This window comes from Lactuca virosa, chromosome 2, assembly GCF_052849685.1.
Source record: "Lactuca virosa cultivar CGN04683 chromosome 2, Lactuca_virosa_CGN04683_v6, whole genome shotgun sequence".
Lineage (NCBI taxonomy): Eukaryota > Viridiplantae > Streptophyta > Magnoliopsida > Asterales > Asteraceae > Lactuca > Lactuca virosa.
This window is the reverse complement of record NC_136427.1, coordinates 127,587,671-127,659,759: the sequence shown is the minus strand read 5'-3', so window position 1 is coordinate 127,659,759 and position 72,089 is coordinate 127,587,671. Positions and strand designations below refer to the sequence as shown.

The 72,089-nt window shown below is 37.5% G+C and overlaps 2 protein-coding genes across 2 annotated transcripts; both read right to left on the bottom strand.

Moving 5' to 3' along the window:
- Positions 1-43,673: 43,673 nt before the first annotated feature.
- On the bottom strand, positions 43,674-44,925 carry LOC145156498 (uncharacterized). The gene is made up of 5 exons (XM_079075839.1): positions 44,844-44,925; positions 44,681-44,762; positions 44,482-44,572; positions 44,248-44,402; positions 43,674-44,173 (listed from the first exon to the last, which is right to left on the bottom strand). Exons 1-4 carry the CDS (start codon positions 44,902-44,904, stop codon positions 44,313-44,315), a joined length of 324 nt encoding a protein of 107 aa, XP_078931965.1. The 5' UTR covers positions 44,905-44,925; the 3' UTR covers positions 43,674-44,173; positions 44,248-44,312.
- A 1,301-nt stretch (positions 44,926-46,226) lies between these two features.
- Positions 46,227-48,370, bottom strand: LOC145157748 (uncharacterized). The gene is made up of 2 exons (XM_079076743.1): positions 46,460-48,370; positions 46,227-46,301 (listed from the first exon to the last, which is right to left on the bottom strand). Exons 1-2 carry the CDS (start codon positions 48,368-48,370, stop codon positions 46,227-46,229), a joined length of 1,986 nt encoding a protein of 661 aa, XP_078932869.1.
- Between the last annotated feature and the right edge of the window lie 23,719 nt (positions 48,371-72,089).

Below are 72,089 nucleotides of genomic sequence, written 5' to 3'. Positions count from 1 at the left end.
AGGGTGGTTCACGGCCCAATTAGCATAAAAGATTAGGTTTGTGGCCCATTAGGGCTAATTAGATTAGTTATGGCCCAACAAGGTCAATTAGGCTAGCTATGGCCCAATAAGGCTTATTGGAGTAGTTTATTTCCATTTTAAGCCCAATATGGCCCAAAAATGTCAAATCTCATGAAGGTGGGTTGAATTAGAGCCCAATTAAGGGTTCTAAGCCCAAACTAGTCAAATTGGAAACTTATTGGTCCATTAGGCCCAATAAGGAAATCCTAGTCCATAATGGACTTAAACCGGGATTTTTAGGGTTTCCAATCTTTTGTTGACTATTTGAAGTGTTTGCATAGGGTGATTGATGGAACTTTGGTGTTATTGAATAAACACCGTGCATACTTTCAGGTTTTAGTCACAAACGTTATCATTGTTAGTGTTTACAAAAGCATTAGAATTCCTAGTTGTGACATCATCCCCCCGTCAGAGGGAATTTCGTCCCGAAATTCTTTTTGAAGCTAGATTTCAGAATGCGAGAATAGGTGAGGGTACTTTTGCTTCATCTGGTCTTCGCGTTCCCATGTGAATTCCGGCCCACGTTTTGCGTTCCACCGAACTTTCACAATCGGAATGCGACTTTGCTTAGTACGCTTCACTTCCCTGTCCATGATTTCAACTGGTTCCTCGATGAACAGGAGATTCTCGTTGATTTCGATTTCTTCCAATGGGATGACAAAAGTTTCGTCAGATAAGCACTTCTTCAAATTAGAAACATGGAACATGGGGTGTACACTGCTGAGCTCACCAGGTAGCTGCAGCCTATAAGCCACTGGACCGATTCAGGCAAGAATCTCGAATGGCCCATTGTATCGTGGGTTTAGCTTTCCCTGTTTCCCGAAACGAATCATCCCTTTCCAGGGAGAGACCTTTAGCAACATCCAATCCCCGACTTGAAATTTTCAAGGGCTTTCACCGTTTATCAGCATAGCTCTTCTGTCGGTCTCGTGATGCTTGAAGTCGAGCTCTGATTTGAACTATCTTCTCTGTCGTCTCACGTATGATTTCCGTTCCTGTTAATGCATTGTTTGGTGTCTGTCCTCTTGCTAGCTGACTATCACCTACCTCAGCCCAACACAACGATGATCTACATTTACGACCATATAATGCTTCGAAGGGAGCAACTTTGTTGCTTGTGTGATAACTGTTGTTGTACGAAAACTCAATTAAAGGCAAGTGGATATCCCACGACCATCCAAAGTCTATCACACATGCTCGAAGCATATCTTCAAGCGTTTGAATGGTTCGCTCACTTTGACCATCCGTTTGTGGGTGGTAAGCAGTGCTCATGTCGATTTGTGTTCCCATAGCTTTCTAAAGCGATTTGCCAAAAGCGTGAAGTGAATCTACTATCTCGATCTGAGATGATAGATATTGGTACTCCATGGAGTCTCACAATTTCCTTGACGTAGATTCTCATCAATCGTTCCATCTTGTATGATTCCTTTATTGGCAGGAAATGAGCGGATTTTGTCAAAGTATCAACTATTACCCATATGGCGTCCAATCCATCCGTTGTCTTGGGTAATTTGGTCACAAAGTCCATGGTAACCCTTTCCCATTTCCACTCGGGTATTACCGGCTGTTGTAATAGCCCCGAGGGCTTCTGATATTCTACCTTCACTTTAGCGCAAGTGAGGCACTTGCTAGCGTAAGTGGCAATTTCTGCCTTAATGTTAGGCCACCAATAATGTTGCTTGATATCCAGGTACATTTTATCTGAACCCGGATGGATGGAGTATCGTGTCTTATAGGGCCTCATTCATGACTACCCCTCTGAATCCCCCAAGTTTAGGAACCCAAATTCGGTTCATGAAATAATATGATCCATCCTCCTTGACTTCGAAGTTCTTTTCCATTCCACGTAACGCTTCGCTTGTTCTGTTTTCTGTCTTCATGGCATCAAACTGGGCTTCTTTGATTTGAGAGGACAGATGGGATTGAATGGCTATTAAAAGAGTTTTCACACGACGATTTGAGTATTCTTTCCGACTTAAGGCCTCAGCTACCACGTTAGCCTTGCCTGGGTGGTACTTGATTTCACACTCATAATCGTTTAGCAGCTCAACCCATCTTCGCTGCCTCATGTTTAACTCTTTTTGATTTAAAATGTGTTGGAGGCTCTTGTGGTCAGTGAAAATGGTGCACTTTGTACCATAAAGGTAGTGCCTCCAAATCTTCAAAGCAAAGACCACAGCTCCCAATTCGAGATCATGGGTGGTATAATTCGCCTCATGTGTCTTTAGTTGCCGGGATGCATAAGCTATCACCTTCCCACGCTGCATGAGTACACAGCCTAAACCCTGATTCGAAGCATCGCAGTAAACTACGAAGTCCTCCGTTCCCTCTGGTAATGATAGTACTGGTGCACTACAGAGAGCTCGTTTGAGAGTTCGAAAGGCAACCTCCTGCTTTTCTGTCCATTCAAATGGTATGCCCTTTTGTGTAAGGATGGTAAGTGGCTTGGCTGTTCTGGAGAAGTTCTGAATGAATCTTCTGTAATAGCCTGCGAGACCCAGAAATTGACGAATTTATGTGGGTGTCGTTGGGACTACCCATCCTTCAATGGCTTTGATCTTAGAAGGGCCCACATGTATCCCTTCTTGGCTGACAACATGACCTAAAAAGTTTACGCTACGGAGCCAGAAATCACACTTAGAGAGTTTTGCGTATAACTTTTCGGCTCGCATGGTTTCCAAGATTTGTCAGAGATGTCGACTATGTTCCTCTTCGCTTCGAGAATAAACCAGAATATCATCGATGAAAACGATAACAAAGTTGTCGATGAATGGTCGGCAAACTCGATTCATCAGGTCCATAAATGCGGCAGGGGCATTCGTTAGACCGAAAGGCATTATACCAAATTCATAATGTCCATACCGAGATCGGAAAGCGGTTTTGGGCATATCCTCTTCCCGGACCTTGAGTTGGTGGTAGCCGGATCGCAGATCTATCTTAGAGAAGTAATTTTCTCCTTGAAGCTGGTCGAATAGATCGTTGATTCATGGAAGTGGGTAGCGATTTTTTAGAGTGAGCTTATTCAGTTCTCTATAATCGATACACATCCTAAAGGATCCGTCCTTCTTCTTAACAAAAAGGATCGGAGCTCCCCAGGGTGAGAAGCTGGGTCGGATGAATCCTTTGCTCAAGAGCTCGCTGAGTTGGCTTGACAGTTCTTGCATCTCCGCAGGAGCCAACCTATAGGGCGATTTGGCGATGGGTGTAGCTCCTGGTACAAGGTCGATTCGAAACTCGACTTGTCTTTCTGGGGGTATCCCCGGAAGATCTTCAGGAAAGATGTCAGGGAAATCGCAAGCCACTGGGATGTCTCGAATACTAACCTCTTCCTTGGATTTATCCACGATGTGAGCCAGAAACGCAAAGTCCTTCTTTTGTAGACACTTATGTGCCTTAATACATGAGATAAGACGAAGGTTCGTACTGGGTTTGTCTCCGTATATAACTAGGGTTTCGTGGTTAGGGAGATGAAGGCGAATGGCCTTCTCGCGACACATAATTTTGGCATGATGGGGGCTCAACCAATCCATGCCGATAATCACATAAAAACTCCTAATAGTTACAGGCATCAAGTTTATTTGAAATGCGTGGTGATTTAAGGTTAGGGTACATCCTACGTAGATTTCCCCAGTTGATTCTGTTTTCCCATTAGCCATTTCCACCGTAAAGGTTTCATTAAGCTTCTGGGGTTGTTGTTTTAGCAAATGTTTGAATTTATTACTCACAAAACTCCACTCTGCCCCGGTATCAAATAGGATGCATATATATGTGTTGTTAAGGAGAAACGTACCAGTGACAACAGCGGGATCCTGAACCGCTTCTCCTTGACCCATGGTCAGCATTCTCCCTGCTCCTCTATTCCCTTGGTTGTTGACATTGGGGCAGTTTCTACGGAAATGCCCAGTCCTTCCACATCCATAACAGGTGTGGCTAGCCCCAACGTTGTTGTCGTTGTTGTTGTTGGTGTTGTTGTTGTTGTTTCCCTGTTGCTGGTTCTGTGGAGGATAGGTCCTACAGTATTTTTCCGTGTGACCCTTTCGGTTGCAACTAGTACAATGCATCTCCCTGCATTCACCATTGTGATGGATATTGCACTTGTTGCACTTTGGGAGATTTCCAGAATACTGCTTAGGGGCACTTGGGGTGGATGCGGCTGGAGCATGTGGTGTGGAGGGAACTTGGGTGGTTGCAGCATGAACTGTTACTGTTTGTTGTTTCTTCGACGACTCTGAGCCTTGTCGTCCCTTCCTCTTGTTATTCTTTCCTTTCTTGTTATCACTCTCCTTCTTGCTTTCAGTTTCCCCTGCTTTCTCGCCCTTCTTGTTGTTGTGGTCATACAACTTTTTGGCCAACCTCTTGGCACTGTCAAAGGTTTCAGGATTTGCGGCTATCACGTTTCCTTGAATTAGGGGAGTTAATCCCCAGATGAATCGTTCTATTTTCTTCCCTTCCGAAGTAATCATGCCAGGACACAACAGAGACAGGTCACTAAACTTTGATATGTAGGCATCGATGTCGGAGTTTCGGATAGTGAGATTCCATAACTCTTGCTCCATTTTCTGAACCTCGCCACGCGGGCAGTATTCAGCCATTAGCATTTCCTTTAGTTCCGTCCATGGCATGGCATTAGCCATCGGAAGAGTCATAGCCTCCACATGTCCATTCCACCAGGGGAGAGCTTGATAAACAAATGTACATGCTGCAAACTTCACCTTCACTTCTTCAGGGCATCGGCATATCTCGAACACCGATTCCACCTTTTCAATCCATCTCTTCAGGGTTATCATTCCCTCTATGCCATTAAAGGTTCGTGGTTTGGCGTTGGTGAAATCTTTGCAAGAGCATGTCTTGGTAGGTCCTTGTTTCATCCCGTTGTTTGAACTTCCAACCCCCTGCCCGTTGCCTCCACCATTGTTCCCATTGTGGATCTGCGCCAGTGCTGTTGTGACTGCAACAGATACAGCTGCTTGAAATGCAACTGAGTTGATTTCTGGTGGTGTCGGTGGTTGATTGTTTCCACGGTTTGGTCTTTGCGGCATCTGGCTGTTATGGAACATAAAGATGTTGAGTACGTATTGCATTTAAGTTGGGAATTCCGTGAATCGATTGTGAATCTAAGTGATTCCATATATTTACACCAAACAATAAGAATATAAAACACATAGCAGATAACAACATCACGATAAAACACATAATATTTTCCACTAATAATATCTGTACTTTGATACATGAAAATTTGCCCGAAAGAACATACATAAGGGTACAAAGTTCGGCAGCATAACGACTCTATGAGTAGTGTAATCACTTAAAGATGGAGTCGGTAGTACATAACATGGTAAGCATAAGAGAACATAGCACTAGTAGGGGGGGTCTACTGATTCTAAACACACTAGGAGGCACCCAACGGTGGTAGCAAAATCATATTCTGAAATGTTGTGCCAACATCTGGGACATCTCGGTCATCTCCCCGATGACTTCATCCCTTTCTAGTTCAGCCTGTACCGCTCGTGCCTTCATGGCAAATAGTTGTTGTCGTAGTGCGGCAGCCTCTGCCTCCGGAGAACGATCCTCTCCCACGGGATTTCCTGGTGGGGCAGGGTGGTCCTGACGAGTCTCGTCGTTAGGTGGTTTGACGGAGGCTTCGTCTGTGTCTCTTTCCTCCTCCATGTCGTCATCGGTCCCCTCAAACTCGTAGTCCGTATCCGTGTACTCGTCGGGCCCAATGCCGTGTGCTGCCCCTTGTCCTTCCTCGGGGTCATCTTCAATCATTCTGTGGGCCACCAAGGCCTGGTGAAACTGAATGCCTTGATGCTCCTCTTCAATGGTGACTGTGATGAGGAACATGTAAGGAGGGTATATAAATAAACCATTATTATTCCTAAGATATTTTTTGTTGTTATTGAAATTGGTTTGATGTTCTCCTCTTGGTTAACAAAAGGGTATGCCTTAGGTTTATTGACCATCGCGATCGCTCCAGGGCATGCGATAGTTGTATTCTGAAGGAAATGTAGTTGATCAGGCTACATTCATCCCTAATACAACTGTGAACAGTCCTGGCTTAACCGAGATGTCTGGATTTCCCAAATGTCTTATTTGATTAGTTATTATGTTTATTTTTCTAAGTCTCACAAGTAAGAGTGTTTATTATTATATTTTATTTGTTTTTTTCAGAGTTATTTAGTCGCTCTTTGGGTTTATAGTTGCATATCAATGTGTGGTTAGATATGTCAGTTCACTATAAACAGAGCTCTGATACCAACCTGTCACACCCCCGAACCAGACGGCGGAAATGTCCAAGGGCTCGTGTGACTTAAATTGAAATATCATCACAATGAATATACATGAAACATAACATAAACATCACCATGCATTAATACATTACAACCGTCATTGTTCACATCAAGTACATTGTTTACATTACATAATCCCAAACATAAATTGTTTATCAAATGACATCACACAAAAGACATTCAGACACACACTTGATAATTCTTCATTCTCACGGTTACCTGAGAACACAAGTTATTTTGAAAACGGTCAACATATATAATGTTGGTGAGTTCATAAGCAGGTTTGATATGAAAATGTTTTGTATTGTTTGTAAAACCCAGAAAATCCGATATTTTCTGAAACAGAAATTGTTTACGAAAAAGGTGTGATGATCCATAAGTATACGTGTGAATGATTTCAAAACATGCAAAAGTGAAATGTTTTTCATAATAGTTTCTTGTATTATAGTTGCTGTAAGTAAAAGTGAATAATGTTGTTCCCCCAGAAAACCCGATGTTTTTCGATATAAATAGTATGATAGTTTTGTATTATTGTATCGTCACAACATATGAACATGATTTCCCAATGATTACTTAGATGGTAATGGATCTCTATGTGAGTCGTTATAACCATGCATAATAATGACTAATTCGCCTGTCTTGGCATTCTAGTGAATGCCGGTCTTGAATTAAGATTTTGTCAGCCTAGACTGGCCGAGTCTAACCATAGCGAACAGCTTAGGTGTGGGGGAGTCACCCTCATATAAATCTATACACAAACTCTCGCTCTCCCTCCAGGAGACTTTGATTATAACTACAGACTACGACCGACACTTATTGGTGTCACCCGTTATTTCTCACTAAATCCAAAAGAATTTCAATAACATTGTTTTACAACCTAATTTATGTTTACTTGAATAAAGGTAAGCCTAACAGACGAAGAGAAGAGGACTACGGAGGTCCACTAACTTTGTATGTTATTACAGGCTGTCGAGTATGCTACGGACACGTTATAGCCCATTAAGCATATTATAAAGGTTTAGGGTCTTATTAGCAATGCAAATGGACCATTAAAGCCCAATAGCATATTAAAGCTGATAAAGGCCCACTAGGTATGTAATTGGGTCACAGGAAGCCCAATAAACATGTTTGAATATATTGGGCTCAATAATCATGATATTGGGCCACAAAGGCCCAATAACACGAATATGAGATATTTGAGCTCAACCATTGAATCATCTATAATTTATTGATCTTAAGTTCGTAATGTAGGTATTTGTTTTAAGTTCGTTGTTTATTCGAAGTGTTAAGATGTTTTGACGTTTGATTTATAACGAAGCTTGGTTATATATATATATATATATATATATATATATATATATATATATATATATATATATATATATATATATATATATATATATATATATATATATATATATATATATATTTAAAAACCATGCGTTATAAACTTGATGTTTTTAACCCAAAAATTTAATATTCGTGTATTTGGCCCAAAAACATTTAATTTGACCGTTTCAGCCCCTTTATCTATAAAAATGGCACCTTTAGTCCCCTTTTATGAAAATTGACATTTTTGGTCCTTAAACCGTTTTTCTTGACGTTTTAGACCCAAACTTTATTTGAAATAATAAATTCAGCCCAAAACTATTGTATTTTCCATTTCCAGTCCGTTAGTTGAAAAAAGATTACATTTTGGCTCAATTTCCGTAAGTTTTACAATTTTGACCCCAAAGTCGAAAACTTTGCATTTTTAGTACAATTTTTACATCAAAGTCATTTTCAGCCCTTAAAACAGTTTTATTCACGTTTCAAACTCATAGTTTGTTAACTTTTTCATTTCAGCCCCTCAAATACTTCAATTTTCGCAACTTTGGGTCCAAAACTCGTAAGGCCTAAATTTAAAGCCTATTAAGCTAAAATTTATGTTTTTGACCCCTAGACAAGTGTTCTTTTCATACAAGTTAGATTTCAATGTAAATAATACCATTTTGTCCTTATAAAACCGAAAATATCATATTTTACCCAAACTTTGATTATTTTTGCAAAAATGACACTTAAAAGGATTTTGACTTTGTTTTCACTTCTTAAGCCTAAAGATCCTTAGATCTTTGAAGTAAGTTGTTTATTATGTACATTGTTTATGTATTCTTCACACTTTAGCCATAGATTTCAAGATTTAGCAAATAACATCATATTTTCACAACATAAACCAAAGAAATCACATATAACAAGCATACACACATAGATCAACACATAGTACTTGTATTCTCCCCCAAAAACAAGTAAAAACCGAAAACAAGGGGGTATGAACTCACCTTGCTTTGTTGCTCACGGTTTTGAAGAAGAAATGGAAGGGGTTGAGGTGATTCTCGGCCCTAGCAAGCTTTTTGAGAAATCTTTGGGCTTAGATGGGTTCTAAGAAGCATGATCATGAATTTGAATGAAATAAGAGAAGATTTTTGATAATATATAGAAGTTAATCCATGGATCTAAGTAAAAACTTACCAAGGATTGGTGATATGAGTGAAGAACGTTCTTGGAATGCTTGCAAATCTCGAAATTTTGATGGAAGAATGAAGGTGTTCTTGAGAGGATTTGGAAGTATTTGGAAGTGAATTAAGTGTGTATGTGTGTGTGTGTTGATGCTCTCGACCGAGAGTAGAAGAAGAAGAGGGGAGAGAGGGTGAGGTGACATTGCATGGATGTCCACCATGTAATAAAGAGGTCGCATGCTCATAATTTTCCTCCTTAATCCATTTTATCTTAATTCTTCTTCTAATCTTTTCTTTCTTTTTAAATGGGCCGAGAATTGCATTAAGAAGGGAAGAGGATTCATTTTGTCCCAATTCTTGATCCTTACTTGAAATCATGAGGTCCATAAAGAAGTTTTCGGCCCATTGGGCCCTTGGGGTGGTTCACGGCCCAATTAGCATAAAAGATTAGGTTTGTGGCCCATTAGGGCTAATTAGATTAGTAATGGCCCAACAAGGTTAATTAGGCTAGCTATGGCCCAATAAGGCTTGTTGAAGTAGTTTATTTCCATTTTACGCCCAATATGGCCCAAAAATGTCAAATCTCATGAAGGTGGGTTGAATTAGAGCTCAATTAAGGGTTCTAAGCCCAAACTAGTCAAATTGGAAACTTATTGGTCCATTAGGCCCAATAAGTAAATCCTAGTCCATAATGGACTTAAACCGAGATTTTTAGGGTTTCCAATCTTTTGTTGACTATTTGAAGTGTTTGCATAGGGTGATTGATGGAACGTTGGTGTTATTGAATAAACATCATGCATACTTTCAAGTTTTAGTCACAAATGTTATCATTGTTAATGTTTACAAAACATTAGAATTCCTAGTTGTGACAACTACTGAGGGTGAAAGAGGAGATGATAGCTGTTTCACAGCGAGACCAATCGGTGAACAAATTAATGAGTGCGAACAGCTGATCAACAAGGTAAATCTAATTCTTGAAACTCTCAATATACCTGTGTCTAGATACGAGACTGAATTAAATGACCTAAAATTCACTTTTTCAAGCATTAGTGATAGTTTAAAATGAACATGTTTGACAAACTCTAACCTAACTGATCAAATTAGCAGGATTTCGTCGAAAAGCGATGAGAGGCGAATGTGGATAGAGAAGATCGAGTAGGATTTGTCTAAGTCTAGGGATCAATTAATTTACTTGCAACGAGACAATTTGATGCTTTTCAAACAAGGTAACATTTTTTGTTTGATTGCTAAAAGGCTTTACTTTAACATTACTCAGTTGCACCTTGATTGTGAGATTGGTGAGAAAATTCACAAGATGATTTTACCATTTCTTGAATTAAAGGAAGATGAAATTGACGCCGATTGTTATAAGTGTGAATCCATCGTCTCCTCTGACAGGACTTCTGATGCTTACAGGGTAGGACTGGAAAGAATTGAATCATACATTAAGTCCAAAGACCACAAAAATATGTTAAAAAAGCTTTTGGATGAAAATGATAAGAAGCAAATAAAAACTGATACTATGCAATAATTCGATTCATTGAGTGCCAAATTAAGTTTAGAAAACAAAATTAATGTTGAAAGTATATCTGAATTTGATGAGGACAGTGATATGAGCGAAATATCTGTAGAAGATGAGATTGATTGCTCAGAATTTGTTAAAAATGAAGTTGTACCTGTGAAAGCCTTAATCTCTAAAAATTATGTTGAATTCGCACACATTTCTAAAGATAAACCTGAAATTTTAAAATAGAAAGCAACAGTTTTTCCTAAGGTCCAAACCGTTCCAAATCAAGTCTTTGCAACCAAAGGACTAGACTTAAATCAAACAACTGAGTTATCTTCCATAGTCAATAATGACAACAAAGATGGTTGCGATGAGTACTTTTGGTCAGCTCCAATAGACAATGCAGATGAAACGTAGGGTCTATCTGAAATGACCTCTTGGAAGGTGAAAGGAAGATATGTGGAAGAACCACTAAACAATCACTAAAGTTTTGAGAAAGGAAGTCCAAGTGGAACTAAGGATGTTCAAAGCGAACCTCAGTCAATGAAGGTCGAATCTCATGCAAGAAAAACGAAACTCAAGGGAAACATTCATAAGTCCTCAGAGCAACTTGCAGCTCAAAAACGGCAAAGGAATGTAAGATATCAAAGAAATCTCAATGAAAAGAAGCAATTTTGGCAATCCCAAAATCCCAACTATGTTCGCAATGAAAAATCTTCCAATCAAAATGCGAAAGATCGTTCAAGTGCGAATCCCCCACAATGTTCACACATTCACTCTTGTAATCCACAGGAATCCAAAAGGAACACTTTTCAAAAACCTTCATTTTTAAAGAAACCTATGGAGAAACCAAAACCTTGTCATTCCCAACCCTCAAAACCTTCATCCAAAGATGTTAAAAGAAAAGGAAAGTTAGTTTCGGATCCTGATGCTCTAACCAACAAGTCGACTACCAATGCAAAAAGTTAAGAAAGGGTTTATAAAGAGTCAAATCCAAAATAAACAAAAACAATCTTTTCCAAAAGGAACAAACGTAAAAGATAAAATAAAAGTTTTCACCATAACAAAGAAAGATAAAACCACATTAGTTAAACGTACTTAATTGGTTAATCTTGAAATTACTTTTCCCCGTTCTGTAAAAGGCTCACAAGGACCCAAGCAACTTTGGGTTCCTAAATCTGCTTGATTTTTGCAGGTTATTCGTAAAGAGCAATTTGACTCAGAATCGTACATCGACAGTGGTTGTTCGCGTCACATGACCGGCAGGAAGGAGGAATTGCGAGAATTTCGTGCTCTCAAGTATGGTGGAAATGTGAAATACGGAAACAATTCTTTTGGAAGGATTAATGGTTATGGGATGATAATGAATGGATATTTTTCGATTCATAAGGTGGAATATGTAGAAGGCTTGCAACACAACCTCATAAGTGTTTTGTAGCTGGTTGTGGGGATGGGCTTAATAGTCTCCTTTGATGACGAAGGATCTGAAATCATAGAAAATAAGATGAAAGCAGTTCTTCTAAAGTCGAAGCGCAAAGTCGAAATGTATCCTTTAAATCTGAATCCAATACGAGGGAAGCCTACCGTTTGCTTGCTTACGAAAGCTCACTCAGATGATAGCTGGCTATGCCATAGAATACTTTCGCACCTCAAGTTCAAAGACATCAACAAGCTTGTTCTTGGTGATCATAGGCGAGGGCTTCCTCTCTTAAAATTCGACAAGGATCATTTATGTGCAGCTTGTGAAATGGGGAAGCAAAGCAGAAAAAGTCATCCAACATTAGTAAACATGAAATTCATCGAAGCTCTAGAACTTCTACATATAGAACTTTGTGGACCCTCTATAATCGAAAGTGTCGGTGGTAGTAAGTATATTCTCGTAATAGTTGATTATTTTTCACGTTTCACTTTGGTGTACTTTCTTAAACAGAAATCTGAAGCCACACTAAAACTCAAGGTTTTCATAAAGCAAATTGAGCTTAAACTACGAAAGCTGGTTCGCAATGTTCGCAGCGATAATAGGCTGGAATTCAAAAATTACGCGTTTGAAGAATTTCTTGTTGAAAAGGGAATCTCACACAACTTTTCTTCTCCGTATACTTCATAACAGAATGGCGTAGTTGAAAGACGAAACTGATCCTTGTGCGAAGCTGCAAGAACCATGTTGTCATTTGCATGTCTACCTCTCTATTTCTAGGCAGATGCCATCGTAACTCCATGCTTTACCCAAAACAGATCCATCCTAAATAAGCAATTTTCAATTACTCCTTATGAAATTATCAATAATCGCAAACCTAACCTTAAGTTTTTCCATGTATTTGGTTCCAGGTGTTTCATCTTCAACTCCAAGGAACAACGAAACAAATTCGATGCGAAAGCTGACGAGGGTATATTTTTGGGATATTCGCTGACCTGTAAGGCATATAGGGTTCTTAACAAACGATCCAAAAAGATGGAAGAAACCTACTATGTCACGTTTGACGACAACTACTTGAAGAAGATTCAATCGAATGAGAGTCAATCGAAGGAAATCTTTCCTAAGCCATGTCCAGTCACGATTCCTTTGGCCAATTTGTATGAGGAATTCACGTTACTCTTTGATAAGCCAGAGAAGGCCATTTCATCCGAATCAAAAGCAGCTGACAACAAAGAGGATGAATTGAAGAAAATAATTGACGATGCGCCGAAGGATTTGCCACAAAAGCCACTAAGTGTGAACATCCCTCAAGACACGAACACTACATTCCAGTGGGAGGATTCTGACTCCAATGCAAGTCCTCGGAGGGAGCAATCTACACCACAAGGTACGAACATTCCATCGCAGGGGGAGGGTTTTACTTCGTCTTTCTCTTCTGAACCACCTTCTGATACAGATAACTCACCTCCCACAATGACTCACGAACCTCCATTCACAGGAGATACTTCAATTCCTGAAGAAGAGGACCTCTCGTCATTCGAGGGGGAGAATAAAGATGTGAATGATGATTCGGACGTTCAATCAGAATTCGAAGAAGTAAATGCTGAATTTGATCCCTCTTATGATCCAAACTATCCTCCACTAACAAAATGGACTAGAGATCACCCAAGAACTCAAGTAATTGGCGAATCTTCTGTAGGAGTCCTTACGAGATCTCAGCAAAAAGCAAAACAAACTTAATTATTCTATAAAGTGCAATTTTGTATGTTTAACTCATTCGTTTCCAAGGTTAAACCAAAAACGGTTAATGTTGCTCTCGATCATTCTGATTGGGTGCAAGCGATGCAAGACGAACTCAATGAGTTTGAACGAAACAAAGTTTGGAGGCTAATTCCAACTCCACTAGATGCATCAGTTGTAGGTTTAAAATGGGTGTTTCGCAACAAAATGGATAAAGAAGGGAATGTTATTAGAAACAAGGCGAGACTCGTAGTTAAGGAATATTGCCAGGAAGAAGGCATCGACTATGAAGAAACCAATAGACTGTTCGTTCGATCTTAATTATATATAATTTGTATACCTTAAGCAATAATAGGAAGTAACAGTACGGGTCATACCAATTACATGAATCAGAACCTCGAATCACAGATTATAAACATAAGAAACTTATACTTTTTGGTCATAAGGTACTAAGACTATAACTTATTTACTAAGAAAATATTGGATTTTCTGGAAGAACACATTAAAGTTTTCAAATACAAAGAACATATCTTTTCAAACAAAATACTTAAGAACTCACCAACTTTAATGTTGACACTTTTTCAAACCACTTGTATTCTCAGGAAAATTAGTAGACATGTACCCTCTCAGGCGTTACGAAGACGGAGCATGGTAGCATTACGTCTTATCTTTTGCTATAGTTTTAATGTTAAACAGGAAATGTTTTGTAAACAATGTAAATTATATATTATTAATACAATGGTTATTGTTGCTTTGATTACTATTATACAATTGTTGTGATACTGTACATGGCGTCATCCACCCCCCAACGTTTCCTCCGTTCCGGTTTGGGGGTGTGACAGATTGGTATCAAAGCATTGTTTATAGTGAACTAAGTATATCAACCCATAAAAGATATACAACTATAAACACAATGGGATAAAAACACTCTAACCAAGAATTATACTTTTAAAATATATTAATATTTTTACAAAAGCATACATACGTGCATATATATATATATATATATATATATATATATATATATATATATATATACTAGAACAAGTATCACAAGAAGAACAAAACAAAAGTATTTAGATGTTGGACACTACAATCAAACCTAGACAGTTATGTAATCATATCTGGGATAAATATAGCCTGATCAACTATATTTATTTGAGATACGACCAACATGTGTTTGGGAGTGATAGTGGTGTTGCAACAAGTCTAAAACTTACCAACTCTACCTACAAAGGAACATTAGAACCAAACATAAAGTTTAAAATACTATAGGAGTATTTTATGATACTATACAATAATAACAAGTCTGAAAACTTATCAACTTCATATACCAAGAATCTCTAGAATCAAACATATAATTGAAATACTATAGGAGTATTTTAGGCACTATAACTAAATTATGTGAAAACTAAAAGACCCTTACTGGTAGGTCTATAATTGCGGAGTGTATACTCCCAAGGTTATATATAATTAAGATTTTATAGACTTAGAATTTGTGATCTTCGCTCTACTTCCTGTTCCTTGTTTGGTTGTGGTCTTATAGTAGGATCACTAGTTCGAAGGTCTATTCGATCTTGGTTATATAAAATATGTATACACTGCGTGATTATAGGAGGACCCGGTAAGGATCACCCCATAAAAATAGGAATGTTTTACTTAATCTCATAGATTCTTTTGACACTCTCATTCTCGCACGAACAACATAGGTAGATGTAGCCACTCCACTAAAACAGTCAGCAGAGGATTCGAGGAAGAAGTATAACGGGTTCGTGAGGAGGATTTCGAGAAGGGATCAGACGAAGAGTAAGGATCTGGAGAAATCATTAAGGAACCTTACCCTATCAAGAGCAGACATAAGAGGCTCGCTCAAACATCCGAAGTCAGACTCTCCATTATGAAGTAATGGAGATCAGTGACAAAACTCGAAGCATGATGGAGCAAAGATTCAACACATCTACGAGGAACAAGAACACCATACGGATTCTCGGAGACAACGAAACTTTACAGCCGAAACTAGGACAATCATAACAAGGATAGAGATGAGGAGGAAACCACTCATGAGGCGTGCGAGGTGGCAGAACACCTTATGCGTCACTCTAAAAATCAATAAACTAATATATAACCTAGTGAGTTAGTGATTACACTACTCACACTATGTGTTAGGCTTATCGCCTCTCTGGTTGCAACTAGTAATAATAAATCAAGCGAGATACGTCATCCCAATACCTATGAAACCCAAGCCAACTTAAGGTTTTGATACCTATAATATATTATGGGTAACTTAGCATTTGTACCATACCTATTTCTACTCTCTACCATAAATACATCATAGGGATGTAGGTCGAAACATTGAAAATCATACAACAAAACGTGAAATTTATATGTATATATAAATAGATAGAATACAACTAGCAATGATTATAGTTATTTACGAACCCGTTTCACATCATGCAACATAATCATGTCTTCACATGGAAATAACCAGCATACCGGCACAACACTGATTCTACAGATAGACTCCGCTACATTCTCAGCCGCCGTAACAGCTGCCATGACAGCTGTCATGTCGCATCTCAATGCTAATAACACAAACGAAAATGGAAACAGTGTCGACAATTCAAACTGTAGTAACAACCAAGGAAACCAACGAGTGTCTACCTACGAGAATACCCCAACCCACAAACCTAAGAGCAAGAAACGAAAGTTCTGGAACAAAAAGGAGCGCAGGTTATCTCAAGGTCTTACCAAGAGACAGCAACCTGTGGCAGTCATGCAGGCACAACATCTGCCGCTCCGGTACTAGCCAGTTGATATGCTAGAAACCGCCCAAAATGCAACAAGTGCAACTTCCATCATTATTGTGCCTGCCAAGATTTGCATTGCAACAATTGTAACAAAGAGGGGCACACCACCCGTTTTTGTAGGACTCCGGCCCAACACATCACTTCAACCATCAATGCTGGTACAAGTCAAGTATGCCATGCATGTGGTAAAACATGACATTTCAAGAAATATTATCCAACAGAGAGGAATAACGGAGGAGCGGGAGGAGTTTAACAACAACACATGATGAAGCAACGAGGAACCCTTTTGAAATTTTTGGTGCATTTCCCAAACAACAATAATTAAGCATCAAATTTTCACTAAAAATAATTGTCAATTAAAAACAAAATCATAAATTGCTCCCTCATCCAAATAAAACACATCATTCATATAAAAACTAAGGATCCTTACAGGCGAGCTATGATGGCTTAGTGTAAACATTAGGGTCATACATAGTTAAGATTCTGCAGGCTTAGAGTGAGTGATTCTGCCTTATTTCATGTTTCTTGTTTGATTGTGGATTTAGGGCAAAGTTACTCAGTCGACTGTCTTCTCAATCTTAACTATATACGATTTGTATACACTAAGCAATTATAGAGGGACTTGATAGGGATCATATTACGAGATTTCATTACTAACCATAGGAACACTCTTACTGCCTATACTCGCTAAATGCGGTGCAAATATTCGCAGTAGTAATAACAAGGATAAAACTGAAAGCACTAAAGACATATACATAGAATACACCATCGCTCTAAACAATCACTCCTTCCGAATTGACTTAACACCGTTACCATAAGAAGTTCTAACGTCGTCATTCGACGTGGATTGGCTTAGTCCTCACCATACCAATTTCATGTACTACAAACAGACCCTTCTCCTTAACCGACCGTATAACGAAATCCTTTCAACCTATAACGATAAAACCGACACAAACCTCTGTATCGTCTCTCGCTTTAAAACTCAAAAGTACCCATGCGAGGGGTACCACGCCTTCCTAGCTCACTTCGTAGACAAGAAACTTGAAGCGAAAAACACCGAGGATGTTCCAGAAGTCCGTAACCTTCCTGAAAGTATTCCCAACAGATCTCCCAGGAATACCACTCGTACAACAAGTCAAGTTCAAGAATAGAAATTAAGGACCCATGCGGTTAACCTATCACTGCTAAGTGTATATGCGAGGGTGGTTTATAATTAAGATTCTACAGACTTAGGATGTGTGATTCCACCCTATCTCATGTTCCTTGTCTGGTTGTTGACTTGGGGCAGAGCCACCCATCTGACCGTCTTTTCAATCTTAATTATATACAACTTGTATACACGAGGTGATGATAGATGGACCAAGTATGAGTCTTACTATGAACTTCAGGACAAAGCTGCCCAAGACTACGAGTGGACATGGTACCATTCGAGTAAACATAGACAAGTAAGCCAAATCCACACTTTCTCTCGTCTTAAGTACAGTTTACCATTCTTATACAGGCAGAAAAATTAAACAAGACAAAGTCACATACTAATCATAAAGGTCCGCTGGAACGCCAAGTGAGGATTTGATTTCACTTAGAAATGAGAAGATCAATAGGAACATAAATACCCACCTCTTTCCCTAGTTCAAAGAATAACCACACTAGAACGAATTTCGAGACGAAATCCTCTCTAACGGGGGATAATGTCACAACTGAGAAATTTTAGACCTAGCAAAGTCTAAACCCTAACCAAGTACTAGTGAAAACCATATTGCAGTCCTTGTTGCATTGTACCATCTGTAACCTTAGGATATGTCTACAAGCTAGTAACTAAGTATGGACTTAAACTTAAGTTGATTTAAGCTAAATATGTCAACACAAGTCAAAAGATTAAACTTGAAACCATGAAATAACCCACCATACTTGAGTTTTTGGCCTAGGAATTCAATGCAAGTAGTTTACTGTCCAAGGAATCAAAGTACAAGGCTGTTTTCGGTCATAACTCATGAAAACTTTGGGTTTTCGGTCACTATGACCGAAATCTCAAAGGCTAAGCCCATTAAGGCCGTAAACACAAAAGTACAAGACCGAAATCTCTAGTGTTCTAGGTGGAAACTTAGCCGCAAACTCCCTTAAAATATCTAGATATTTAGTCATTTAGGCGGTGATACTCTTTCCAAGATGATAAGTTACACATTCCAATGTAAACATCCTATGATGTATTATCCCATATAAATATATGACAACCAAAATCATGATTCATTTCACACCATCTTCCTACGAAAACTCCTAAACTCTCCCTTGAATTTCAATATAAAACCTTCATATCTTCCAAGCACTTACCCAGTTAATCTTAAATCTTCATATTACATTCAAGAACACTACACATCTTCATCCAAAATTTCCAGAAACTCTTGTAACTTACTTTGAACTAGCTTAGTCTTTTAAAACACTTAACATATAAATTTAACTAATTCATACATAGTATTATGTGTTAAATATTATTAGGGTACGTGTATTTACACGTTTTCTAACCTAGGGATCATCACAACCACGTCGTACCCAACCAAAAACACGCATTCTAGGCGAGTTCATACCCCTACGTTTTCACGATTTTTAAATTGTTTTAGGGGGGAATACAAGTAAAACACAAGAAATCTTGTGTTTAAAAATATAAATTTATTATTATGTTTTCTTACCGTTAATATGTAATAAAATGTGAAATTTATTAAATACGCAAAATACCGTTACTAATAAATTTACAAAGATTTACAAAACATTTTAAGACGCAATAGTTTTCACAATACGGAAACAAACTTATAAACTATAATAGGTATAGTTTATGGAACATAAGTAATTTTTTACAAAGTTCAGGTTACAATACGTAAACAAACTTATAAACTATAATAGGTATAGTTTATGGAACAAAGGAACTATTTTACAAAGTTCAGGTTACAATATGGAAACAAACTTATGAACTATAATAGGTATAGTTTATGGAACTAAGGAAGTATTTTACAAAGTTCAGGTTAACATATAAACAAAAAGGGTTTTCAGTTATTACTCGTAAGCACATTGAAGCAATTTGTGAGACGCCTTCGTGTACTTATCTAAGTACTGGTAAAAGTCCTACCTTGTAACCAGATTCTATTGTAGGGAGAGCGAGATATTTGTGTATTGATCTATTTGGGACTGACCATCCCACACCTCGACTGTTAGCTACAGTCATGCCGGCAGGCCTGGGGTGACAAATGTCGTTAACATTCCGACGCCTGAAGAACGTCGCGATCAGGCCGACTAGGTTAGTATGGTTATAAAAACTCACAAGGAGAAAACAACGACATATTTACGAATAATATATTTTCAAATAATTTTATTTGAATATTAACTTTACATTCGGATTTTTGGGCAAATATACTTTCAAGGGTTTTATTTAAATAATAAAACGATATGACATTATTTGCAAGTACAATATTCCATACACATCGGTTTTAGGAAAACAGAGAATCATATTTCCGTCTATAATTGCTTAGTGTATATGCTTGAATTATATAAAATCAAGACCCGATCGACTTAGAATTTTTGGGTCTGCCTTACTTCATGTTCCTTGTTTGGTTGTGGGTTTAGAGCAGATCCATTACATTTGACGGCATATTGAACCTTGATTTTATATAACTTGTGTACACTAAGGAATTATAGAAGGAAGTCAGAAAATTTCTAGATTTACACACAATTACACGAAAAGCAATACGTTATATTATTTATTAATAGGGTACAAATAGAAGTTCAGAAAACATATATCGAGTATTCTTTTTGCTAAAGTCTATGATTATTTAATGTATACGTTAGGATTATATATAATAAAGATTCGATAGGCATTGGAATGTGTGACTTCTGTTATACTTCATGTTCCTTGTTTGGTTGTGGGCTTAGGGCAGAATCACCCAATCGACTGTTTGTTCGATCTTAATTATATATAATTTGTATACCTTAAGCAATCATAGGAAGTAATAGTATGGGTCATACCAATTACAGGAATCAGAACCTCGAATCATAGATTATAAACATAAGAAACTTATACTTTTTGGTCTTAAGGTTCTAAGACTATAACTTATTTACTAAGAAAATATTGGATTTTCTGGAAGAACACATTAACGTTTTCAAATACAAAGAACATATATTTTGAAACAAAATACTTATGAACTCACCAACTTAAATGTTGACACTTTTTCAAACCACTTGTATTCTCAGGAAATTTAGTAGACAGGTACCCTCTCAGGCCTTACGAAGACGGAGCATAGTAGCATTACATCTTATCTTTTGCTATAGTTTTAATGTTAAATAGTCAATGTTTTGAACACAATGTAAATTATATATTATTAATACAATGGTTGTTGTTGCTTTGATTACTATTATACAATTGTTGTGATACTGTACATGATGTCATCCACCCCTGAACGTTTCCGCCGTTCCAATTTGGGGGTGTGACAAAACTTCGGATCTACAACATCTAACCACCAAGGGACTCTAATGACCTATAAAGTTGCTAGCTTTACTGATTCCCAACATTATAAATCATCTATTCATTGAGAAAAAGCATAAAACTATAGATCTAGCACCAAGAAACCATAAAACATGAAGCTTAAATACTCACAAAGGTCCAGAGAAGTTGCTAGGAGATGCTAATGAGGCTTCCAAGCTGAAACTGTCCTCCAAAGATGATCCCTTCACCTTCAAGTCACTAATACACCACCAAATTCTCAAGAACTCATAGATGGGGCTAGGGTTTCGGTTGAAATGAATTGAGGCCGAAGAAGATATCCTTGGTCATGAGATAAGACCCTTAAATATAGAGAGAACCCTAAAATTTGTGGGCTTGGGATGCAACATTCCTCACGACATGACCATCCCCTTGTCACGTCGTGACAAGCCCTCAATGATACACATCTTCATTTAACTTGTCATGTCGTGACCTCCTAATGGTCAAGTCGTGACACCCGGTTTTACCCAAAAACCGTGCATTTGACTCCTTGATGCCCTAAATCTGAGATGTTCTGGAAACTGGGTGTTACAAATTCCTAAGTAAATCTTTTAATCTTAGAAAAGTTAGGAAATCGTTTCCTATAGGGGACAACATACCTCCCACTAGCTTCGACATTTATATGGACTATCTTTTGTTTCTCGTAATTCAACTTTTGAATTTCTCATCCAAGCAAATGATCCAAACATGAGATGCTTATTAGAATCCATTAATGGACTTCTTAAGCCTATATATCTTTCACAACCCATCTTGGTTTGAATATATGTGTCTGTTCTTAGTTGATACACTCTGATAGCAATCTACCAATGACTCATTTCCCATGTGACATGGAGTCAACAAGGTCTGTGACGTCTTCTATTAGATATATGAAGAAGAGGTATATAAATATGATTTTCCTTTATTGGTTTTAACCTATAATTAAGTGCTAGTGTTTTATTTAGGCTCTTTGTTAATTGATTATTGGGTTTTATTAAGATCAATGTAGCTCCCACTAGTTCTTTTGGATATCATCTCTATTTTTCGAAAGACTATCCTTAGAGCAACAAATACTTTTTTCTCATAGGGTTTCCAAAAATATAGTTGGGATGTCCAAAGAAGTAGCCCATCTTACAGTACGTTTGATTAGAACTTTCTTAGTTTGTATAAGACCAAGGACTTTTGTAACATTTATTCATGGTATAAACCATGAACTATTTGTAAGCACGATACTACTCATTAATTACAAATAAAATGATGTTTTGTTTCTCTATCCAACTATATTCCTTAGGGAAATACTTTGGTTTGAGATGACTTTGTAAAACTAATTCAAAATTCCATTAGATGATCGTTAACCTTTGATCGAGATTCATACTATTCTATTATATCTCGTTTTCTTATATTTTTGCCCAAATGACTCTAAACTTCGTTTTAGGCTCAGTATGAAAGAACAATTAGCGTGAACTAATTCCAACAAATGATAGCATCACGAAGTAAAGTGTTCATCATTTATCTTGGTACTTATGAGATATGTATCAGTCAGAAAACTTGTGGTCTAATGACTTCCAAAATTCTTTTCAATTGAATATTTGGTGATGTACTTCTCATTCACATATTCAAGATGATGATCTAAACATTTTGGACATCTTTGGATCAATATGCAGGATGGTTAATACGAACGACATATTAGTGTAAACTAACTCCAACAGATACTCTGCCACTAGATGGTGTCAGTGATATCATTCTTGACAAACAAAATTTGCATGTATCATAAGACTTAGGGTCAAATGAATTTCAAAATCCAATCGAATTAGATATTTGGTAATGCAACTCTTATTCTTACGTCCAAGAAGATGACTCCATAATTGCATTTAATCTAACAAATCTACATTGAGCTATTAATATTATAGTTTCAAAAAGATTTCATGCATGACTTGATTTTAAATAGAAAACATGCGAAATGTTCCATATTTAAATAAGCTAGAGCTATCTTACGAACATTGTATAAACTATTTCAATCATAAGACCATAGACTTAACATTTGGGAGAATATGTCATCTGATGTCCTTGATCATAATTGTTTCTCTATTTTATAATCTATTACTTCCTTGTTTGGTCATTGCACATTCTTGCAAATGCCAGTGCTCATCCTTTTATGAAACACCCAATTATTTAAAGTAATATTCTGATGGTGTTATGGATTCATTATTTTGATTATAGGCTAAACACTTGAAAGAACGAGCTGACTCTTGATCTTTAAAATTAGTAGTGGAGCCTCGTTATTAATGATCAATCAAGTATTCTTTAGGTTTTCGTCTACTTCAAATACTTTGGGAATTTGTGTTTTTATTAGTTCTTTTTCCTTGTCTTAGCCTATCAGAATATGTCTTAGAATAGGCCTGTCTATTTTCCTTCGCATATGATGTTGCGATTGGGTATACCAACTTTGAACAACCTTTTGCCTATGGACAATTAGCTTTATTCTTCTTAACACTTCTTTCATGATAGCTAATTATAGGTACATTTGAAGCTTTGAGTTCTATTCTTATCCATGTTAGTCCCAAAAGGATCTCAACATGCTATGCAACTCCTCAATGAATCAATTTACTTAATTCTTTGAAGCTTGGAGTCTCTTTGCTTTTCCATGTTAATTCCAAAGGTAATCAACATGCAATGTAGTTCCATAACGGATCTTTCCAAATAGCTCATATTAGAATCATCTGATAATATGCACTAGTTAGTTATGTCACCATAGTCAGCTCCCAACACGATGGAATTGAATGTTGCTTCAATTCCAACACTTAACATTTGCTAAGACAGATCTTTCTTCATTTCTCATATCAAATCAAATCACTTGACTATATACACAAGTTAGCAAGTTGGTTATGTTTCCATAGTTAAATCCTAACATGATGGAATGCTTATTCCTACAGCTAAAGAAACAATAGTTGGAGGAACCTCAAGAAGATCTTCACTAAAGGTACGATCTTTCTTTTCGTTTAAGAGAGCTATTTTCAAACCACAAACAAGATTGACCATTCCTTCTAGTTTGTCCTTCTAAAGGCTTTATAGTAGTTAGCTTTTAGTGGAGACTTTTAAGACATCATTCAATTAATGATTAGACCTAGTTTTTTTTATTCATCCTTAAAGGATAATTACCCAATTGTCAATTTATTTCAAGCAAAGCTAGGATCCATAGTTCAATCCATGATGCGAAGTGGATTAGCCAAAAATCACACCAATAAGCTATTTAGGTAGACAAACAATTGTCGATCTCAATATTTATGAGATTCCTAGATCTTACAGGATTTATTGACACTATGTCAATAGCATGTTAATCTCTTATTATGCTCATTTAACATTCATGATTGGTTTAGTTGAGGATCATGAATCCAAATGGTGAATCAACCATGCGAAGCTACATGATATTCATGTAACGTCCCAAATTCCAAAATAAATTTATCATTTTTAAAATAGAATAAACACCCATTTTTATTAAAGTTACATTCAAGTCAACCAACTATTCATATTCCATAATTCAAAATCAGAGTTATATAGAAGACAATGTGGAATATCAAATCATAAAACTATTGATGTGTTTGTCTATAGTCCCTCCTTCGCAATCCGATAAGTACCTAAAAAAACAATTAATCCACAACTGTAAGCACAAAGTTTAGTTAGTTCCTTAAAATATCACATACAACACAACATAATAATCAGTTGTGGGTTATCAGCAACCCTGGTACTATTAGCAGTCCTGAGGACTATCAGCAGTCCAAAATATCACATACAATACAAAATATAAGCAGCTATGGGTTATTAACAACCCAAGGATTATCAGCAATCCTGAGGACTATCAATAGTCATATGGGCTCACAGCAACCCTATGGGTTATCTGCAATCCAATAATACGCATAACATCAATCATCAAATAAGACTCAGCTAGTCAAGCATGCACACCACTATGGCATAGGTAATATAGTGAGAAGACTCACTTGAAAAAAGAGCTGAAATCCACTACTCAAAGTCCTATATAATCATATACACGAACCTTCTAAACCAATTATAAGCTAAACCTCATACTATAGCTCAACACCTCTCAAAGTTTAACCAAAGGTCAAATTAGTCAAAAAGTCAACGGTCAACGGTCAAAGTTAACAACCAAAATTCAACGTAAAGGATCACCACGTCGTGGTCATGCACCTACCACGACGTGGAAATCCCTCAATAAAACAGTCACGAAGAATCTACTCGCCATGATGTGGTAAGCAGGTTGCCACGTCGTGGGAACTGTCCAGAAACCACTTAGTGCATTAAGCCCTTATTCCATTAAGCCACATACTCATCTCTTCCAGAATACTTCCAGATGTCCACAAGCTTCTTAAAAACCTTTTCTTTATGGACATGCATGTCCAATGCATGTCTTGACTTTGGTTTGGTTAAAAATAGTGAAAATTAGGTCAAAATCTCATGCAAGGAACCAAAACTCAACCAAACTTCAGGTCTAGCACACCAAACCTCAAAGGGACCCCAAGGATCCACAAAGTTACCAATTTTTTGGAATCCAATCACTCAAAATACCCCCAAACAGTAAGAACAAAGCATAAAATCGTAGATCTAGAAGCATGACACATAAAGGTTGGAACTTGTGGAGTTACAATGGTCAAAAATATATGCTCTAAAGTGGTGAGGGAACTTGCTTGTTGGATCTATGAAACAAAAATACCTTCTTCTTGTGCAAGGCATCAAGAACAACACCAAAAGCTCACAAATATAGGAAAGATGAGAGGGGAGTCTTAAAGTGGTGAAATAGAGGCTAGGGTTTCATTTAGGAAGGTTGGATGTAGAAGAGGATGTCCTAACCTTGATGTTAGAGGCTTTAATTACAAAAGAAACCCTAAAAGAACATGGGCTTGGGCTACCACAACCACCACGTCGTGGCACACTACTTGCCATGTCGTGGTGCTCACTAAAAAAACACGATCATAAAAAGCCATGCCACGTCGTAGGTATCCATACACCACGTCATGGAAACTATTTTTCCTCAAAAACCAAACATTTGACTCCTTCAGGTCACCACTGATCCATCATACAAAACAGGTGTTGCAACACTCCCCCACTTAAATTAGATTTCATCCTCGAAATCTATCCTTCAACTTACTCTTAAAGCACCCTCCAAACCCCTTGTGCGTAATTTTGAGTCCACTCCCTGCTTGCTCAAGCCGAGGCCATTCTAAATGCCTGATTATGCAGCTACAAATCACGTCCAAACCCAAGCAGAACTCCCAAAAGTTCAAATCACGTCCGCTGCAGCACTGGAACAATGCTCTATACGGACACTTCCTTGAATCCCATAAGCCGATTCGATCCTTAGCGAGAAATATGCGACCTAACCAAAAAGGAATACCAATAAATCATGACTAATTGATATCGAGAAGAGCTGACTCCTCGTCCATAACTTGAAAAATCCAAGATCATATATTTCTTCCAGGCAGACATGGTCTCCTTCATACATCAACCATGCTGACCAAAAACTCATAGATTTGATCCATCCACGACCTCCCCGACCTTAGGTCATCCCACCGATAGCTGAAAAATGGAATCCACTACCAACTACTAACTGACAACCTTGCATACATACGTAAGGGGGGAATATGAAAAACAAAATGCTAAACTAGCCCACACATCCACTCGGCTCTAAAAGTCCTTCGTCTAAACATGGAAATAACTAAATAAACAGCAACAGGTCTAATCAACCCATCCCAAATTCAAAAATCATGACCAAAAGACCTTAATTACACACGATCCATGATAACTCGTGACTAACCAACTGCTCCCACTAGAATAACCATGGTCAATACACAAATCTTATGTGGCATTCAAGCTCCCAAAATAACTCAGGTGCACAACCATCTGCCAAAACATCCAAAAAATTTATAACTGCCTACATTACTGGTATCTTAACTACCATGAAACCTTATCATAAAACGAAAACGGATCCATAATGAGGAAACCCATTAATAAACTACTAATATACAACCATGACTTTTCCAACAACTCAACATGCTACAACTGCCCGACCCAACCTGCCAGTCACCGAGCCACCAGTGACAACATTATATTGTTCAAACACATGTATATGCCACACGAATAACAACCTAACACATGGGTCTCCACTATACAACTGTCAAGCCCAAATCATGTAAAATAAATCCATGATGGCCCACAACATGTTGTGACGCCATACAACTGTTAGAATAAGAAGATCACGGTTCTTCATTGTTCTTTCCGTCACTCAACCACAGACATGAAGACTCTCGACCAACACCTAATGTCTTATAGGAACACTAACATCATCCTACTAACCTATAGGAACCTAATAAACACTTACCAAAACCACAGGAGCCATACCATTCTTCAACAAGCAACCCTTCCACAGTTCAGGCTGCCACGAACGCATCATCAGACGAAAACATGGTCGCACGCAACCAGAAAATAATATAGACAGTTGAATGCTTATTCCAACTTAAAAACACAACATTTTACTCTCCTACACACCCCTCATGAAAATATTTGTTGAACTGCCAACGTTTCATATTCCACATGATAAAACACAACACTCCTATGACCGACTGTGTTCATTCTTTATCATAACCTTACCCAATGGTGAAGTACTAGCAGATCGAAAGAAATGATAAACCTCAACCATTAATAGAATATCCTCCTAAAAACCAAACAAGATACCACACCTTAGAAATGCAATTGAACTGATCCACCAATATGCAATTAAACCAATAGAACTTCTAAATTCGGAGAAGAATTCAAAAAATTACCCAGATATGTTGCCAACACCCTGGTCGAATCAATCCCAAAACCAACCCAGTTGACACGACCTACCAATACTAGACCTTTCATATACCACATACACGCCTGAAAACTGAACAATGTCGCTCTGATATCCAAACTCGCAACAACCAAGGAGAGCTGCCAACTCAAGCCTACTAGGAACAACAATTCCATAACCAAATAGTCAAGAGTACACATACACCTTACAGAACTTAGCAAAGGGTTGAAGCCTCATTTTCAACTTAAACTGATATAGGCTGAAGCCTTCGAATAAACTTAGTTTTTGATGAGGAATGAAATAATCCAACGATCAGAACTGGATCAAAAACTAAACCCGATGATTCCACACATACTGAACAAATCCCATGAGAAAATGGTCTTATTGTAATCTAAAGATGATCGACAGAACATCAAAATGCCCATATCAACCAAGGATAACTGACCCGAACTATGAGCTAACCATATTTTCTACATCTGATACTTACCCTAAGCGGTTCAAATGCTCCTCTCTCTCAAGATCCCTGACACTTCCATAAGTAATTACTGACTGCAACGAGGTTCTTTCCCATCAGTTTCCTGCTAAGAGGGAAAGACATGTCTTCTTGAAGACATAAACTTGACGACAACTTACTCTGCACTTACAATCTAACAAATCCTTTAATTCTCAGCGACCATGCATGACTCTCTAGGATCCTTGAGAAATCCAACGAGAAACCTCCTAACAACGAGCACTTCGATGGTAGCCCATTTTGCTTCCCATATGCAGCAATAAACCCTAACCAAAATCTAGTATACATGAATCGTAGATTCCTCTGACATATTGTGTTGAAACAATAAAATTGAACTCAATGATGATTCTCTAGCATAAAACCTAGTTCTCCCCCACTTTGGGTTCGAACCATCATCGACTAGCGTCTACAACCTCAAAGCCTCAGACCGTCTCAACGAAATACATACAAACCTTGACCTTCAGGATGCATAACACAAAACTAGATGACCCTTCGAATAATAATCAACCAATTGTAAGAAAACTTTGAATCTCTAATGGAGATCTCGGAAACTTTCCCATCATCACCGCCTCAATCTTAGAAAAATCAACCAGAATACCACTGGATTGATGAGGCATTATACGAACTGAACTTCGTGTACCCAAAACTTGCATTTGAATAATTTATCCAAAACCCCATACTCCTCTAAAGCTTCAAGAATCCATTACAGATGCTCAAATAATAGCTTTGACAAACTGAACATATCAACATAACTCTCTCTCTCTGCCGGCAGTGCCTGACCCTACACCTGCTCAACAATATTGTGATGGTTCTACACCTCAAATCCAAAATCATATTCCTGCTCTCTTTTCCCTTCGAACGTGGTATGTTGGAGAAACATAACCCTATTGTAGAAAATAACATCCGAAGCCATCGGTCAATGGACTGCATTCTTCAATTCGATCGTCTCAATTGCTCCCTACTTGAGTCTCGCGACTCGAACAGGCACTACTTCGAACAAGGTACTCGAGGCCTTTGCATTAACTATCTCATATAGGTCTGCATTGATCAGACCCAATCTACCATGCCCACCAATGCCCGAATAATAACCAGCCTCACCTTCATCCTGAACAACCAATATTGAACGACCGACAGCGATAGAGACGGCTACAATTAATGCTAGTGGTATACCATACTATGTGCCCTCCACTCCACTAGCTCCTTAGAACATTGTCGACTCTTCCTTATCTCCGTATGGATCTTGTGCTTTTAGTAGTACGGGACCATACTACCTTCCACACCTATTTGTATGCATCCTAAGAACTATCTGAAAGTTCCTAAGTCACTACACACGTCCACTACTAATCGCAAATATTTTTTCTCCCACAAGCATACACTACCGTCTTTCCTAGACTCTCCCTCTAGGATTCTTCTCACACATATGTACACACTAAAGTACATTAACATTTTTCTTAGGTCACTAGGAACTCCACCACTGCTAGGTGTACCACCACACCCATATGCTTATAAAGGCCACTACAAACTTCCTAGATTTTGTCCTTAGGTTTCCATATACGCATGTGCCAACATTAGCATAATCTAGCACTCTACCTAGATCACTAGGAATTCCTACCCTACCCTACCCTACTATCAGTTACGGACGAAACTTCTACCAATGTCCACTAACTATCTTACATATACAATTACATGCAACAATGATTAAACATTTCTTTGACTAAAAGATCCTACACTACAATGGTTGGACTCATAAAAGAGTTGTGAAATAGGTACAAATCAAACATTCTAAAACTATTTAATCTTCATGGCATGCAACTTAACATATTCGCTTAATAGTTAACTAACATCAATATAGGTTTCACATAGCATAAAGCAAGCAACATTCGAGTAGAAAAACCAACAGGCAAGAAGGCATCATAAAGATGAGGCAATTCTAACACATAATTCCTGAATATACTTAGCATATACACTATCATGCATCTCTAACAGTTCACATACACAAAAAGGCATCTCTCCTAAGAAGGAACTCTAGCATGCAACCCTGGGCAGATACTTTGACTACTTCTAGTATGCAATTAATACTTATAACATCAATATCATATTCAACATATATGGATAATTTGGGAATCACTTACTTGATCTATGGCTGACTGTACACATCGCATTATTCTTTTCAAAAGACTTATGAAAATCATCAGACCATTAGTTTGAGTTCAGAATCACACGAGTATTCATGCAAATCCCTCAGACCAGGACTCTGATACCAACTTTTAACGTCCTAAATTCCAGACTAAATTTTTCATTTTTAAAATAGAAAAAACACCCATTTTTATAAAAGTTACATTCAAGTCAACCAACTATTCATAAGCCATAATTCAAAATCAGAGTTATAAGGAAGACAATGCGGAATCTCAAATCATAAAATTGTTGATGTGTGTGTACAGTTCCGCCTTCGCAATATGGTAAGTACCTGAAAAATATTCAATCCAAAACTGTAAGCACAAAGCTTAGTGATTTCCCTAAAATATCATATACAACACAACATAATAACCAACTATGGATTATCAACAACCCTGGGACTATCACAATCCTAAATATCACACACAACACAACAATATAAGCAACTATGGGTTATCAGCAACCCTGGGACTATCAACAATCCTGAGGACTATCAATAGTCCTATCGGCTAATAGCAGCCCCATGGGTTATCAGCAACCTTGTGTGTTATCAGAAACCTAATAATACACATAACATCAATCATCAAATAATACTTGGCTAGTCTTAGCATGCACACCACTATGGTATAGGTAATATAGTGAGAAGACTAACCTGAACGAAGAACTGGATACTCAAAGTACCACAGAATCAGCTAAACTAATCACAAGTTAAACCTTGGACTATTGGTCAACACCTCTCAAAATTTGACCAGAAGTCAAACTTGTCAAAACGTCAACGGTTAATGGTCAACGGTCAAAGTTAACATCCAAAAGTCAACATAGCTGATCACCACATCGTGTCCATGCACCTACCACAATGTGATAATCCCTCGACAAAACAGTCATGAATAATCCAATCGCCACGACGTGGTAAGCAGGTTGTCGTGGCGTAGGAACTATCCAGAAACCACTTAATAGATTAATCGCTTAGTCCATTAAGCCACACACTCATCTCTTCCATAATACTTACAAATGTCCATAAGCTTCATAAAAACCTTTGCTTTATGTACATACATGTATGATGCATGTCTTGACTTTGGTTAGGTAGAAAATGTTGAAAATGAGGTCAAAATCTCATGTAAGGAACTAAAACTCAACCAAAGTTCATATCTAACACACCAAACCTTAAAGGGACCCCAAGGATCCATAAAGTTGCAAATATATGGAATCTAATCACTCAAACTACCACAAACATGAAGAACAAAGCATAAAATCCTAGATCTAGAAGCATAACACATAAAGGTTGGAACTTGAGTGTAACACCTGTTCCAGGTATTATTTAATTTAATTAAGATTTAGGGTTTTGGTGTGTAGACTCGGCGAGTTGGGAGTCCAACACGTCGAGTAGAGGACATTTCAAGGACGTAGAATCTACACCCTACTCGACGAGTTGGAAGGCCGACTCGACCAGTAGGCACTGTAATGACAAAACCCTGATTTTAGGGTTTGCACCCTATATAATATCCTTATGATCCTTGAGGCTGACCTCCCATCAGCCTCCAAACCCTAAGAACGTTTGTGCTAACCCTAATCCCCATTCTCTTCCATTTTGTGAGCAAGAGTGATCTTTGAAGCTTAAGAAGAAGGAGATAGTGAGAAGATCCAGCAAACCAAGCACCCATCCTTGAGCTTAATCATCTCGTGGACTGCTGTAAGTCTTCAAGACTCGATTTTTATTAAAGAATATGGCTAGATCTTGTGTTTACCCTTCATTTCCTACCCTTTCTTGTTGAATGAATGCATGGGATTCATAAAGTTTGCAACTTTATGAATCTCCAGAGCAAAATGGTCCCAAGGTGGGCCAGATATGGCCTTTGGTTGAGCAAGGACACCATGCAAGGGTTGTAGGGCATGCTTCCCTCTTTTTGGCCATTTTGACCTAGGGACATGTATTGGACATGCATATCCACAAAGCCTCCATCTTTGGAACATTTTGAGGAATAGAAACCTTTCTAGGAAAGAGGGATTTTAGATCCCTAGATTTTTGGACCATATAGCAAGGCCTTGGAACTTTCCAACCTTTGTTCAGGGCCTTGGAGCATTTGGAATGATTCTAGAAGGTAAAGTTGGAAACTTTATCCTTCTAGACACCTTAGGTTTTAGATCTAAGCCCTGGAGTCCCTGGATTCGGTGTATCATCACAACAAGCAAAAGGAAGGGGGATTCGACGAGTTGCTCTAGGAACTCGACGAGTCGGGTTGGGTTTCCCCGTCTTCTGGATATTAAGTGCACTCTGCGAGTTGATGAAACAACTTGGCGAGTTGGCTAGGGTTTGACCAGGTCTTCTTGACTCGGTAGGAACTCGACGAGTTGCTAGATGCACTCAACGAGTTGAGGTAAACATGGAATGTTGACTTCGACTTTGACCAAGGTGGACCAGGGTTGACTTTAAGGGTAATTTTGGGATTTTGACAAGTATGTCTTATGATGCTTTTAGGCAGTTGAGTTGGAGCAGTATGTGGGACATATCTCATTCCAGTTTATCAGCACAACATTCGTGAGAGGTGAGTCTTCTCACCATACCAATGGGTCTAAGGCACCAAGGCCGGCCCATTTTATGTGACGCAGATTGTTGATTGATTATGCAATATGATAGTATGACATTTGCATGGAATACCACGTGGGGGTTCCGGTTGCATTTGGTATAAGACCTTGGAGGGTTTCCATGGCATCCTAGTATATATGTTTGTATTGTTTGCATTATGTCTTGTTTGGTAGTGAAGACCTTGTGGGGGTTCCCAAGGCAGGAAGACCTTGTGGGGGTTCCCAAGGAAGGAAGACCATGTGGGGTTTCATGGCAAATAAGACCACGTGGGGGTTTCTGTGGGATTAGGTGTAAGACCCTGGAGACTTTCCATGGCTTCCTTATATGTTGTATGCATGGCTTGTGTGATATGTGTAGCTTCATAGCTAATATGATATGTGTTATGTGGATTGTATGTGGGGTATGCTATGGGGGACTCACTAAGCATTAGCTTACAGTTTGTGGATTTGTTTCAGGTACATCTGAGCCCAAGGGCAAGGGCAAGGCTTTATGGCGCGGCGTGTACTCTCTCACCGACATTTTATGGGACACTCTGATGTTTTTAAATAAAGTTGTAATGAATGTGGATTTGAAAACAATTGTTTTGGGATTTCATGGTTTATGGATATGGTTTGATTAAATTAAAATTGAAAATTTTCTTTTGAAAATTTGGGTCGTTACAAGTTGGTATCAGAGCCTTGGTTTGAGGGATTCTGGCACACTCTCGGGTGTGTCAGGACTCAAACTAAGGAAATGGTAAAATTGTTTTCGAAAATAAAAGTTACAAACTTTTGAGACTGGAAAAGAGGAGAGTGCAACGCGCGTGATCAGACGAGCCAAGTAAGTAGTTCACCAATATGTTAGCCATGTTATACTGATATTTGAGCTATGATAATCATATGGAACTTGCTGTGTGTATGCTTTTAAAATTGTATACGGTTAGTAGCTTATAGCCTTAGAATGAATGATTTGGCCTTATTTCATGTTCCTTGTCTGGTTGTGGTCCTAGGGTAGAATCTTTTATTCGAAAGTCTATTTGATCCTTTTCTATGTATAATTTGCATGCATAAAGGCAACCTGTCATGATTGGTCTGTTTAATGTGGGTAAAGCAAATCTTTGGACAGCCTGGGATTTGGGTTATGCGGTGGTTTGTGGTATATGATTTATTTTGGGACGAATTGGAGTTATCATGTAGAGCCTTGGGGAAAGGTATAGGTAGGTGTGGAAGGTAGTATTGGGCCCGTACTACTGAAAGAACAGGACCTGTACCCAAACCAATGTTAGATCTGACAGCTCTAAGGAGGACCGGTGTGGGAAGATCCCCTATATATATATATATATATATATATATATATATATATATATATATATATATATATATATATATATATATATATATATATATGTCCTGATTCTTATGGTTTATGACATTTCAGTTCAGCATGGTAGTGACACGATTTGGGACAGGGGGATCAGGATCGGGATCAGGGTCTGGATCCGGATCGGGCAGCGGTACTGAGCCCATTGATGAGAGGCTGCGTGAGATCATTGCAGCCGAGGTTATGAAGGGCATCCTTGACGCTACCCCAGTGATATTTGGGATGGTCAACGAGGGTATCATGGAGATTATGGAGGAGAGGCTCAGGTCATTCAGAGCCGAGATTATTGCGGGCCAGATCGGGGCCCGAACTCCCTCGTTTCGGGAGTTCAAGGCGTGTGGAGGGCCTGAGTTTCTTGACCCATTGTTAGCCGACGCTGGGTGGCGGACATCGAAAACACCCAACACACGAGTTCTTGCCCGGACGCAGCAAAGGTGGGATTTTCTTCCTGTATGCTGAGGGACAGAGCCCGAGATTGGTGGGGAGAGGTTACCAGTCAGGTGGGAGCAGCCGGTGTGGCTGAGATGACATGGGCCGAGTTTGTTCAGCGATTTGACTTGGAGTTTGCATCGGCTATTGAGGTGCAATGGATGGTGAGGGAGTTCCAGGAGCTCCAGCAGACCACCGAGACTGTGTCGGAGAAGTTTCAGGAGCGAGCATTGTTGATCCCACAGTATGCTACTGATGAGGACATGCGGAGGACGAGGTATCATTCCATGCTGAGGGATGATATCTGGGAATTTGTGAGCTTTACAGGGTGCAAAACCCTGAATGAGATGGTGGAGAAGGCATGAGAGAGGGAGATGGAGGTGGACTTCCGCACCAAGCGGAAGCCTGAGCAGGCACAGGCAGCAGTAGGTCAGGCTAAAAAGCCTAAGACCTCGGATTCATCTAGTAGGGGCCAACAGGGCCGCGGTCGGTGTGCCAAGTGTGGGAGATCTCATGGGGGAGCTTGTCGGGGGTCAAACCCGGTGTGTTATACGTGTGGTCAGTCGGGCCACATGAGCAGGGACTGCCCCAGGAAGGGCTTGATATGTTTCCACTGCAACCAGACTGGCCATAAAAAGGCCGATTGTCCGAGGTTGCAGGGAGGGGGAGGAGCAGTGGCGGTGCCTGCGCCCGCCACGATGAGGATTACTGATAGCCGCCATGCTAAGGCGGATACTCCAGTGGTAAAGAACCGCACATTTCAGCTGACTACCGAGGAGGTTTGGGCTGAGCCAGACGTTGTGGCTGGTATGTGTTTATTCTACTCTGATCTCTAGTTATTTGTATTGCTTATATGTGCTATGTGTTTATACATAGGGACCTTTTTGGTCAATGGTGTGTCAGCTCATGTTTTGTTTGATTCTGGAGCTACCCGATCATTCGTGTCTCTTGTGCTTAGCAAGAAGTTTCGGGATGCGCCGGGAACCTTGGATTCCCCACTTGAGTTAGAGATTGTTGACGACTGCAATGTGAGTGCTGCGAGGGTGTATCGGGACTGTGTCATGAATGTGCTTGGACAGAGGTTTCGCATTGACTTGGTTCTGATACCGTTGCGAGGGCATAAGGTGATTACCGGGATGTATTGGTTGGGGGCCAATGGAGCCACGATCGATTGTGAGCATCAGTTAGTGAGGGTTCGAACCCCAAGTGGGGGAGAACTGGTTATACATGGTGAGAGGGCCTCGCATGGGCCGACCCTCTATTCGGATGCGAGGGAAAGGAGATTTCTGCAGCAGGGATGTACGGGATTTATGGCTTATATCTCGGATATGAGGGTTGAGACCACGACAGATGTGCGCAGTGTGCCGGTTGTACGGAAATTTCGGGATGTTTTTCCCGAAGAGTTACCAGGAGTGCCTCCGGAGAGGCAGGTTGAGTTTCGCATTGATTTGGTGTCGGGTGTCGCCCCGATAGCGAAGGCACCATACCGACTAGCACCGCACGAGATGCAGGAGCTATCTACGCAGTTTCAGGAGCTGCTAGACTGAGGGTTCATCCGTCCGAGCAGTTCCCCGTGGGGAGCTCCGATAGTGTTTTTGAAAAAGAAGGATGGAACGTACAGGATGTGCATTGATTATCGAGATTTGAACAAACTGACAGTGAAGAACCGTTATCCATTACTGAGGATTGATGATTTGTTTGATCAGTTGCAGGGTGCGTCTTGGTTTTCCAAGATTGATCTTTGGTCGGGATACCATCAGATGAGGATTCGGGATGAGGACATACCGAAGACAGCTTTCAGGACTTGGTATGGTCATTACGAGTTTGTGGTGATGCCGTTTGGGCTCACCAATGCCCCAGGAGCATTCATGGATCTCATGAACAGGGTGTGTAGACCGATGTTGGATCGGTTGGTGATCATTTTTATTGATGATATCCTGGTATACTCTAAGACTAAGGAACAGCACGAGCAGCATTTGAGGGAGGTATTGGAGACCCTGAGGGCGGAGAGGTTGTATGTCAAGTTCTTCAAGTGCGATTTTTGGCTGCGGGAGGTACAGTTTTTGGGGCACATCATCAACTAGGAGGGTATTTCGGTTGATCCAGCGAAGGTTGAGGCAGTGATGAAGTGGGAAGTACCGAAGAATGCTTCTGAGATCCGTAGCTTCTTGGGTTTAGCGGGCTATTATCGGAGACTTATCCAGGATTTCTACAAGATTGTTGTGCCCTTGACCCACTTAACCAAGAAGAACGTGACATTTCGTTGGGGTACGGATCAGCAGTTAGCTTTTGAGACCCTGAGATGGAGGTTTTGCGAGGCTCCGATTCTAGTGCTACCCGAGGGGTTAGATGATTTGGTAATTTACTGTGACGCATCGATTTCAGGGTTAAGTGCGGTACTGATGCAGAGAGGGCATGTGATATCATACGCCTCGAGGCAGTTGAAGCCTCATGAGGCGAATTACCCCACTCACAACCTGGAATTGGGGGCAGTGGTGTTTGCCCTCAAAATTTGGAGGCACTACTTGTAAGGGGTGAGGTGCACCATCTACACTGATCACAAGAGTTTGAAGTATTTGATGGATCAGCAGAACCTCAAAAGGCGACAGAGGAGGTGGTTGGATGTGCTAAAGGATTATGATTGTGAGATCCTATACCATCCTGGGAAGGCCAACGTGGTGGCCGATGCATTGAGTCGCAAGGTGGCAGGTTCCCCGATTGGGAACATCTGTTTGAGGATGACCGTGATCTATCCATTGTTTGATATGATCAAGGAAGCTCATGTCGAGGGGGTGAAGAAGGAGAACTGGAAGGTAGAGCGGATTCGGGGGCAGTATCCTTTGTTTCTTAAGGATAGTCGCGGTTTATTGACACAGTGTGGCCGAGTATGGGTACCGGTGACTGGAGGAGTGAGGCAGAAGATATTAGAGGAGGCGCACAAGTCCAAATTCTCTATACATCCAGGGGCTACAAAAATGTATAGAGATTTGAGGTTGAGTTACTGTTGGCCCATCATGAAGCGGGAGATCGCCTGGTTTGTGGAGCGGTGCTTGACCTGCAGGAAGGTCAAGGCCGAGCATTAGCGGCCGCATGGCAAGGTTCGGCCGCTACCCATTCCCATGTGGAAGTGGAAAGAGATCACTATGGACTTCATTACGAAGTTACCGAGGACGGCCAGGGGTGTGGACGCCATATGGGTGATCGTAGACAGACTGACGAAGAGTGCCCATTTTATTCTGATCTCTGAGAGTATATCTGCGGAGAAGCTGGCGAATATTTATGTGTGAGAGGTGGTGGCTAGACGTGGGGTGCCAGTATCAGTAGTCTCTGACAGGGATGTGCGGTTTAAGTCGAGGTTCTGGAAGAAGTTCCACGAGAAACTGGGCACCCAGTTTCACTTTAGTACATCGTACCACCCTCAGACAGATGGCCAGAGCGAGAGGATGATCCATACACTAGAGGATATGTTGCGAGCATGTGTATTGGATTTTGGAGGGAGCTGGGATACATACCTCCCATTGGCAGAGTTTTCATACAATAACAATTATTATGCCAGTATCGACCGAACTCCATTTGAGATGTTATATGGTCGGAGGTGCAGGGCTCCGGTTTGTTGGGACAAGGTTGGCACCGGGTCATGGGGAGCGCTGAAGTAGTGCTTGAGACTATCGGGTTGATTCAGCAGGCGCGCGATCGGCTGCGGGTCGCCCAGAGCCGTCAGAAAAGTTATGTTGACCGGAGGAGATCGGATCTTGAGTTCCAGGTGGGGGACTTTGTGTTACTGAAAGTGTCGCCATGGAAGGGGGTTATCAGGTTTCGGAAGAGAGGCAAGCTAGGACCCCGATTCATCGGCCCATTCAGGATTTCGGCCCGGGAGGGAAAGGTAGCATATCGACTAGACCTGCCAGATGAGCTTAGCCAGATTCACATCACCTTCCATGTGTCTCAGCTTCGGAAGTGTGTTACTGATGAGTCCGTAGTCGTTTCGCTGGACGACATCCAGGTGGATGAGAGCCTGAACTACATCGAGAGGCATGTTGCTATCTTAGACAGCAAGACTAAGGTTCTTCGGAACAAGGAAGTGAAGTTGGTAAAGGTGCAATGGCAGCACCACAGGATCTCCGAGTGGACCTGGGAGCCGGAGGACGAGATGCGGGATCACTACCCGGAATTGTTTGGATCAGCGGACTTCGAGGACGAAGTCTAGTTCAAGTGGGGGAGACTTGTAACACCTGTTCCAGGCATTATTTAATTTAATTAAGATTTAGGGTTTTGGTGTGTGGACTCGGCGAGTTGGGAGTCCAACTCGTCAAGTAGAGGACATTTCAAGGACGCGAAATCTACACCCTACTCGACGAGTTGGAAGGCCGACTCGACCAGCAGGCAATGTAATGACAAAACCCTAATATTAGGGTTTGCACCCTATATAATATCCTTATGAGCCTTGAGGCTGACCTCCCATCAGCCTCCAAACCCTAAGAACGTTTGTGCTAACCCTAATCCCCATTCTCTTCCATTTTGTGAGCAAGAGTGATCTTTGAAGCTTAAGAAGAAGGAGATAGTGAGAAGATCCAGCAAACCAAGCACCCATCCTTGAGCTTAATCATCTTGTGGACTGCTGTAAGTCTTCAAGACTCGATTTTTATTAAAGAATATGGCTAGATCTTGTGTTTACCCTTCATTTCCTACCCTTTCTTGTTGAATGAATGCATGGGATTCATAAAGTTTGCAACTTTATGAATCTCCAGAGCAAAATGGTCCTAAGGTGGGCCAGATATGGCCTTTGGTTGAGCAAGGACACCATGCAAGGGTTGTAGGGCATGCTTCCCTCTTTTTGGCCATTTTGACGTAGGGACATGTATTGGACATGCATGTCCACAAAGCCTCCATCTTTGGAACATTTTGAGGAATAGAAACCTTTCTAGGAAAGGAGGGATTTTAGATCCCTAGAGTTTTGGACCATATGGCAAAGCCTTGGAACTTTCCAACCTTTGTTCAGGGCCTTGGAGCATTTGGAACGATTCTAGAAGGTAAAGTTGGAAACTTTATCCTTCTAGACACCTTAGAGTTTTAGATCTAAGCCCTGGAGTCCCTGCATTCGGTGTATCATCACAACAAGCAAAAGGAAGGGGGACTCGACGAGTTGCTCTAGGAACTCGACGAGTCAGGTTGGGTTTCCCGGTCTTCTGGATATCAAGTGAACTCGGCGAGTTGATGAAACAACTCGGTGAGTTGGCTAGGGTTTGACCAGGTCTTCTTGAGTCGGTAGGAACTGGACGAGCTGCTAGATGCACTCGACGAGTTGAGCTCAACATGGACTGTTGACTTCGACTTTGACCAAGGTGGACCAGGGTTGACTTTGAGGGTAATTTTGGGATTTTGACAAGTCTGTCTTAAGATGCTTTTAGGCAGTTGAGTTGGAGCAGTACGTGGGAAATATCTGATTCTAGTTTATCAACACAACATTCATGAGAGGTGAGTCTTCTCACCATACCAATGGGTCTAAGGCACCAAGGCCGGCCCATTTTATGTGATGTGGATTGTTGATTGATTATGCAATATGATAGTATGACATTTGCATGGAATACCATGTGGGGGTTCCCGTGGCATTTGGTATAAGACCTTGGAGGGTTTCCATAGCATCCTAGTATATATGTTTGTATAGTTTGCATTATGTCTTGTTTGGTAGTGAAGACCTTGTGGGGTTTCCCAAGGCAGGAAGACTTTGTGGGGGTTCCCAAGGCAGGAAGACCATGTGGGGGTTCCCATGGCAGATAAGACCACGTGGGGGTTCCCGTGGCCTTAGGTGTAAAACCATGGAGGGTCTCCATGGCTTCCTTATATGTTGTATGCATGGCTTGTGTGATATGTGTAGCTTCATAGCTGATATGATATGTGTTATGTGTATTGTGTGTAGGGTATGCTCTGGGGGACTCACTAAGCAATAGCTTATAGTTTATGGATTTGTTTCAGGTACATCTGAGCCCAATGGTAAGGTCAAGGCTTGATGGCGCGACGTGCACTCTCTCACCGACATTTTATGGGACACTCTGATGTTTTTAAATATAGTTGTATTGAATGTGGATTTGAAAACAATTGTTTTGGGATTTCATGGTTTATGGAAATGGTTTGATTAAATTAAAATTGAAAATTTTCTTTTGAAAATTTGGGTCGTTACATTGAGGACTTACAATGGTCCAAAATATATTCTCTAAAGTGGGGAGGGAACTTGCTTGTTGGATATATGCACCAAGAACACCTTCCTCTTCTCCAAGGCATAAAAAAACACCAAAAGCTTAAAATGGTAGAAAGATGTGAGGGGAGGCTCAAAGTGGTGAAAGGGAGGCTAGGGTTTCATTTAGGAAGGTTGGAGGCTAAAGAGGATGCCCTAACCTTGAAGTTAGAGGCTTTAAATACAGAAGAACCCCTAAAAGATCATGGGTTTGTGCTACCACAGCCACCACATCGTGGCACACTACTTGCCACGTCGTAGTGCTCACAAGAAAAACGTGATCTTAAAAAGCCATGCCACGTTGTAGGTATCCATACACCACATCATTGCAAATATTTTTCCTCTTAAACCAAACCTTTGACTCCTTCAGGTCAACACTGATCCATCCTAGAAAAGGGGTGTTACAATCCAGCTCAGATAAGGCTTGAGAATCGCGATTACCATATACCTTAATTTGATAATATTCTTACTTGACGTGTCGGTAAACCACCCACGTATAACGCCAAAAAAGAATATAAGACAAGGCATAATTTCCATGGGAAGCATAAAATCCACATTTTTATATAAAACGGGATTTTGTTTTAATACTTATAATGTTAATATTTTTAAGAATCAAAATGTACCATCAAGCCCTTTTGGTAACTCTACTCAAAAACACAAGAAGGTGGTGAGGTTGGCGAGCACTAAATGCCAATTAAGATCTGACCTCATTCGGAATCGGAGAGACCTCCTTGTTTTAACATTTAGAGTAGGTGAATCTAGTCGTGGTGAGACTAATAATGCTTTCAAACATACAAGGACGCAATGTTCTTGTTTTTATGTAATATGTATAAATACAATTTTACCATATACATAGCGTAATTTAAACCATTTGAATTTTACTTATGTCTATTAATTCTAACTAGTGTATGAACCCGTGGTGAACCACGGGTCACGTTATTTGTTTTATTTTGTCATCGTTTTCTAAATGATAAACGTTTCAATTATTAGTGTTGCGTATTGTACACTTAAAAAGGTAGTAAAGGACATGATATAGATGGTATTTCATAAATGAAAATTTCTTCCTTCCACTAACAGTAACTGTTGTATAATTAGTTTATTTGATAAAGTTCGTTTCCATAAGGAGATCTCATTTTGAAATAATGGTCAAGAACAAAGTCATGATTTCCCTATAAGAAAGTTGGCATTTCCCGGTTGTAATTTTAATTTCCGCTTTTACCTAGTCCTTTATGCTCTTCTCCTTATACAAAATTTGGCTTCTTTCTAATATAGTAGTTGGGCACATGTTTTGGATGTTTATTGGTTGAAAATAGTAGCAAAAATCAAAAAGTCTAACTAAAGGATATCATATCTGAATTTTCAGAAGAAATGGATGAATTGATGAACAATTTCACATCCATTCTATCGTATTCTATGTTAACAAATACCAAAGCGAAATGCACCTATGCTACAAATCAAGTGTTCAAATTGTATGAATATAAACTTTTAGAAACATAAAAGAATGACATTGTACTTTAAAAATATGTAAGAAGTGGTAGCAAAGTAAGCCTATAATAGCATTATACTATAAAAAAGAAAAAATAATAATCATTCTTTAAAAAATGTCAATTCTTGTAGCAAAATATGCCCATAATAGCATTATATGTTAAAAGTAAAAAGAATGGCATTATACTTTTAAAAAATGTCACAATTGGAGTCTTGGATTGAAATGGAAATCCATATTTGATGAACTTTTAACATACTCTTAATCAATCCAAATATTATAATCGATTCCAAAAAAGTAAATTTGAAACTAACTATTCTAATTAGCAACTAACTATGGGGGTATATTATAAAATTCTTTTTCCTAATTGATCAAAATTTCAAGCGTATGTTAACTAAAACAACTCTAAAATTTAATTTTAATGAATACAAAATTCTTATTATGTTAATGAAAACCGAAAAACCTGAATCTTAAATAGTCATTCATTATCCATTTTCAAGATTATCAAATTCATACCTTTGGATTCTAGCAAGGGCAAAATCGTCATTTACCCTTATCCATGATGTTGACGTAATTAAAGGATGTTATGGAGCAAAATTTCAAGAAAGCCATAAAACATTTTTTCTCAGGTTTCCTTTAATTCATGGGATTGTTAAAACACCTTCTATTATTTATCAATTTTTTACGATCCCATATGTTGTCCCCATTTCAAGAAGGCTTGTGAAATTTCAAATCCACAGAGTTGGAAAGGAAAAAAAAAGCAAAATCATAATTGAAAATGAAACAGAAAATCAATAATTATCACACATACAAAAACTTCTTTTATTTGGGAAAAAAATATTATATATTGGAAAAAAAACATAGAAAAAGAGGGAAATTTAAGTTATTTATTTACGTGGGACCATTTTGTAACAGATTCATGATAGAGGAACCATTTATGTAACAGATTCTTGGCACAAGGACCATTACTGTAACAGATATGTTGATATAATGACCATTTATATAAAAGTTTACGCAACAATGACCATTACTGTAATAAAAGTTTACTTTTGTTATTATTTAAATTGCTTTCTATAACGTTTATGTACACACTTTTACATTTAGCTATTACAGTGAAAACTGATAACAACTTTGAGTTTTGTTGAGGGCAAAATGGTCAAAAAATATTAATCACTTGATATGAAAATGTTTTTAACATATGACAAAAAACTCTCATTACGGTGAGATAATAAGAAGAAGGACAAAATAGTTTATTTATTTAACTAAAAAGTATCTGAATGTCAACATTTTACCACATAAACGACCTACTTAGCATTAATCAGTAAAGGTGGCAGATATTTGTAATGGTAAATTCTATCTTATGTTATACATAATGTTATGTTGTTGCAACAGGTGTCGACTTTTTTGTTGTGACCGTAATGTGTTCTGTTGTTGTCATTGGTGTAACTGGTGTGTTTGAGGGGATGACAACCTTGGGTTCTCGATTTCCAGTTTCACTTGTTGAGGTGATTATGAAGCGGATGTTGTTGGTGGCTGATAAATTTGTGCATTGTATAAACCAATTTCTTGTTGATCCTTTGCATCTCTCTAATGTTGGGGGTAGGATATCCCTTGGTTGACTTAGATTGCGGTTGATCAGTTCTTCTGAGGTAGCCTTTGTCAATGTTTGTGTGGCTTCATCTGACATAAAAATTGTCATTGAGTCTGTGTTGTCTGTGACAACAGCTGAAACTTTGTAACTGTTATTAGATGAAAAATTATTTGTTAGTGGGTATGGATAATTGGAGTATGGTGCAACAAAGTTGTCACTCACAGAAGTTTTGGATCATTGATAGTTCCATGTGATATACAGAACCACCCATTTCCCTTTTTGTGTGTTCATTTTGCACAGCTATTGCAAGGAACATGGTACCAACAATCTTTGAACGTAAAGTCTGTTATTGTAGCCTCTGCGACGAATTTCTTCCCCTGATACATGTTTTAATTAGATATTGAACGAATGTTATATGTGTTTTTTTTGGAGATAGGGGATGAGGTGAATAGTTACCACAATGTCGGAATAATTTGAGTTTTTGAGTTGTTGTAGCGTAGTTGTTACTGCTGTGGGACTAAGCCTTGGACGGAATTCAGTTCCAAACCTTGTAATTGGTTATATTAAGTTTAAAAAGTTTGGATTTTTCAGTAGAAAGTACAGTTGTGGAATAGAGTATTAATGCTATTTATCAGTATATTAGATTGTCAATTACCTTTGAAGAAGAGTTTCGGTTTCAGAAATTGGCGGATTGATATATAGGTATGTTGCCATGCTACTTGTTAAGGTTAAGCTTCCTGTTTAGAATACAAAATTAGTTAATATTGTATAATGTGTCACATCGGTGATTTGATAAGAAATAATGTTGTAAAACTAACCGTTATACATTGTTGCCTTGACATTTGTTAGAGCAATGACAGATGTGCTGGGATTAGACATAATGGCATTCCTGTCAAACTTTGTAGGTGAGTCTATGCATTCTTTCCATAAAAGTATTGTGATCTCCTCAGCACTTGTGTTGGTGGTGATGAATTAAAATGTTAGTCCTATGCATTTGTCGGATGAGATTTGTTTATGATATGTATTACTTACTTTGCGTCTGCAAGTGTCATTGCTACGAAGGGTTCCTTGTTTTTCTTCTTTCGTTCCTTTATGTTTATTAGGACCCCCATGAAATCTGAACATAGTTTTAATTGCAATGAGTATGTTTTTAAGGAAGTTGTGTACATATGTTCTACAATGTAAGGTAATCTTTGTGTCTGCATGCAAACTATACCTGGATATTCGATGTTCTTGTCAGCTATGGTATGTAAGTGAGCACGTGGTTGGAATCGAAACCATACTTTTGGAAGGGATGGACATTCAAATTTTTGTTCAATTGTTGATGCCTCCCCAATGTTAATGTGAACTGGGTGATCTAGAATTTTTTGGTACTTATCTGGAGTTGTACATGTGTAATCTGTAATGCGATAGCATTCATTGAGTAGTAGTTTTCACTCTATAGTTGTTTCATCTTTTTTTTGTTCAAGTAGTTGTATTGCATCTCCCTGTTGAAAAAAAAAAGCAAGAAAGTTGTGGACATAAATGTGGATGACTGAGGTGGTTTGTGATTCAATTTGTTCCTTACATGTTTGTCCACAATGATGAACCAGGTGTCGTTTTTCCTGAAGTTCGATGTCCATTTTCGAAGCACACGTATCTCTAGTGGTTTTCCCAGTGCTCCGAAGTAGAGGTTGGATATTCTATCCATATCTGGCATCACTTGGGTGCTAGCATAAAAAAAATTGTTGATTAGTTTTTTAGTAAGTGAAAAACAATAATATGGTGACCATGGGGTTTGAAATTCTGTAACAAAACAATTTTACACATTGGGTTAGATAGATCATATTCCAAATACATATATATGATATAAAACCTCGCGCATTTCAACTTTCACCAACAAATCTTTGAAGACAACGTTCTTGGTACTATTCACTGGTAAATCTTCCTCTTGTTGTAATAGAATTTTAATTGAGTCGGGTGAGGTAGCTCTAGATAGTGCGACGTATAGTTGGCCATGTTTGAAAACGGAGTTTTCAAGAAATAGACCGACTTTTTTTAGCGATTGACCCTGACTCTTGTTTATGGTCATTGCATAGCAAACTTTTACCGGGAATTGTTTTCTTGTGAAAATGAATGGTAGGTCTGGACTATTGTGAATAAACTTGATTCTTGGAATGTACACCCGTTTGCCTATGCATGTTCCTGTTAGTATGGATGCCTCAATGACCGACGGTAGCAACTGTGTAATAATCAAACGTGTCCCATTGCACATACCTTCTCTTTGATTGATATTTCTTAGCAGCATTATAGGTGTGTTTAACTTTAACACAAGTTTGTGTGTGGGAACACCGGAGAAATCTAAGTTATTTAGGTAATCTTGTGGATAAAGTGTATCTAAGTCGAATGCATCTCGAGTGGGTGATTTTATTGAATCATAGTTGTTATACACTACCTCTTGACCTTGTGTTTTTGACAAAATTAGAGTATTGACTCGTTCTGCAGTCTCGTTTTTTGGACAAATAATTGTCCGAGCAGACAACTCTTGAGGTGATGCGTTAGTTAGTATTTCAGAACCATACACAAAATCAATAAGTGTTGCGAGTCCCTGATCTTTTGATTTTATTAGAAACATGTCAGGTATGTGTATGATCCTTGTGCTATGTGGATCTTCTTTGTCTGGAGTTCCGATCTTTCCATCACCTATGTCTAGTAACCATGAAGCAAATTCTGATGTGCGACGTGTAGAGTCAACAGAAGTTCCTGTGTCTGACAATCGCATGTTGTGATGCAACCTGAATACTGTAAAGCTTGACCACAAATATGAATTTGGGAGAGTAAAGCTAATTATTTCTGATTTTCTGCTTTTAGGTTGAACTGGAAGTGTTTGACGGAAGTCACCACCTAACAACATTGACATCCCGCCAAAAAAATGACTATCATCTTCCAAGATATCACGTAGAGATTTATCAAGGAATTCAAAGCATCGTCTGTCACTCATCGGAGCCTCATCCCAAATTATCATGGATGTAGTTTTTAACAGCTCGGCAAGTTGTGTTCTTTTTTTAATATTACAGGACGACTTATCAGTTAGATCAATTGGGATGACGAATCTTGAGTGTGCAGTACGACCAGACGGTAAGAGTAATGATGCAATTCCTGAGGCTGCAACTGCAAGGACAATTTTTCCAATGGATCTTAGATATGAAAGTAGGGTTGTCCACAGGAACGTTTTACCAGTACCACCGTGACCGTATAAAAAAAGGAGTATTTGTCTTTTGTCTTCAGTGGCTTTCACAACATACTCATGAACCTTGAGTTGGTGTGGATTCAATTGTGAGACCATGTATGTGTATTGGGAGGCCAGCGATTGGTTGTCATAACTTGTTTCCTCCAATAGCAATCTATTCTTAAGAACAGCTAGAACAGAAGAGGATGGCAGTGGTAGCCCAAAGTCTGCAAGTGATTTGGATGGTGTTGACGCAAGTAGTGTTTTTTGAATTTCTAATAGGACTTGTTGTTCAATGATATTAGTGTCAGGTATAATTTGATAAGTTGAGTAAGTTTGCATGTATGAATAACGTATGTCGTCACCCATTTTATCCTTTGCTGATTCCCATAGTAACAGAGGAGTGCCAACTTCACAGAATATTAGTAGGTGACAGAACAGGGATCTTAGTTCCGATGATGATGCTGAAAACGCCGCTTCATGGAAGGCTGTTAACCATTCCTTGTCGTCACCTGTCAAACCTAATGCATCACACGCATCTCGAAAAGTAGAGTACGTTTGCCCGCGAACAGTTCTGATATCTACAAAAGACTTACATCCTTTTTGGTGAGAAAGCAAAATTCGCAAATAAAACAACTCTCCTGCGGTGGGATGTACATATGCAAGTCTACCAATAGTTGTAGAAGTTGATGTAATTGTTACAGCTCTATGAACCCATGCTTTTGCACGTGTGTTCCACTTGTACTTACTTAGGTATTCATTATATGTAAGCCCGACACCTCTTGAATCTTTTTGGTTATTATGTAACCATTCAGTCAACATTGTAACTCCAAAGTCCGGATTATCTATCAATGTATCTAATCTTGCACTTTCCTTGAATATAGTAGGCTGCATGCCTTCCAAGTGAATAGGAAGCACTTGAACTGCTGGATAACGTTCGTGAATAGAAAAGTTAAGGATCCTCCATGCTGCTTCATGCGGGCATATGTATCGGCTATCTAAAAATGACTTAATCTCGTTCACAGCAACAGGTGCAACAGATGTGGAGCCACCACAATGACCTTCACTCTTCTGAAGAGTTAAACGGACACGATCTACACCTTTAGATATGTACTTAAATAAGCAGTTTATCATCATGTTCCATCCGCAATATTCAACATTAATGTGGGCATCAAACCGGCTGCATAAACGCTTATTATACTAAGCGGCACCACATACCCGTTATCAACTATAATACCGTTATGTAGAACAAAGCTGATATTAGACCGCCTTCTATACCGAACATAGCCATTCTCATCAAAAGTAGTGGACTCCAGAAATGGTTTTGGAAAGTGTTTTGTGCACTTCATATCTTGCATACAAGGAGCACGTATATTGAGTAAACCACATGGACCATGTAGCATGCACGTGGTGACTGTCTTGTACAAGTCCGCCTCACTTGCAGGATCTGGCAATTCGGCTGTTATGTACCTGTCAACATCACCAGCTTCTCGTATTCTAAAAGGTGGAGTAACCCATAAAAGTGTATGACAATGAGGTAGACCTCTCTTCTGAAATTCAATTGTGTAAAGATCTACACGCAAGATGAGACTATATTAGTTTAAATAGAATAGAGGAACTGTACAAGACCTAATATATGTTGATAATTATGTTGCTCACTGTTTTGAACATTTAAATTAAGGATTTATCTAGTAAAATGGAAATAAACGTAAAGATTAAAGAAAGTAAATGAAACAGCAATACTATGGAATGAATGATTACATCCAATTGTCATGTTTTGATTCATTTAAAGGAATGGAATGATCTAATGTAACATGTTTTCTGTGATGTACAATTACAAAATAAATGAATATAATTATTTTTACATAAATTAGTTCATACAGGTGTCATCAACATGTTCACTACAGGATCTAATTTGAGGGATATTAAAGTCATTTAAAAATAAATCATAATTTATAAAAATATAATTTAAAAAAATAGAAATATATTGTTATAGTTATAGACAAACATATTTATGCTGTTCGTTTTATATAAAAGATAAAGAAAAAAGAGCAATTTCCTTTTTTATATTTAAAAATAAATCATAATTAATAAAAATATAATTTAAAAAAAAAATAGAAATATATTGTCATAGTTTACTATTTGTACATTTGTTGTTCATCTATTATTTTATAGTTATGTTAATTATAATGAAATTAGATTAGGTGAAAGAAATATTTAGGGAAACATTGCGGTCAGAAAGTTGATATGCCATTAAAACTCCCAAATACCCCAATGACAAATACTATGAATATAACTTACATGCTTCGACATCGCCGAAAGTCTTATCCTCTTTAAGAAAGGTTATAAAGGCATGGACCTTTATGTGAAAGACTCGAGCTATAATGTCTGGTCTATTTTGGATATCACCTTGCCCAACAGCATCCATATACCTTCTATATTCAGGCCATCTCACATTACAAGTAAAAGTGATGAAATACTGGGGCTTACCATGAACTCTACATATAGCTAAAGCGTCTTGATAGTGTTTGTACATATACCTAGAGCCACCAATGAACGAAGCAGGCAAAAATACACGCTTACCGATCACGCGGCTGTCTGTGTCTCCTCGAGATAAGGCGTCGTAAACACCACTAATATACTCAGACCTTAACTGTTGTTGATGATGCTCTATGTAATCAAGCCTAGACTGCTCAATGCATGTATAAGCATCCACTAAATATTGTTGAAACAAACGTTGTGCATGTAAAATCAAAGAATAGACACCCCTCCGCTCATGAATTTGGTAACTGTAATACATGTTATTAGTTAAACTTCTATCTTCTGATGCAGAACCACCACGGATACACATTTTAGGTGACCACCCATCCTCACCGTAAGGGAATAACAAAGGATATTGTAGAGGCATGTATGATGGATGTAACTTACTAACTCGTTGAGGTAATCCAGACTTGGAATAAATAGCAATATCATAAACAGCACCAATAACATCATCTCCACAGACAATACAACCCAATGTCCCAGGAGCAGGGGGTCCATATCTTCTGTCAGGAACATTATTGAAGAGGCATACACCATATGAATCCAAATAGATAGATTCAGCCATATCCCTCGCTGTTTTAAAGGTACGGACGTACTCATTGTGAGTATCCAACATGTGACTCAAAGAATTAATGACATCCACAGAAAACACTATATCACCGTTAGTACGAAAAGAACGTAGTCTATTAGATATTTCATTCTCATCATCGCACATGTACAACTGTAAAAAACCGTGGCTGTGAAGAATCATCTGAACAAAAAGAACCAATCATATGGAAAATTTGACCAGAAATCTTAAACACATATGGACCACGACCTTTGTTAATTTCGTCATCAACTTTTTCACCAAAAGATATCATAGAAAACATAGAGTTATAAGCCCTTATATTATGTAGAAAGTGACCATCCTCGAAAAGTTGCGATAACACAACAGGGGGAGACAGTGGGGGAGGAAGAACAATAGTGCCAGACTTACAACACTTGGTGTACCGCAGATTATCAGCCCGTGACAGATACAGAACTCTCTCATTATACCAAAAAATAGCACCACAGAATTCGCAAATACAAGAACAATTGCCACAATTGTAATACACAGGCAATACAGGAACATGCACTACAGCCATATTTCTACGTGAGCGTCTTGAAACAGAAGGAACAGAAGCAGAACCTTTCCTTCGTTTACGTGGAAACATCGACCCAAGAATTCAACAACAAAGGATAAACAACAATGTAATAAAGAATATTGTACCCACCTTTTATCAAAAATTGACAAAATATAATCAGGAGAAGCACATAGTTGAAGCAGAGTAGGAATCCCGATGCACAAACAATTGCTCAATCAATGTCAACCTAAACCTAAATCAATCGTGTAATCAAAACCCAAATTAATCTCTTTCATTATTTTCAAACAACAGGAACAGCAACTTAAAAGAACTTGATTCCAACCTTCTATGATTATTCGCCAAAACCTAAGCACAAGAAGAACGGATGTTGAAGTAGAACAGAAATCCCTATGCGGAACCAAAACCCAAATCACTCCCTCTTGTTAGCTGATTGATCAGACAGCGCCAACCCAACAAATTGTAAAGATCAGAGAAGGATGAGAAAAAAAACCGTAAACGGAAATCGTAGTAGTAGACGGAAGAGGGAGGAAAAGAATTTTGCGGTTGTAGACGTGAAAACGGGACTTAGAATGAGAAAATCAAAATTAAGACAGTTGTGGCCAATAAAATAAAAATTAAGACAGTTGTGGCCAATATATGAAAACGTTAAGTATACTGTACATAATAACCATGGAAATTAATAGAGTATAAAAATTGGACACGCGAGGACGCAATGCCAATAATTAATACATTCAATCAAGATCTAATTACTTGACTTTTAATTATTAATTAAACAATTAATGGACTAATAAACAAATAAACATAATGTTTTCCAACTTTAGTAAAATTGACAAATTTGCATGTTGATCTAAATTGTATCAGATAACTTAAGGAGCAAGCAAAATGAGGCAACTAATATATTTTTATTAAACGAAAGTAATTTGAGAACAGTGTCATCATGCCATGGCAGAGTAGCCATCACATTGTGGTGCGACACAGAAACACGTTTTCTGATCAGACCCTCCATGTCGTGGAGGATGACCTATAGCGTCGTGATGGTGAGCGTAAATTATTTTAAACTATTTAAAATCAAAAACTAGATCAGATCTAAGCATGCAAAGTCAATTAAACATATAAGAACAGAAAACCTAAAGTGTAATATGTGAATAGACCACTATGATACCACAGTTGGGTTATTAGGACCCTTAGACAAGATAAAGGGACTGCGGAAGCAACATATTTTGATCCTCAATAGGCCCGTAAAATAGATATATGAACAACCTATAAGATGCAACCTTAATATGCAAGAACACATACCTTTTTTAGTCGTCGAAACCTTCGTAGATTCTTGATTGGTCGATGAGTGTTAAGAGTTCAACGTAGAACTCCTCTTTCGTATTCGCACCCAAAGCACTCAGATCAACAGCATCCGACAATAACCGATCTATCGAACATGTTGAACGAGGACTCCAAAACTCGGATCTGTTGGAACAACACTGCCACATCGTGGCAATGAAGCCACCACGACGTGGTGTCTTGATTTTGGTGGTTATGGGAGAAGGAGGCAACCGGATTTTACTTATGGTTTTATGAAAAACCATCATCAAATTTTCGTCCATAGACCCCTCTATTTATAGGGAAGAATATAAAACCCTAGAATATAATTATCTAGTCACCTAATAATTATTCATATAATTAGTAATTATCTACTTCTTAAATTATCTTTTCTAATCCTCCAAAACTTCTAGATTTCATTTAATTAATTAAATACTATTTGTTAGATAACAAATCATGTCCCTCTAATTTTCTCATGTCATTTATTGTTTATTTTTGTCGTTGCGTGTAACCTAAATGGAACGTACTATTAATAGTAATATTACAAAATATTATGACTATGGACACCATTTTCCAATAGTTTGGTCCATCTTTTCCTTTTGTTTGTTGTCAGTGGTTTGTGGTTTTATTTTCTTGTATGGTTCATGACCTATAAATAAATAACTATTTTGTGTTAATTTTATATATTTTCTCTTTTCTTGTTATCAAATAAAACTTATATTATTTTTTCAAAGTAAAAATTACAAAAATGGTTCCAATGATATAATGAAATTAAAAGTCTCTGACTCACCTTTGTTTTTTGTAACACTAATGTAATGGTTTTATTTTTCTTGAAATTTTAGTATTTGGTCATTTAAAGTGAGTTTTATACCCTTATTTCGTTTATTTTTATCTTTTATCTTACTCAATTAAAACTTGTATCGGTTTTTTAGAAGATTTACCCCAACTTTACTCCACCCCTCCTAAACATTGGAGTTTATATACCAGATTAATTATTATTATATGGGCAAATTTACATGTAAGGATATCCCTTAAAAATACAAATATCAAGGTTTTGTATTGATTTTGGTCTTTGGAACCTTGAAATATAAACCAAAAGCGATATGAAACCCTGCAATAACCCCACAGTAGAAAGCAGTAATAATAAACATGTTTGTTACATATCATTCTTTTGGCAGTCACCATTTTGTGATTTTTCTTCCTTTACAGTAATAGTAAATATGTTTGTTACATATCGTTCTTTTGGCAGTAAAATAATGTTCTTGATACTTTTTGTAACATTAAGATTGTTAGGAACAACAATTTAAGGTTCACCGAGGCTTTTTAAAGAGAAGATTTCATTTAAGGCAGAAAAAAATTCAAATATGGAGTGTGTTTTATGGTTAATTAATTTTATTTAGCTAAATTTTTATGTTATTGCAGTTGTTTTGGTAAGGTTGTTGGCATCCAGTTCAACGGTCCGAAGAAGTTCAACAACCCAATTGTTTAGTTTGTGAAGTTTTTTTTGTGGAATTTCTTAAAAAGTTACAACATAAGAGAATCAAAGTTATAATAGAAATATGTCCTCCATAAAAAAAACAATTTAGATAAGAGACGTGAAAATTGAGAAAATAAAGAAGGAATACACACTCCAATTTCGACCATAGAAAAACATCGATAACAAAGTCAAATGACCGGGAATGCATCTAATTGAGTTTTTGTGTTTTCCATGCATTGACTTATAAAATAGTCAAACTATTATGTACATTTTGTTTTCTTTGTTTTATTACATATAAATTGTTTTATTATTTTGTTAGACTTTAGTTAATTTACCTAAATTTCAAACAAATGTTTTATATAAAATAATTAAAAAAGAAATAAAATCATGACCCACATATGACTTATCATATCCTTAAACAGCATATTTCTCTCTTAAACCAGCATACTTCTTTTAAACCAAAACCAAACATAATTTTATTTTAATCAGAAATTGGAACATGTTTTTATTTTCAACCTAAAATAGTCACATATTTTTCTTTCATCCCAAAACAACAACATACTTTACTTATAACCAAAATAGCAACGTACTTTTATTTTTCACCCAAAACAATAACATACTTTTAGTTTTAACCGAAAACAAAATGTACTTATATTTTAAAACCAAAACATACATGTTTTTTTAATTTTTAGCCAAACATAACAATATACTACCATTTTCTAAAAAAATTTCATCACTTAATATGGACCATATCATCTCCAAATTCCCACCTAGGATCATACCACTAACAACTTACAACTAATGTTGGTCATACCCTAACCTAAAACCAAGAAACCGTAAGGACACTATTTTCCAAAATAGTATACGATGTGTGTTTGTCATATTTTTTAAAGGGTAAACTAACCGTAGAAAATAAACTATTCACCGAAACAAAACTAGACGCTTGGACAAAACTATTCACCATCCCTCTCTATAGCTGCAAGGAAACTATTCACCTATATGAATTAATCACCGCTCGCAAACTATTTGTCACCGCCGCTTTGTGCGGGCAAACGATTAGTGTACACACACACACACACACACACACACACACATATATATATATATATATATATATATATATATATATATATATATATATATATATATATGGGAAAGGTGAATATGTGGTTGTTTTGTACGTAAGCTTAGGTGTAAAACCTTTTAAATGACGTAGTTTTATACAAAATAAATACAGTTTCATTTTCCCTTAATTTTGTTTTAATAGAATACCATTGAACTGAGTTAAATTATGGAATGAAAAGGATAAATTATATATCTTTTAATTGCAAAACATCATTGAATTTTATAGGGAAAGTAAAAAATCAATACTTTTTTAACAAATATAACTCAAACATTTTGTCCTTTAATTGAAAAACTATATTGAATGATTTGTGAAAAGCTCGATTGAGTTGTTACATGTTCTTCTTTTATCTCTTATTCTATTAGTTTTCATTTACAATTTAGTAGGGCTGATTAAATCGTCATGACTTTTAATGCTTTAAGTTCTAAGGAACAATGAAGAAAAAAAACATAAATTCAATCGGTTTAGTAAGTCGGATGATTAAGGAAGAATAGTAAACGAGATATCATGATTAGTTTGGATATATGTGGATCAAAACTACATAGTTTGGAGGGTTCTATATATAAGTTTAAGTACATAACAGTCACATATTTCTTAAGCCCTATATATATATATATATATATATATATATATATATATATATATATATATATATATATATATATATATATATATATATATATATATATATATATATATATTGTGTCTTCCATTTTCTTTTCTTTCATTCACAACCAAGTTTTCGTAAATGTGTTTTAGCATTATTTCAAAATGAGTTTCTCATATATTGATCATGAAGAAAACTTTGCCAACGTGCCCTTTTACTTGTATAAAACGTGCCTTCTTACTTGTATAAACTTGAAAGAATGAACCCTCATATTGACACCAACATCAGAACATATTTTATGGATCATTTTCAGCTATGTTTTGTGGCTATTAGATGTGTGGTAAGATAATTTTGTTCCAAAATTTATTTTTTAGTTAGATCTTTTAATGTTTTTACAATTAATTGTTTTATTTTTCCAAATTTTATAGATAGTGTCCCTCTAAGAGGGGACTACATCTACATAACTTTTAATAGAAATTGTTATAGATAGAAACAACCAGACCCTGCTTATAACGTTTTTCTGGGCAAGAAAAATAGTGTCGACTCTTGTACCTGGTTACTAATGAGGTTCAAGGAGGCACTCGGGGATGCTAGATAAGTATCGTTCATAACCAATACAAACGATGTGATAACATTTTCCCAAGGTTAGGTATTTTGTTACGTATCATGGGTATTTATTGTAATAGTGTGGCAATGATGGTTACACGCTCAAGATTTGGTCAAAACATTACATTTGATCCTTCGTTTTGGCGTACATATAACTCATATACAATGTCTGATTTTCAAGAAAACTTATGTCGACTATGCCCTGTTGCATTTGAGTGGCTTTCCAGCATCGGTCATGCGAAAATGGGAAAGACCTTATTTCCAGAACATCCATTAGAATGTACTCATAATTGATATTTTAGAGTCCGTCCACATGTTATCAGCTCATGAGTGCAATTTACTGATAAGAACGCTCATTGAGGATGTCTGTGAGTACACTCAACGGATTGCTATTCAACATAGTGACTTGGCCGGTAAAATACTATATAGATAACTAAATATTATTTAGTTGCAGGATGATCAAAATCGTAATGTTTCATTTTCAAAGGGGTTACTAGTGTACTCACCCCATATATAAAGATGCTTCTTCATAAGAGTATAAAGTCTGTTCGGTGGCAGGCAAGAAAGATGTCGTCTGAGATGGCATCAAACATTTTCCAAGTAACATATTTTGGAAAACTTTTGTTGTAGATCTTTAATTTCGTATGTGTACATGTAGAGATCTTCGGTATGTAAAATACTATATAAATTGTAGGATCCCGATTTGGACGATTGGCTTGGTACGGAATAAGAAATCTTCAAGATTACTAATTATAAAATATCAATAACACAAAGAGATGAGAATCCAATAATTTCATAAAAAGAGGAGTTATAAAATATGACAATACAAGAACACTAGGATGGGAGAGATCCCATCCTACTCTCTCTAACTAGAGGACTGCATTTTTTAATTTGCACACTAAATGACTTACAAATCCTCTTTATTTACAATGTAAATGGGAATCTTACAAACATAACAGGAATATTCTAACCTAACAATAACTCATAATTTATAGAGCATTTTCTGCTCCAACAATCTCCCCACGAATGCTCGCAAATGATTATTGATACAAATACAATGATAAAATGCTAAAATACATAGTACCCAACTAGTAGGTGCGGTAATAAAATGATACATAAAGAGAACCAAATGTTGATATGTCTCTAAAATCGCTGAAGTGTCTGTCATCTCTAAAATTGGGCAATGAAATCTATGTTGTCGAAGTCTTCTGAGCACTGAGGCTTATGCTTCTCTGGTGATGAAGAGTGAGATCCAATTCCAAAAAGGTGATCAGTAAACCAGGTTGATCATGTTAAAAGTTCCACAATAACTACTGAACTAAATATCCCAAATCAAATCACACTTCGACTTCAAAATTATGAAACATCTCTAGTTCTAGAATCATTATACCTAAAATTCTTCAAAAGAATAACCTATTAATAAGCATGAAAACATGTTGAAGTAGATTTGGAATTATAAACAAGTCTAGATCCAAAAATAGAGTTCGTAGTGATCCCAAAATCAAATACCAAGTAATCTATTTTACCCAGATTTCTTCAAAATCCACACTCTAAAAACATAACAAATTAATATGATGATGATAATATTCTCCTTTATTTTTTTATCATCAATGGAATAAGATACAAAATAAATAAATGTTTGAGACAGTATCGGATACCAGGAGCTTCGCATGCTCCCCTAGATGTATGAAGGGTCTCGATAAACACGAGAATGAAAGTAAAATAAATACTCTCGAGCCATCTGTAGCCGGTTGATTTTGTTGCAGAAACACGAGAATGAGAGATAAATAAATACATGAGAAGACATTCGTCATGACGATCAAAGCTTGAATCAATCTCCAATAATAATTGTTTTCATGAAGACAATAAATTGAGTCGTGTAAGAATCGTTCTTTACAAAATTGCTTCTGATGATGGGTTGTAATGGTGGAAAATGGGTTAAAAATGTTTGGCTTTAAATAAAAGAATAAATTAGTATTAACAAAAAAATAATTTGTGTAAAAAACTAAGGTATTTGTTTTCGACTTCGGGATTTAGCGAAAGAAAACATTTGGTGATAAAAAATAATTAGTATTAAAAAATGGTTAAATGATTGTTGATAAAAGAAATTGGTATAAAAAAAATTAGTTGATGTAAAAAAGAGATTAATTGTGATGGGTGAAAGTAACAATGGGATAAACGTTGAGGGTGGAAATTCTAACTAAGTTGGGGATGGATGTAAACTGTTGTGTCTAACTAAGAGGGTAAAAAATGAAAAGAACACAAAAGTTAAAGGGTGTTAATGGTAACTTTTTTGGAGGTTGGTTCAACTCTAGTGGGCATCGCAGATGGTATTTTTTGTTAACAGCGGTGACATGTCATAGAAGTAATAAGGTTGGATTGAAAGTATAAGGTTTGAGTGGGCTCGGAGTTGGAAAATTAGAAGAAAAGTGGGATCCAGTTAGCCTAGATAGGTAGGATAAAAAAGGTGATGGTGATTGGTGAGAAAAGTTGGAAATAGGTAAAAGGTATAGGCTTATGTTGTGTGTGTCAAAATAAAAAAGGCATGGGGTTTTTCATGTAACATGGGAGACAAAGTGGGTGGTTAAACTCACTTGATCAGTTTGTTGATATTACTAAAATTAGTCATAAAATATGACTAGTTATATTAGTAATTTTAATGAGTGATCGTAAATAAGGATAAATATGATATAAAAGCGTTCATATTTGATAACTGGGGTCAAAATTTGGAGATAATGATAAAACAAGAAGAATAGAGCTAAATATAGAGTAGATAAGGAAGAATTTCGAATATGGTATAAAAGATGGGGTTAACACCATGAAGATAAGGTATAGAGATGCGAAGATAGGTTTTACTTCAGGAAGAATCTATGTAGATAATGGTTAGCGGCGCCTAAATGAAGGCGTAGCGCCGCTAAGTTATTTTTCCTATAAATAAAAGATTTTCACATCTCATAAGTAGGTGCAAAAAAGAAACCTTCTTATGTATGAAAAATAACCCTTTGTTTCATCATAAAATACTGAATAGTTGTAGACGTGATATTTTAAATATTTGTTCAGGAATTATTGAAGAAAATATTTGGTTTGCAACATTTAGCATGCTTTTTAATTGTTATTTCTGTTTTTTTTTTGTATTCATGAGAGGCTAAAAAGAATCTCTTCCACTAAAATGTAGATGGACTAGAGTACTATGGTGTAATTTTGATATTGAAGTTTTAAAGATGATATAAAGATGTTTTATTACTTATCAAAGATTCAATTTTTATTACTTATATATGAGTTGCATAGAGTTTAGACTACAAATTTGATTATTGTAACTAGTATCTTAATAGTTCTTGATCATAAATTGTTAGGACAAGTGATTTAACTTGTTAGACCATCTTCTGCACAGGCCTATCCCACAATAATCTTATTTTAGTTTAGGGCTCTGTATTTTATTGTTGTACCCCTATATATATATATATATATATATATATATATATATATATATATATATCAGTTATAATGTCAATACCCATTATGGGTGATATTTTTCTCATTATCACATGGTATCTGAACTGATCTCCCTTACGTATTTTTCCTAAAAAATCTCTAACCCTAGAAACTACGCCTCTCATCACCATGGTTGAATCTAACACCTTTCTCTCTCTCTCTCTCTCGTATGCTACTCTCATTCATATGATCACTATCAAACTTACCTCTACAAACTACTTGCTATGGCGAAATCAAGTGGAAACTCTTCTTACTTCTCAATATCTGTTTGGTTATCTTGATGGTACTGTGCCCATGTCGTCATCTTCCTCTTCGGAAGCAGCTATTCAAAAAGTCCATAAGGACTGGCTTTCTCAAGGTCGTCGCTTACACAGCCTTCTTCTATCCTCATTAACTGAGGAATCCATGGCTGAAACTTTAGGGTGCAAGAGTGCTGCTAAAGTATGGTCAGCTTTACAGAAGGCCTATTCTTGTCAATTAGCCAAAAGTAAGAGATTGCCTTTCTCTAATAATGATAAATGTGTTGTTCATGTACTTGATTTAGTACATTGTGATTTATGGGGTGCTGCACCAATTTCTTCTATTCATGGTTATCGTTATTATGCTATTTTCGTGGATTATTATTCACGCTTTACGTGGTTTTATGCTATGCACCAAAAGTCGGAATTTTATGGCATTTTTCTAAAATTTCAAGCCTTAGTGGAAAATCAATTATCACGCAAACTTAAAGTTTTCCAGTTTGATGGTGGAACCGAGTTTACCTCCAACTCTATCCAGACACATTTCTTGAAGTGTGGTATTCATCATCAAATATCATGTCCTTACACTTCTGCTCAAAATGGTAGAGTCGAGCACAAGCATAGACATATTACAAAAACTGGTTTAGCTCTAACTTTCATGCTTCTGTCCCGCTTACTTATTGGGTTGAAGCATTTCAAGCTAGTGTATTTACTATTAAACGGTTACCTTCTTCGCTTCTTGGGGGTAAATCACCTTTTGAAATGTTATTTCATTCCACACCAGATTATTTGTAAGTCCCAAATCCGCTTGTGTATCAATCAGATCCGTTTGATGGTGTGGAATCCCAATCAAACGGATGATGCCAGATCAAATAGAAGAGAAGAAGAAGAAGAACATGATGAATCTTGTATGAATTGATATGAATTAAGATCCAGATACAAGATTCACACACACACTAACACACACTAAAGCTCCTCTCTTCTCTCTAACTTTCTCTCTCTAGAATATGCTCTCCCTTCTATATCTCACTTGCTTTACAATATGCACTCCTCTCCCTATATATAGTAGACATGGGCCGTGAATAGGTTTACGGCCGTAAACCCATTCACGGCCGTAAACACAACCGTAAACACGTATACGGCCATAAACACCAAGCTGTTTACGGTCCAAGACACAAAAATACATTTTCCTAGAAAAGTAAAGTATAAAACATATTTTGACCCAACAATCTCCCCCTTGGTTTATAGCTTTCTTTTCTAATTGACCCAACAAGCTCCCCCTAAAAAGTAGCTGGCTTTTCTTGTTAATCTTCATTGGGAGTTTGCCTTTAGCATTTATCTTCAAATTCTTCACAGCTTCAAGATGAACATGATGAATCTTCAATAAATGACTTCATCTTGAGCAGTTGGGATTTTCTTCAGAATTTGGCATTGAATGCATGTTGGGTGAGGAGGCTTCTTGAAAAGATTCTTGAAAAGTAGCGCTTTCAGCTTGAGAATCTTCAGAGAGAATAGAGAACGAAACTTCTGGATCACTTCAGCAGGTACAAGATAGCAGCAAATTGATTGAGGAGGCTTCTATGCAATCTGTCACATAATTTTCAATTACAGCTTGACCTTGCTTCTGGGGTTGAAGGATTGAATGTTGAAAGAATAATCTTCATTTCTTGCTCCTTCGAATGAGAATTCTTCGATGCTCACGGATGAAGCCTTGGCTCAGAAATTTTCGATTCAGTCTCCATGAGACTCATCTACATCTGAATTCATTTTTCAAGACAAAAAAAAACTAAAAGAAAACTTAGCACACAATATTTTTGGATTTTTCATATTTTCTGAAAAAATAAAACAGAAACAAAAATATTTTTGGATTTTTGATTTTCTGAACAAAAAATAAAACAAAAATAACACTATTTTTGGATTTTTAATTTTCTGATTTTTTGTTTGATTTTTGAATTTTTTTAATTATCCCCTTAAATTTGTGCATAGAGGAAAACTATGAACAAATTTAACAAAAACAAAAATATTTGGGATCAAAGTTGTCAAGCAATCCAATATCGTTTATCAGCACACGCCTGCATATCTAGATCTGGTCAATCACCGGTATTGTGGTCCACTTAAACACAAAGGATGTTGACAATTGGGACAGATTATAAGTGACAAGTCATTGTGATATATATTCCTAAATGGACATTTAGCTGACGACGACCAAGGATATTGCCACTTAAATTAAGCAGCAAGATCTACAGACAACCTCTAAATGGTTCAATTTTAGTTGCACTAGAACGTGTTTCCCACTTCCCGATATACCCCGGTAATCAAGAACTTCCAAAGAACTCCTTACTTTAGGTGAGTAAACAATTATTAAGGAGGAAGAAAGATTTAGAAATAGATGCATATGTTGTGTCCCAGGTCGGATTTATTTCAATCACGCAGAGGGGACAACATATGGCTAACTAGGATAGAGGGATTAAGAGGTAGAATGTTGCATATGTTGTGTTCCAGGTCGGATCATTTCAATCACGCAGAGGAGACAGCATATGACTAACAAATAGGAAGAATTGCACAGATAAAGAAGATGCATAGAAATAGAGTTGCATATGTTGCATTCCAGGTCGGATCTCTTCCAATCACGCAGAGGAAGCAACATATGACTGACAGATAGAAAGCAAGAAAATAATTTCCTACAGACCTACTTTATCAGAACCCCCCAGTCGCCCTATCAGAACCAGAATTAAGGACATAAGTTCGTACATCAAGGAAGAGTTAAGTCACAGTTCTAGATGTGTATTAAATTAGTGTATCTCGTGGGTTCCCGTGTTTATGTCACTGCTCAATCTACCCGAGCGTCGTATGGTCAGTCCAAATGAAACTATCTAAGTCTATATTGTCTAGTCCTTTCATGGTTAATCAATGTCTAGTCCTTTTGAATCCTTTGTGCCTACCAGCACATTGAATACAGAGTCTAGACAATTCGGCTTAAGTACATTACACGCATCATAAATTGCCCTTTAGCACTATACTTCATATCACTTCCCAAACAATATCTACTGATGAAAAACTATAAGAAAATAAAAGATTGTCTTCAGAACAAATCAGTGTAAGATAAACTCAGGAGAATCGAGAAGAAAACTCAAACCGTAAGTCACCGATTGAATTTGCATCCAGAAGGTCTGAGAACATCACACATAATCTCAGAACATATTCGAAAATTCTTCATGTCATTAAGCACTAACCCCATGTGTGATCCCTTCCTTTCTTCCTTTCCCGCAAAGGACATACTCTCAAACAAAGTTCTGAGTGTTGCACACTTGAGAGATGCCTCCTATCATGTGCCTGGAGCAGCCACTATCAACAAACCAAAGTATGATGATATTCCTACATAGCTGCTCTAGCAGAGAGTGTGGGATCAGTTGGTCTTTGGAACCCAATCCATTTTGAAACTGGGTTGACCTTTGTCATCTGTGCAAGGAACTCTCTCCCATGACATGTCCTGCTTATCACAAACAGAAGATGTAGAAATATTAGAAGCATTAGGAGATTTTGGAGATTGAACCTTCGGAACACATCTGTAGTTAGGTTTAACCCATTTCTTTTTCGAGCGGATGGGTGCCCCGGCACTTGTTTCAGAACTTGAAGCCGATCGTCGAGATGACTTTAACCTAACCGGTCTTGGTTTCACTGGAGCATCTCTTGGATTGGACTTCTTGGCCGACATTCTCTTCTTTCCCTTTGGAGTTGGATTCTTGACCTTGGGAGTTGAATTCTTGGCCTTCTTGGCATTCCAGTCGCCAATGTCTGATCGTGAACTTGAGGGATTTCTTTTGGAAAATCTCCCTCTTGGCGCATTTTGCCAGCCTTGTGCGTAATAGGGAATGTATGCACGATTTGGACAATGTCTGGCAATGTGTCCAGGTGTTCCACAGTGAAAGTAAGTCTTTTTTCTTCACTGGGAAATTGTTTCTTCCTGCCCCTGGTGGCGTGTCCTTGCCTTGTCTTTTATTGTTCCCACAAGCACACTTGCAACAGGCACTCTGTTTCACTGGAATTGGTGGCCTGTATTTCTTAACAGCAGGTTGATCAGAAGCAACTGAGTTTGAAGCAACAGATTCAGAGTTCAAGGAGACATTGGTTTGTTCAATAGTTTTCTCCTTGTTCTCATCTTCCGTTACTTTACCTGCACAAGAAGTAGATGCATTAGAATCGTTCAGCTCAACACTTTCTGGCACATCCACACCAGAATTATCAAAGATATCATCAAATATATCGAAAAAATTTAAGTCTTCAGACTTTGACATAATTTTATTATCAGACACACTCTCTTCAGCTGCTTGCTTTGATTGACTTAAAGATTCATCTGCATGGGAAGTATAAACATTAGTATTTTTAACATTAATTCGCACTCTTATTGCTATACTCTTCCTGAAGTTTTCTAAAGTCTTTGGTTTTTGCTTCTAATTCAGCCTCCAGGGTTTCTGTCCTTTCCTAAGTTGATATCCTTCATATTTTAGGTCCTCGTTCTCTCTACGTAATAATTCGATACGCTCAAGTAAATTTTTAACATTATCAATGCATGTTTGAGAACAAGAAATTTCATTGACTTTGGTGTTTGAAGAACTCATTGTTTACCAAAAAAATCCTTTGACTAAAAACTCAAAAGTCAACCTTAAAAGTCAAAATTAAAAAGTCAAACCTAAAAGTCAAACTTAAAAAGTCAAACTTAAAAGTCAAACCGAAAAGCTAAATTTGAAAATTTTAAGGTTAAACGAGAAAGTCAAAGTTTAAAGTCAAAGGTCAAACTTTAAAGTCAAAGTCAAAATTTTAAGTAAAAAGTCAAAATTAAAAGTCAAAATTTAAAAACTAAAAATTTTGTAGAAAATGGACCTTAAAAATAAAAGAAATTTGAATTTTGGGCTAAAAGTGTCAAATTTGCGAAATTAGATGCGAATGGGAGTGGTTTTGAATTAAAATCGGAAGGATTAAATCAACAGGTAGCTTGGCCCAAGTGGTAAAACGCGTTGTTGAGTAGAGAGCAGACCCGGGTTCGTTCCCTGGCACCTCCAAAAATCCGTCCGCCCCTTTTTTTTTAAATGTACGATGCGAGGACTCCACGAAGCGAAGCGAGGACGAGGTGCGAACTTCGGACACTATGCAAGGCTGACCACGAATCTGAGGCGAGGACCGCAAACGTCGACCGTACACGTGCAATGTTGCTGCTGGCCGTGAACTCCGAGCCGTACACGTGCGATGCTGACCGTAAACCTCGGACCATAAACCCTCTGACTGCAAACTCCTCAGACCGTAAACTCCGGCCGCAAACTCTTCAGAAACCCTAGCTGCTGGCCGTACACGCCGCCACCCCCTCGTTGGTTACGACCAAAAACAGCGTTTTTTCGACTTTGAAGCTCCAAAACTCGATCAAAAACACTTTTTTATCAAAAACACGAAGAACAAACCCCCCTTATTTTGCCAAGATCTATCCAAAAACGCAGGAATCCTTCAAAAATAAGATCAAATAAGCTCCAGATCTGACAAAATGATTGATACAACCTTGTTTTGATACCAATTGTAAGTCCCAAATCTGCTTGTGTATCAATCAGATATGTTTGATGGTGCAGAATCCCACTCAAACGGATGATGTCAGATCAAATAGAAAAGAAGAAGAAGAAGAATATGATGAATCTTGTATAAATTGATATGAATTAAGATCTAGATACAAGATTCACACACACACTAACACACACTAAAGCTTCTCTCTTCTCTCTAACTTTATCTCTCTAGAATATGCTCTCCATTCTATATCTCACTTTCTTTACAATATGCACTCCTCTCCCTATATATAGTAGACATGGGCCGTAAATGGGTCTACGGCCGTAAACTCATTCACGGCCGTAAACACAACCGTAAACACGTATACGGCCGTAAACACCAAGCTGTTTACGGTCCAAGACACAAAAATACATTTTCCTAGAAAAGTAAAGTATAAACCATATTTTGACCCAACATTATTCGGTTTTTCATCCTTTTGGTTGTCGATTATATCCATGTTTACGAGCTACTGTGCCAAATAAATTCTCCCCGCGCACGATACCTTGCATCTTTTTGGGTTACAGCTCTCATCACAATGGTTTTCGCTGCCTTGATAAGACTACCGTTCGTATTTATATCTCTCTTCATGCTCAATTTGACGAGACTTTTTTTCCATATGCTACGGGTACAAACGACTCTACAGATCCATCTATATTAGATGTTTCGATTTTTCAATATCCTCTACATGATGATTCTTTACATCCTGGTTCCTCCCAACTACCGGACACATCTCCGTCAACAGGCCCGTGTCATATTTGCACATCTCCTACTGATGTTACTCCTATTTCTGGGTCATCAGAATCTACTGTGACCTCCTCTCATGTTTCTCCATCTATTGAAACATAGAATACAAATTCGGAACCAGTTGGCTCTCGTCACCCCCATGCAAACCAGATCATGTGCTGGTATATCCAATCCTATGCTTTTTCCAGATTATGAGCCACACGGCCTACTTGCTGCTTTACTGGTCCAGTCAGAACCCAAAGGCATAAAGTCTTCCTTAAAACATCCAGGTTGGGTTGCAGCTATGGATGAAGAATTACAGGCACTAAAAGACAACCATTTTGGCTTTTGTATACTACAACATCCTATGGTGCACATACAACCCTAAATTCCTTCGATCTATGTTTTCTCTAATTATACATGTAATAGTGTTTCCAAAGCATTAAGCCTATAACTAGCATGCAAATAACATATGTATAATAGAACAAGTTTTAGACATACCTCTGGATATTGTTGATGTTGCTAGAAAGACTTTGGCCTTTAAGAACTTAGTGCCCCAAGTGTTGCACCACAAATGGAATCACAACTCACCTAGGACAAAGGTGACTCTTGAGAGAGAATTTCCATGCACTAAAAACACCTCCATGAACTCCAAGAACTAGAAGTCACGTTTTTAGGTTATGGAGCTTATATTTATATGTAGGATTCCAAGAGTCATGGGTATAACCCAAATCCATACCCATGGGTTTATGATCCATGGTTCATGTGGCCCAACTCTTTATGTATCCATACATAAACTTAGTCAAATATGAATCATAAGCCCAACACATATAAATATAACCAATTACCATAATTAGTCTCCATAGATTTAATTAGTCTTTTTTTATCACTAAATTAATTCCAAACTAATTCTTGATCAATACTAATTAAATCATATGATTTCATATTAATATATTAGAACTTATAATATATTATTAAATCATATATAGCCTCTTCTCAAAAGTCCATCCTAACAAATGGTCCTGATGTTATGCAACCCAAATGGACCATGCTACTGTCGGGTCGAATACATATCAATAATATTTATGGGCTTAGACATCTAATCCAACAGTCTCCCACTTGGATAAGTCTAAAACTATTATTTCAAATATGACTCCAAAATCCCGACTAGCAATTGTAGCTCTTAAAAGCCGCTGTCGAACTTTGACCTAGTCAATGACGTGTCCATTAGATAAGGGATCATATATTCCTCCATACTAGATATCATATGGACTGAGACATGGATTATAATCATTCTCTCTGTCAATATGTTGTTTCCCGATTTCTAATTTATGACGACCGACTAATTGAATAAATCTAATCAGTCCAGGCCCGACCGAGCACTTATGGTTGTCATCACTTAATCATCGAGGGGCCCACAGATATCGCTTTTATCCACATGGGGTAAAAGGAACGGATAAACTTCGACCCAAATGCTTGCTTGTACTCACTCATCAAATTACACACATCGATATGTTTTATAACATCCAAGTTACTGGTGCGTTTACATATGTCAATGCGCAACCTACTCGCAACTACAACTCACACATCTCCGTTTGAAGAATATAAGATATTATCGTCTCATGATCACTCGTGATAAAATCCATGAAGTGATTCAAATGAGCATGGGTTTAATCCAATACTCGAATCTTATTCCAGGAGCACTCATGAATACTGCAGCTATGTCTAAAACATCTAGACATACTACAGACCCATTCATGACAGTCTTGCCTCAATACATACTTCCAAAGTATGATCGACTGTGGACGGTTTGAATAACCTAGTTATTCGGGAAGTCAAAACATGCAAAGTGAAACACAAGAATAATACTAATCCTATATGGCCCCAAAACTTTTGAGTCATATTGATTACTCATTATTCATTGTATAATGTTTCAAATAATCAACTTAATACTTAAACTAAAACAATAGTTGTCCCATGCTACAAGCATGCACACTATGTTTACCTATGGTCTGTTCTTTATGGAATAGACCAATTGAAAACATTTCAATGATGCTCATTTGACAATTCCAAATCCTTATGAAAAATGTAAGAATACAAGATTTTTTGCCAATTTGTTAGATTCTAAACTTATATGCAATGATCCTCTTGTAATGACTATGCACAAAAAGTCACAAAGACTTGGCTACAGACATTACAAAGTATTCCAATGGAGAGCAATTCCATAGAAACGAAGTCTCACATTCAAAGTACATTCATTTGAACATCCTTCTTGTATTAAGCTTTCTAACCTTACATAGATTTAAAGAATAACTTCCACTTAGGGAAACATTTCCATATTCCCATTTTGACTATCATTTTTGAACAAGAGTTGCCTCTTTTCAGAATATGTCAATATGGTCCTTCCAAAATTAACACTATACTTCCAACTGTCCATGAGCAACCAATTTTTGGTAAGCCTCAGATTGACCTCGACAATTGCTTAATCATTTTAGTCATATACAGTTTTGGTCCTTTTTCCCTCTTAATGCCCTAGGCATTTAGAAAATTCAGAACACATAGAAATATTATAGCATATGCAATCGATCCTATACCCGAAGCATATGGGATACGATTCATAATGTCTCACATAAAGACATGATCCTAGACCAGTCTTTTGCTATAATTTTTTCTATTAGCCATGTTCTCAGAACTCGGACTATGAAGAGGGATGTCATAATCATAATCGAATATTGAGAACGCAATTAATATTTCCATATATAGAATTTCCTTATGTTGAACCATTCCAACATAACATTCATATATATACTTGACTAAATTTGATTAAAATCTCAATTTAAGCTTTTAGAATTGGAATGAAGTATAATTTCCTCTCCTTTAATTATAGCAAAACAACTTTTCAAACCCTGCAACTTTGCAAATTGAAACTTTTTTTTTCTATAATTAACATTGCTAACTTGCAACACTTAACATAATAATCATGCTCTCACTAACATGATAATTATACTCTTATCAGCATAACACTTATGCTCCCACTAGCTTTGACATGTATCCATAAATCAGTTGGACTTCTAGAAATCAATACTTTATTGACTTTCATTACCAAAGTTCAGGTTTCTGATACGAGATGCTTCGATAAGACTTTATCTAAGCTTCCTAAAATCATACACCTTTCCTTAGATGGCTCACATGTGTCTCTAAACAGTTTTAGAACTATGAAAAGGGATGTCGTAATCATAGTCTCAAATGTTTAGACCTTTTCCATTGCTCACGATTCGAATTATGAAAAGGGATGTTGTAATCATAATTGAATTTGAGAATGCAAATATCACAATTTCTATCTGCTTAAAATCTACTTAGTGAAAGCGTTTCCTCACTGTCATTTTCATGAATCGAAGAGAAACCTTATGACACTTAGATTTTATGGTGTATGTGTTCCTATCCATGTGAATTTGTCAAAAAACATAACTACAAGAGGAGGGTAGTCACAAATCCAAATTCATATGGACTGAACTTGTTTAATCTTAACTTCTTGCCACCTGCAGCACAAGGGCCTACCATCGCTTCCAAGTAGTTATGCAAACAATTGAGAACTACTAGAACTCACATGCATAGTCAACTTTAACTGGAATGGGCACATAAACAAGAATATGTCAACACGATAGGTTATAAACCTCAAGTCGTGTGCTAGTGATAAACAATACCCTTGATTAGTTCTTGAAACTTTTCAAGATCTTTAAAACTCCCACCGACCTCTTGACATATAAGATTCTCTTGTCAAGAACCATTCCTTGACAAAGAAAATATTCAAGAGTTAGTGCAGATTCTTATCAAGACAAACACTTCACATAATTGGCCTTAGTTGGTCTTTGTTTTATCCAAAACATCACAACTCACCAACTTCAAATGTACAAGAGTAGAAAACATTTTACTCCACATTTGATAAGTGTTTTAAACCTTCTTAACATTATGTCACTCAAGGCTCGATCTTGGAGTGTTACTCTAAGACTCAATTTTGGAACGAAGTATGATTCATCTTTTGATTTAACCATTTCAACAATTCACGATTCCTCTTCTTAGTCAAACAAATACACTAAGATGTCCTTAGAGGATCAATTGTGATATGGTTTTTCATAATCATTAAGATGATCATTAAACATGATACTGAAGTACTCTCCCATCTTTTCAGATTGGAGAAACTTTTATCTTTCTGCCTAATTTGATTCTTCTCATTCGTCCTGCCATACATTGAAACTTTTCCAATGTTTCATAATTATACTTAAACTTGTAAGCACAACCATATTTACTAAACTTTAGTAAATCATGACGAATAGCCTTATCGTTCTTTGTGGTGAACCTGATCAGCACATAACCAAGTGTACCCGATCTCCTAGTCCTTCACTTGACTCACATATACATGTAAACAAGGAATTAGTCTTAATTTCCCAAAGATGAAAATTCTCATTCATCATCGAATACAAGTTGCATGATTCCAAGTTTCTATCCAACTGAAACTTGGGTGATGAGAATCTTTCCTTATTTGGTAAATTCTCGACACTACCACAAACGAAAGAATCAAATCCATTTTCCTAATATTGCTATCAATGGAATCATATAAACAACAATTTGTCACAAAACCATTGTAAGGAAAATTTAAAAATAAGATAAATTTCAAAATTTTCTTTATTTATAAAAAAATTGCGAAAAACTTATCCTTACAATGCAAATACAAGTGAAAATATGTTGTTATCTATTCCTAAGCAATCTATCATAACTGTTAAGCAGCGGCTCACAAATCTGATCATCGAATCATGCGATCGAAATCCATCTCTTCGCGATCAGATTCAGCATACTCTTCCTTTAAGCTTCCTTTCATTTCTTTGATTCTCCAAAACATCAAAATGTAATTATGTCACACCCCAAAACCGGGACGGTGGAAACGTTCTGGGGCGTTGGACGTCATGTCAAGTATCACAACACATGCAGTATAGTAATCAAAGTAAAACAACCATTGCATTAATAGTATAAGTTTTTACATAGGTTACATTTAGCAACAACATCAAAATAGATATAGAGAATAACATAAGATGCAGATCGGTACAAGGCTGACTTCGCAAAAGCTCCTGGAGTGTACCTGTCTACTGACGACCTGAGAATACAAGTTATTTTGAAAGAGAGGATCAACATTTTAATGCTGGTGAGTTCATAAGTATTTTAATGACATTGATATAAATACATGTTTTTCCTCAAAATATTCTCACAAAAGTTTATAGAGTATTTGAATTCCTTCCAGAAAACCCTATATTTTCTATTAAAAGTAGTCTTCTACCAAGACTCGACTGTTTCATGTTTAAAAGAATGAGTTTCTCTACTAAAAGTAGTCTTCTACCAAGACCCGGCTGTTTCATGTTTAAAAGAATGAGTTTCTCTACTAAAAGCAGTCTTCTACCAAGACCCGACTGTTTCATGTTTAAAAGAATTAGTTTCTCTACTAAAAGCAGTCTTCTACCAAGACCCGACTGTTTCATGTTTAAAGAGCATTTTTCCTAAATGTTACTATCATTATAAATATATAGTTTTACATTATTGTTTTATGTCAAAAACGTTTCAAGTTTAATGTATTAAGGAAAAATATTATAGTACCGTAGTTTTATATGTAGAAACTACCGTGGTACTAATTACCTTAAGGCCATGAATTATAAGGTAAATGTGAAGATACTCGTAACCATACTGATTGACGGATATAAACACGACGATCTGCTGGCGTTGAAATAAATGTGACATTTGTCACCCCTTGGCTTGGTCGGCCGGGACTGTAGCTAGCAGTCAGGATGTGGGATGGTCTGTCCCGTATAGATCTATACACACAATGCCCGCTCTCCCTCAAGGAGACTCTGGTTACCAACTCGACAACGGTGAAATCCGCGTCATGAGGATGTATCTCGTGTTTTGATTACTATATACGTTTCTTTTTACTAAAAGTACATGTTTTAGAATATTGATATACCTAGTTTCTCTTCATAA

Bases quoted from the DNA above. Each gene is read 5' to 3' on its own strand.
- LOC145156498 (XM_079075839.1), bottom strand. From the start codon at position 44,904: ATGTCTAATCCCAGCACATCTGTCATTGCTCTAACAAATGTCAAGGCA. The intron at 44,763-44,843 runs GTTAGTTTTACA...TATTCTAAACAG, and splicing joins CAAGGCAACAATGTATAACG to GAAGCTTAACCTTAACAAGT. The intron at 44,573-44,680 runs GTAATTGACAAT...ACCAATTACAAG, and splicing joins ACCGAAACTCTTCTTCAAAG to GTTTGGAACTGAATTCCGTC.
- LOC145157748 (XM_079076743.1), bottom strand. From the start codon at position 48,370: ATGATGATAAACTGCTTATTTAAGTACATATCTAAAGGTGTAGATCGT. The intron at 46,302-46,459 runs GTAGTGTATAAC...AATGCTGCTAAG, and splicing joins CAAAAACACAAGGTCAAGAG to AAATATCAATCAAAGAGAAG.